This window comes from Dreissena polymorpha, chromosome 2, assembly GCF_020536995.1.
Source record: "Dreissena polymorpha isolate Duluth1 chromosome 2, UMN_Dpol_1.0, whole genome shotgun sequence".
NCBI classification, from domain to species: Eukaryota; Metazoa; Mollusca; class Bivalvia; order Myida; family Dreissenidae; genus Dreissena; species Dreissena polymorpha.
In genome coordinates, this window is record NC_068356.1 from 8,005,204 (window position 1) to 8,077,292 (window position 72,089).

General features: G+C 34.2%; 1 protein-coding gene and 2 long non-coding RNA genes across 4 annotated transcripts; 2 read left to right on the forward strand and 1 right to left on the reverse strand.

Moving 5' to 3' along the window:
• Positions 1 to 4,168: 4,168 nt before the first annotated feature.
• Positions 4,169 to 24,353, reverse strand: LOC127865777 (85/88 kDa calcium-independent phospholipase A2-like). The gene is made up of 9 exons (XM_052405735.1): positions 24,148 to 24,353; positions 14,849 to 14,902; positions 8,123 to 8,204; positions 7,733 to 7,886; positions 7,289 to 7,439; positions 6,788 to 6,909; positions 6,483 to 6,634; positions 6,106 to 6,282; positions 4,169 to 4,758 (listed from the first exon to the last, which is right to left on the reverse strand). Exons 3-9 carry the CDS (start codon positions 8,150 to 8,152, stop codon positions 4,471 to 4,473), a joined length of 1,074 nt encoding a protein of 357 aa, XP_052261695.1. The 5' UTR covers positions 8,153 to 8,204; positions 14,849 to 14,902; positions 24,148 to 24,353; the 3' UTR covers positions 4,169 to 4,470.
• Positions 24,354 to 25,926: 1,573 nt separating this feature from the next.
• On the forward strand, positions 25,927 to 57,946 carry LOC127865792 (uncharacterized). Its single transcript, XR_008042767.1, has 4 exons — positions 25,927 to 26,102; positions 53,368 to 53,516; positions 54,547 to 54,670; positions 56,367 to 57,946. It is a non-coding gene; the product is annotated as an uncharacterized LOC127865792 (long non-coding RNA).
• Positions 57,947 to 65,716: 7,770 nt separating this feature from the next.
• LOC127865791 (uncharacterized) lies at positions 65,717 to 70,656 on the forward strand. Of its 2 annotated transcripts, none has more exons than XR_008042766.1 (5): positions 65,717 to 65,784; positions 67,572 to 67,724; positions 68,158 to 68,276; positions 68,543 to 68,618; positions 69,184 to 70,656. It is a non-coding gene; the product is annotated as an uncharacterized LOC127865791 (long non-coding RNA). The 2 variants fall into 2 exon arrangements; XR_008042765.1 differs by lacking the exon at positions 65,717 to 65,784 and adding an exon at positions 66,465 to 67,253.
• The last annotated feature ends 1,433 nt before the right edge of the window (positions 70,657 to 72,089 follow it).

The following is a 72,089-nucleotide window of genomic DNA, read 5'->3' on the forward strand; positions in this document are numbered from 1 at the left end:
AACCTGATTGATGATCATCAGTGCAGCAATTTTGTGCATAAAATTGATCCTGGTCATTTAAAATATAAGTCCACGACAAAATAGAATGATCAGGAACAAATGAGGGTAAAATACCAAACTGAGCATGTAGCTCATTTAAAATTTCCGTGCTTCGTGTTACTTTGAAATCTTGAAACGGATGAAGATTATCATGGTGAATAAGGCAATAATCAACCACTGCATAGCCTTTTATAGATACTGAGGTAAAATCATTTTTAACAAAGTTGCGACCATTAAAAACGCACATATTCCTGTCTATAAGAAAATCAATAAGTTTATCACCGCTGGGATTTGTTGTAAAATCGACAACATCTCTCATGGCGATCTCATCAACACCAACAATATAATCCTCGAACTCCCCGATTCTGCTATTGAAGTCACCACATATATAAACAGTGCCAAAGTTTTGATATTCATATACATTAGTCAGCAAAGTGTCATAAAAATCACAAACATCAACCTGTTTTGGGGAGTTATTTGGTGGCAAGAAACAAACACAAGCATAGAAAGTATAATTAGTACACTTATCAGTAAATTCTAACCATAAAATACCATCATAACTGTCATTTACGATATTAATAGAAGCATAATTAGCAAAATGTTGTTTTACAAGAAAAACAACACCCCCAGACCCTGTCCTAGCATGTGTATATTATGGAGCTGCACATTTTAAGTGGTGAAAGGTCAAGGTCAAATTCATCCTTCAATGACAAAGGTCTAAAATATGGGTCAAAATCGCTCAAACTTTAACATTGGTCATACTTTAAGCAATATTGATGATAGCAACTTCATATTTGGCATGCATGTGTATCTCATGGAGCTACACATTTTGAGTTGTGAAACGTCAATGTCATCCTTCAAGATCAAATATATGGGGGACATAGTGTTTCACAAACACATCTTGTTTTATTATGTAATAAAGTTCTGTGGTATAATGTTCAATGGTCGCCAAGGCGACAATACACCACGACACGAAACACGGTAAGCATGTATAAAACATGTTCATTCATGTTTAGTCATTTAAAGTTCAATCATGGTCTGAGAAACGTGACTGTTTTTATTTCAAAGGGGTACGACATTCTGATAACTGATTAGTGCAGTGTTTTTTGCATTTCGCACGTTAATTGTTATTCGAAAAGATATGGTCCAGTTTTTGTTGCATTAAGTATATCAAATATCAAAGTCCCGATTGTGTCCGCTCCTGTAAATATCTCAAAAAACTATTAATATTTTTAATAAGTCATTGGTATGAAAAAAGAATCTAATATATTTTTGCATTTAGTTTGACATATGTCAGCATATCTTGAGAACCATTCATAATTTATTGATTGATTGTTATTATAAGGACATTACTTATATTTATTCTATATCCAATTAATTCATCCAATGGGCATTCTTCATATGTACCACGTGACCGTCTAATATATTCCGGTATAGGATCCAAAAAGTCTGTATTTTTTCCATATTGGACAGTTGAGTACAAGTGCACTAAGCATTGTTTTATAACGATAAAAGCCGTTACAGAGAAAAAGTACAATAATTGAGCCTAACGGCTCGTCCAATATGACTTCAACTTGTGTGCTAGTCCAAATATATCTCCGTATTATACAGTGAAACGTCTAATAACCTATAAATATTTTGAGATTCATCACATCGCGAGAAGCCCGCCATACTTGAATTATTGATTGGTATGTACCCGTAAGGATTTTAAGATAAGTGTTCCAAGTGTCATGGTTACATGTTAATTTGACATAATAACATCGTAGGCTGACTACCTATTTGTGTTGTCTAACTGAGACTTTGTTAGTGATAACTCAATCGCATTATCAAATATTTGGGTAGAAAACTGTCATATAAGCAGCTTTCTATATTTATGTAAACTTTAATTCGTGGACACACATTGAATAAGACTTGAACACAATTTGATTAGGAACATATATTTTTTTATTAGTAAATCGTTTCTCATGCTCATAGTCAAGGTGGCACTTGGTGATAGTTTTGTACAAACAAAATAATAAACCAAATTCAGAAAAAATCTTCCCAAATAAACAGGGATATCTAGAGGGAAGATGTACTCGGATCACCATCGTACATATTAAAAATATTTCATTTTAAGCACTATTATGTTTTTAAATACCGAACGTGTCATATCAAGGCGAAATTTCGAATAATGACCTATACTTAAAACAGTACTTTGTTACCGTTATACCGATTAATGTATATAATAGATTCTTAATCTGGAAACGATTAACGATAGTGGTGAGTCTATTTACACTAATGGTTTTAAAGAAAACAAATATTGATATGATATGTTTATTACGGATAGAGATACATTGTATACATATGTTTGTATTGTATGATATCGTGCAGTACGGATACGGATATAAAAATCATATACATCAAGAATACTTGCAACTGAACATGTCAAAGAGAATTTCCGTGTTTAAAACCACCTTTTATCTGAAGCCAATCTGGCAAACTGTGCATGCCAGAAAATCAATGTTTCATACTTTCTTAAGTAACACTGCAACATAAAATCAAATCAAATTTACATCAATAAAATGTTAAGATTTTACAAGACAAAAAACTAAACAAAACAAAAACACAATTATAAAGACAATTTCGTAAACAATTGACTATAATATTTACAATAGTTAGTGCAATAGTGATGTTTATTCTTAGCATATGTTTATTATTATCATGTTACGTGACAGAAATAACGATATTTTGTGCCTTATGTGTTCACAAATACATTCTCTAAATGTTTAGTGCAAACAAAATATTGTTTAAGTAAACAAAACCCGAAACCTTAAAAACACTGCAAACTGTATTACAAAGCACAAAGCAAAGCAATACAACCCGAAGTAATGATTTTAAAATAATTATAGCAAAACAAGATGCTAAACCAAATACTTGATAATACTGTATTTTTTTAGATAATCAATGTGATGACTAAGGGACTCAGAACGTTTATTTCATATACACTATATTTGACAATCATTTAAAACTCAACGAATTAGCTTCGGTATTTAAAAAATAGTTACAGAATATTAATAGAGTTTATTAAAGACAAAGATACAACGCTTTACCAAACAATTATATATAAATATTAGTAACTAAGTCACACACGTGTAAAAAGTAAAACTATTCAAATAACGAACAATATTCATTATCAAAACTAAAGCGTTTGTCGTCGGTGCGCAAAACTCTGAGCTGAAAGCCGGAATCAGAGTGCACTCTAGGTGAGGTTCCTAAGCAAATAAACGCCAAATCATTCCACATGGTTAAATTATAAATCAAATTAAGTATTTCTTAGATTTTGGATCTACATGAAATAAGGTTTTAACAAAAACAGTCCACGCAATATAAAAAAAAATGATACCATAAGAAAACATATAGAATGCCTATGTGTGAATATTGTTTTGTATATGCTGATGTGATATTTAATGCGACTGAACGTTACATATATTTTTGTTCGTATATAGTATAATAAATTTGATAACCTACTGATATTTTTCTCCATATTTACGTTTGTAACAAATCATCTTTTCGAGTGTCTCTTCAGGCGCCTAGTAGCCATACTCGTTTATTCGTTTAAGTTATCTTTAAAAATAAAAAAAACATGACAATAAATACAAACCGGAATCGAATTCGGAGCGAAGAGGGTGTGATATCAAAATATTAAAATTACAATTGTTCTTATATTTTAATTTTTGACCGTCTGGAAATATATCTTAAGTTGTGCGAACCGTTATGTTTATTTTGGAAGTGTAACATGTATTTCCATTATATTGGTCATCGCCTTGATTCATCTATTTATACCTCGGAGTCAACCAGTAATCCGTCGGGATCGGATGTTTTCGACACAAATATATTTTTCTTTAATCCGAAAGAAACAAAAGTCGAATCCTATTTTTAAACCTGTGATGTTCTACATGTTTATGTCCATACATTTAAGGAGGACATTTATTACTTATTAATGCATCTTTCTTCAGTATAAACACATTTATAGGGCAAAATCAACATTCTTAGATCAGTAATTAAACATTGACCTAGCCTTCCCTCAAAGTGAAGCAATTGTGCAAATAAACTCATTAAAAATGTTTCCGTAAACATCAATGTCGTTCATATATCACTGATTTAAACAAAAGTTGACAGGTTTTTTTTCTATCACGTAGAAAGTTGAATTGTATAAAAAAAAATAATCATGTTTATTAAAACAATAAACATATCGTATAATTCGGCCTTTATCTTTTAATAATGCAATTTGACATGGTGGTTTAACGTTTTCAAAATCGGATGGCACACACATTTTATCAAGAAAAGCTATAAATATATATATATTGGTTATTTCTAATAACTATATGCCAGCAAGCATATTCACAACACTTCACAATTTTGAATGACTATCCAATCTTGGAAAATAATTATTTAATATTCGATGGCATCATGTACATTGTATATTGGTTCTGGCCTAAAAACAAGTTTCACATGTCGGCCTGCCTTCGAAGCGATTGCCACTTCATGAATCCTTTTAAAGTGTTCAGGTGTGTTGATATAGTATCTCGTGTCCTGAATCATCTTGTCAATCACACGTTCAGCAACACAGTCCAAAGGCACATTTTCCGCAAGAAGCGGAGAAAATCGAGAGAACGACACATTCTGCATTTGGCACCAAGCTCTTGCGCGATGCGATGGTTGACCGCTTGATATTACTACCTGAAAATGTCAGAAAAAGAGGCTCAATAGTTGTTATGTATGCCTTACAATCATATAATTGCACAGTAAGTTGAAAATCATTAACGTATATAGTCTTGAATGCAATACAGCATTAGTATACTTATTAATGAATACCGATATCAAGATAATCACGTCGATATAATAAATAACTGGAGCCATACGTTAAACTCGAAACAAAATTCTATAAGAGGTTGTATCCTTTAACAAGTATCCATAAGTAACCATTTGATAATTAGCCGCTGATTAACATTCCAATGAAATTTTGGAATCTGTAAACTCTTAACTCGTTGGAGTTTACAATTACAGTAAGAATACTCCAAACTAAATTTAACAAATAATAATACATGTAATTCAATTACGGTTGTGACATAATATTTCCTCTCGGCAGCAAGGTAATCAATGTCAAAGCGGACATAATAATATATTGATCAAAGAAGCAAACATGAACAATCTCAGCGCAAACATCGACGAGTATTTAAGCCCAGTAATTGAAATAATTACGTAGGTTTCGTTGACATGTTATAGGCCGTGTGATTGCTGTTCACGGGGACAGCGTTTTTATTGATATTGTAAATCTAATAGACGGCGAGCTCGGCATTCTAGAGTAGCTTTCTTGGAAAAGTTTTACAACAATAGAAAAAATCGTGCCACACGATTATCGAGTTCATTTACGCAAGCTAATTAGAAATAAGGCTGCATATAGTTTATACGGATGTGCAACAAACGCAAGACGTAGCAGGTTCTGATAAAGCAACTGTGAAGACAAACGAGGGTTAGTCGACGTGGATAAATCTGGGCACGTCATTGGTTACACAAAAGAAGACGATCACAGAAAGGCCGCCACCCTCGACGTATACACACTTAAGCAGTGGTAACTGACTTTATCGTTTCTTTAATTGTAACACATTTATTTAATTTGTTAACTTTTAACCAAGTTTCTACAAAGGAATCGTGAAGAAATTTATCGGATCGTTATCGGCGTCCAAGCACAAAAGCATAGGAGCTAAAAGTATGTCTTACTGCAAACCCACTTCCAAATGATGAAACACCGCTGCCCTACTTCAACATAAGCAGTGATGCGATTGAAAAAAATCCTTAGGAACAGCGCTAGTTGACAACAGAAAAGTGTGTTTTCAAATACAGTCCTACAATTGATTGACAATTCCATACGTATCCTCACTCAGCGGTCATTCAGAGCCGATAGATAGCCGACGATGCAAATCACAGAGACAATATCATGCGATGTATGAAACGCCTTCAAGTGCTTTGAAAAAGTCGTCTTTTGAGACTGGCACTTAAAGAACGGGCGCTGATTCCAAAATATACCTGTTCCAGGATGCCCTTTAAAAATCTGAGCATGTCTTCCAACGCTTTTTTGGACTTGAGTGGATGAAAAATCAAATTCATCCAGCCTGGCGTATATGGGTCTGGAATTTCTTGCTTTGCGTATTCCACATAACCGCAACCGATAGAAACAACCATGCCCAGAGATCGGCTGCTACCCTAAACAATCAAATTATTCAATTATTTGCAACCATGAAACGACAAACAGGCATTCGAAGAAATATGTTTAAATTGAAGGTTAACACTGCTTTGTTTACCGTCGGTTTCTTTATTTGATTAAAAATGATTGATAGTGCATTTGTGTTATTGTGGTTAAATATATCTGCTCTACGTATTTATTGTTTGCACACAGTTCTCACAGTTTTTCGTCGAGTGTAATATTTGTGAATTTCTTCGAGAATATCCAGGGTAGGGTTGTTGGACATTATGCCTCCATCATAAAACTGCTTGTACGGATGAAAGTAGGTGGGGGCCGCAGACGTACTGCGGGCAACCTCCCAGATGTAAGTCTCTGAATTTAACAAGTGTGACTTGTTTATCATCATTATAAAAAATTGGCAAACGTACACATACATTAAAAACAAATGTTTAATATTGTTTCCTTCGAAAACAAAAAACATCATGTTATATTCACAGTATTGCATTTAGTTTTGGGAAATATCACCATTTGGAGGTTTGATTGGTTCAAACCTCGGATCTTCTTCGGGCTCTGTGTCTTCCTTGTAGGAACGAAACATGTGCAGTTTCCAAGGATAATGGTCTCCTAAAACGCTTGTAACCAGGACCCTTGAATAAAAACGGTATGTTTCCATAAACACTTTGTAAACAATAATGTTTTCTATGATTAGATCATTAATCATGTGGCAGCGAGTTTGTTCATCAAAACGCATAAGTAGCATAATACAAAAAATGCATTTTATTATGACATTATGGACACAATAAAAGTATTCGTAAGTGTTGGCTTATTACTTCGGCGGTCAATCAAAGTTATATTTTTAAGTCGAATTTTTTCTGAAAGAAATTGTACTTTTTCAGACTGTTTTATTCATATTATATAGTTTCTCTGAATTTATTTTGTGATTTTAATATCAATTTTAAAATCCGATATTAAACGAATGGATTATGAATTGATTGAAATAACACAACATACATATCAAGTACGTACTTTGGTTCCTTTATATCCGTCATTACTTTTGTTTCCCCAAATTCCTTCTTCATCAGGGTTTCTATTAGTTCAGAATCGTACGGTCTTGAGCCCTTGAATACTTGGTCCTTCAGTCGATTGTATTGGTCTCGAATTTCAGATACGGATTTGCCTACAATAAAGATTCTGACCATTTATTATTTAACATACAGTACAATAATTTGTTTGTAATCATATTTAAAACGACATTGCAGTATCATTTTTGTTCCGCAAATAAACAATTATTAGAAAGACTGATGTTTCAGAATAACAGCGATCAATAATGATTGTGAAAAATATTTATATATTTTTATATGATCAGTGTATATTGCAATAACCATGATAACTATCCTTTTCTTTGTCGCGCCTGAATTTCTGCCCGAACATTCGAACTTGAATGACTGATTGATGCAAATCGTGTCTTACCCGTAGCAATACCCAGAGCAATAATCCCTCCGGTGCTTGTTCCGCCAATCCAGTCAAACAAGTCTATGATGGGCTTGTCTGCTTCCTTCTCGATCGCCTCCAAAATCTCAAGAATAATGAGTCCTCGAATGCCTCCACCGTCAAGACATAATACCTTTACGTACATAAATAGCATAAGTTGATGCTAGTTAAAATATATGAACCGATTAAAAACATTAAATCTGTAATACATGTTGCACAAGGACAGAGTACGTTTGTAACATGTAAATAATTGACACACTATAATGTTTGTTTAGTTGGCCTAATTTTTTACACACTCCAATGTAATATAAGACTTTGCAGATAAAAAACAATAAACAGCCGATGCATATTCAATAATCAGTTGCTCACCCTGTCATAAATCTTTGCTGATACGGCCATACTGAGTTCAAGTTGAAGCTATCCAGAATGTGTCTGCAGTTTCGCCAATAAACTTGGAGATAACAATAAACATGCAATAAGTTATATTCTATAACACACCTTTGAAAATACATGTCCTAATTATGATTGTGTTTAGAGAGCAGAAAACTTAGAGTTTTCAATAGGAATGCAAGAGGTTACACAAATCATTTACCGGTTAACCTTTTTTCGTAACCGGTTATTAACCGGTTAACCGAAACGCCTTAAGTAGTTAAATTGATTAAGAGTACTAAAAATGTCATACCGCTCTAACCGCTCTATAGAAACGAAAGTTATTTCAACTCTGAAAACGCTTGCGTTGATAACATGCCAGTTTCGTAATAAAATGTATTATACAATTAATTTTAATAATTTTGTAAATGTATGCTATATAAAAAAAATCCTGCGTAAATACATAGGAGAATTTTTTTTTAATACACAATGTTCATTTTCACGTGTTATTAACTTATTTATGATTGGGCCGCTTATATTAAATTCGCGTCGTATCGCTCACGAAAATGGCGTGCGCCTTTGTGCATTTTGTTTTAATTTTTGAAAATCAAATTGAATTAATATAAAAAAAAGTGTTTTTCTCTTTCAATTCGACGAAAAAAGGGCCATTTGTGTTCCGCATCTCTTCTTATTCTATAATTGCATATTTTGTTGTTTGCATTTTAGCGTCTTTAGCCGAAGTTTAATCGTTTCATGTTCATTATACATTAAACAAAATCTGGGTAAAACAAGAAACCGTCGGAGACGGGTGATGCTCTCCAAAGGTTTTTGTCACAATATTGCACTATATATTTAGATAAAAGGAAACGTCTTGAGGGCACAGTAGTTGGGGGGGACAAGAATTTTTTTATAGAAATTTTCAAAGGGCCATAATTCTGTGAAAAATCATCCGACCAGAACCCGCTGATAATATGCACATCTCCTCTTAGTAGTGAAGCTTCCCATAAAGTTTCATTGAATTCCGGTCAATAGTTGCTGAGAAATAGCCCGGACAAGAATTGCACTATATGTACAGTTAATAGAAAATTTCAAAAATTTCAAAGGGCCTAAACTCTGTGAAAAATCATCCGACCAGAACCCGCTGATAATATGCACATCTCCTCTTGGTAGTGAAGCTTCCCATAATGTTTCATTGAATTCCGGTCATTAGTTGCTGAGAAATAGCCCGGACAAAAATTGTGCACGGACGGACAGACAGACAGACGCACACGCGGACAGACGAAGCGGCGACTATATGCTCCCCGCCCCCCCCCCCCCAAAAAAAAAATATATATATAATTGGGGGGGGACCATAATAAAGGAGACGAGTGCAAATTAAATATATTTTAAACGAAATGTAAGTTGTTTATTTTAACAAATCAGTATATTCATTTACAAGCGATGTAACTATGTATTATGATCTCAAATACTGATAGTTACGTATGTTTGTTAACGCACCATAGCGCGCTAATTTTATGCAATTACACAAATACTAAATTTAACGGTTTTATCTTTAAAATATTTTAAATCGATGTTTAATTATTTAATTAGTTAATAATTCGCTTTCTTAAATAAAACTTGCATCGGACGGTAATGTTGGAATCGTTGGACGTAAATTATAATAATGATATTTATTTCTGATAAACAAATACGACGTTAACTCGACAAGATTTTAACTGCGAATGTCAAAGTCAAAGTCAAAGTCAAAAACCTTTTATTTCAACTCAATTCATGTTTGACATGAATACATGAGCAAAAAGTACATAAATGTATAGACGAGGCGTGCAATATTATACAAAAATGATGGATTACATTACATATGGTATGGTTCTTATTACATATTCTTTCTTGATTTTATATATACATTATAGATAATATATTTCAAGTAGCGTCTTATTACATGTTCTATCTTGAATATACAATACAGAAAACATATTTCAAGTAGTGTCAATACAGTTAGAAGGTAGAACGGATAATCATTTTCAATATGAGCAAAAAAGTATGAAGTATAAACGAGGCGGGTAATAATGCAATAAAAAGATAAATTACATTACATATGCTATAGTTTCTTAGTAAATATTCTTTCTTATTTTATTATAAACATAACATATTATAGAACGAAACATCATTTGCAATTCGACTTACATGGAGGTCGTTAATGTAATTTTGCTAAGGAATCTTCGGAGAGTCATTACTACAGTTTTCAGCAGCTATCATTTAGTGGAGTGTAGCCTTTAAGTCTTTACCGGTTTAGACGTAAAATGAAACTATCTATCAATCAGCTCTAAAAATAGCATGCGGCTTGGTGTTTGGTATTTGGGATGTACGTAAAGAGGATTAATAAATATAACGTAATCTTATCGGGTAAGTGTGTAGCGTTTTTATTAGCGTGGATTTTGTAAGATGATATGAATTTCTGTCTGCCATAATATCGGCTTGTTTTGCAGTGCTTGATTAAATTGTTACTTACACTTATAAACACGGTATTTTCGCAAGCAATCATTGTTGGATATTGGTTATCAAAACATCAAAATAAGCTGTCCCAACTGATTTTTACCGCGAGTTCGATAAACGTGTCAATAACGTCTTCGCTTATAGTTCCCACTCCCAGCAGTTCGCTAGTTAAATTTTGGCGCGTCAAACAAAACAATAGTTCCAATTACCACAAACGTATTGATTTATTGCTTTGATTGTTGACGTTATATATTACCGTCGATGGTGCGGCATGTTATTCTAACTAGTCGCTAACGCAAGTTGGCAGTATGTCACGCGCAAACAGTAACCTCGTACGAATTATTCCATGAAAAAAATACATAATCAAATATTTTTCCAGGTTAACCTTTTCCCGAAAATGTAACTGGTCGTTTCTTTAGATTAACCGGTTAACCTCTTGCATCTCTAGTTATCAACCATTTTTCTTCAATATGATTCGAAACTAGACACTCACAGATATCTTTTCCCCAGCGTTGCTGCGTATTTCCGCTCTTAAATCATAAAAAGCATTAAGATATACCATTAGCGTTCATTTGGGACAATATTGTTATCGCGAGAATAATAAAAAAGAAACAAATGCGCCTAAATCGATGTCGACACCGCCCTCATAGTTACGTTGTAGTACCACGTGTACTATACTAAATATTAAATTAAAGTATGTGCTAAAAAGGAAAAGTATGCGATGTTATATTACAATTAAATTTTCTTTAAAAAGCTTCAAATAATTATAACTAAATATCCGTGCTAGTGGAGTAAAATACAAACCTCCATTCAAATACTGGAAATTTAAACATACTATTTTCGAACTTTTCGAACTGGATAGAACAGATCGTACGTTGAACGAGTAAAGCTAGTTTTGGGGGCTTATACATCATCAACAACGGTCATATATTTTTCATCAAATATAAAAAAAACATGACACTTTTACTACGTGTAGCGAACTAGTATTGGTCATAACTTTACCCCTTGACTTTCAACGAAATCGTTAGTTTCGTAAAAAAATAGCTACCTCCGAGAATCAAGTCTCCCAAAAGAAAAATCATTGATAACCAGCAAACGATTAAAAGTATTTTCAGATTACCGTTGTACGTACATGTAAACATTGGCGACATGGATAAATTTTCTAAGTATGAGTCATAGTTTGCGGCTATACTGTTTGTTATTGTCAAAATACAATTTTGGGACCCATTCATTTTTAAAAAAGTGTTTCAGATCATAAAATTCCTTATGACCCCTCATTTGAAATCCTAAAAATATCACAGCAGCCACCGCTATCGATATCAAAATTGCTTACAACAGTTAGCTTAGAATTATCAGATAAAATGTTTTTTGAGGTGAATACAAAAAGCAACACATTCAAAAGCGATGACGTGCATATGAAATCATGATTTAATCCTAACTCTCTTTAAACACAAGCACATTATATAATATAAAACAAATGTGTAATTAACACATATTCTTACATCTGTTATCATTCTACATAATTTATTTACTTGCCTAACGATACAAGATAGCTGAACATTTACGCTTGTTTTAAGTGAACATGTGTACATTAAGATTGATTGTGTGTTTTATATTCAAATGTACCAAATGTGCGCACCACATACCATAAACTGGGGGCACCTTTATGTTACAGATTTACAAAACAAGAGCACCGCCTAGCGGATGCAGACCGCTCTTCAATTTTTCTTTTTAAAGGTGAATGGACTTATCTCAATACTCAAATCAAAAATTGGATTTCTTTATCTTAGTTGGGATTCATGCAATTACGTTTACATTTACAACCCGTAAAGTACACTATACTGTTAATAAATTAAACTATATAGACCCTTTATAAAACAGCCATATGTGTTTAAATTTAGTACCGATGGGTATTAATAGATAAAAACTTATTTTCGACATGACAGGTGTTATCCCTTTTTTCAGCTCATCTATTTTTTGAAAAAAAAACAACAGCTGTTGTCATCACCTGAGCGTCGGCGTCCGGTTAAGTTTTGTGTTTGGGTTAAGTTTTGTGTTTAAAAGTATCAAAGGTATTGCATTCAAACATGGCACAGTTACACACTGTCATGAGGGGACTGGGCAGGCAACGTAAGATAACTCTGGCTGGCATTTTGACAGAATAATGTGCTTAGAACATTGAAAATTTGGTAAAGTTTTGTGTTTAGGTCCACTTTATTCATAAAGTATCAAAGCTATTGCTTTCATACTTGTTTCGTTTTGGCAAGTATTGAAGTTTGTCATTAAAATTTAATGCTTTAATTGATAAATGTAAACATTGGATATAAAAAGCTCCAGTAAAAAAATAATAACATTCAAGAAAGAAAAAAGTAACGCTCAACTGGGCTCGAACCACTGACCCCTGGAGTAAAAGTCTTATGCCTAGACCACTCGGCCGTCCGTGCTCATACAAAGAGTGATGTATTTAATACATAATGTAAGCAATCCTCGTAGTGTCACAAAAAAATAACGAAAACAACAGAACACTCCAAATTATTCAATCATTTCGCGTTGCAACGCCTTATAATTTTCAGGTTTTTAAATCGTCAAAAGATGAATATATTGAATATTTTAACGAATGGTAAATGTTCAGTATTACTGTTTCTTCACAAATATCATAACTCCAACAAACATTTGCGATTCTGAAACATTTTTTTATTTTTGTCAATTGACCAAAACGTGAAAAGGACCCTTTAGCGAGCTTAGACTGTGCTGCGTGCCTTTCATTGTGCACATCGATATTAAGACTTATTCTTCAGGTGTGTTAAAATAAGTTGTGCAAATAAATGTGTTAATTATAATCAAATAAACATTGCATGTCAAGCTGAACATTTTGCATAAACAAATAAAACATGCACGTTATTGGAAAGCGAATCATAGTGATATGTATATTAGTTCCATTGAATAATTATAATTGACATAACAACAAGGAAAACAATAATTTAGTTGTTCTATTGATATATTTGTACCCTGATGGTGGGTATTATTAGTTACACTGTAAGTAACTGATTGTGTATGGGATATACACCTCAGTACTTTCATTACATACTCAAGCGATGTTATGAAAGTACTAAGTGTGTATATCCCATACACCATCAGTTAATAACAGTGTAACGATTATATCTCAACCGACAAGTCGATTACTCGGGATGTATGGAAATTACTCGAGTCGTATGGAAAATACACCATGGGCACGTGACCGCTCTAAGCCAATCGGATTAGGTCATTTTTGTAGGCAGTAAGATATTCAGAGTTTTTCTGAAATTGGCATTCCATACAAATCACAACAAAATAACAGGAATGTTTTCATCTAAATTAAAAAGCAATGGTTATGTTCAGCTACAATTTTATTCTCAATAAAATGATCACCTTAAAGGGACCTTTTCACGTTTTGGTAAATTGACTAAATTGAAAAAAGTAGTTTTTGATTCGCAAACTTTCGTTTTCGCTATGACCTTTGTAAGGAAACAGTAATATTGAACATTTACCAAGACATTATATGCATCTTTTAACGATTTAAAAACCTGAAAATTATAAAGCGTTGCAAGCCGAAACGATTGAATTATACGAGGACGGATGTTCGAGTGGTCTAAGTGGTTTTCTTTGACTGCAGGACTCCAGGGGTCAGTGGTTCGAGCCCTGCTGAATGTTGCTTTTTTTTGCTTTTTTAATTTTATTCTTGATTTTTTACTGGAGCTTTTTAGATCAAATGTTAACATTTATCAATATAAAGCATTTGATGACAAACTTCAAAACATACCAAAATCTGTGAAAAGGTCCCTTTAACATATGTTATTATTATTTTCTATAATTAGGTCTCCATTGAGAAACTGTTATGTTTTAAAAGCTCGTTGCCTTTTTAACGTTTATTGAAACTAAGGAGTGTTGTATTATAGCAACAAACAGCAGAAACTATGCAATGTATAGAATAATCCAACCCTTAATATGTTCAAAACGTAAACACAAATGGTGTCCATGATATCATTTATATTAACTTATTAAATCGTGCATAATGAATATTTTGCAGTTTACAGAAATTTCACATAACATAAATGGATTTATATTTACATTATTAACCAAAAGTATTACATGTATATTTATAAGGAAGCTTGTAAAGCATTATTTTAAAAGCTGAAAAACATACAGTTCTTATTTATTCAAATAGTCATACTGAACTAGTGTTAAGTCACATACCTGAAATCGTTAATAAAGATGAAGCAGGTACCAATGCCCGTCTGGATTAAGAATCTGTAATGCACACACTTAATTTTACTCGATATACAATTTCAAGATTTGTCACCTCACGTCATACAAAAAATAATCACACATCAACGCTAAAAATCTAAAAGGCACATAACTTTAGCTAGAGGTTTGCAACTTATATAGCTTATACCACAATGCAAATAAGTATCCGCAAGGATACTTGTTTGACAAGTCATGATCGACGCGTGATTTAAATGTGTTATTTCATTGGCCGCTTACTAAGACGTGGAATTCTGACCATATTTGGAAATGTGTTTTATACGTTTATGTGTAAAAATAGATTTTTAAGAAGGCTATAAAATTAGATTTCTATGTAGCTATACAAAAACCATTCATAGAAGCATTAACACATTAGGATTGTAGTGACTGTAATCAATATCATGAAAGTGTGCACAGATATAGCAAACTACCTGTAAAGCACTCCTTTCAAGTTTACGTACAGACACGCGGTAACACTGACTATCAACTGACCTTGTGATTGTTTGGTTCGATACTCTAATTCGCCAATATCTAATTGTGCTCATCAAAGAAAATTATTTGCGCATCGAATTATCGTTAAGATATATACACATTATACATGTTCGTGATGCAAATGTATTTAATTTGTATGATATAATAAAAAATAATTTTAAACTTATTTTATCCCTATAAGGTCAAAATAACGTATCACACAAGAACGAACAATTAAGTTAGTAACATAATAAAAGATATTTGTTTTATCGTATTAATAAATCACCCCCATCACAAATCATTTGAACTGTTTTACGTTCCGTATATAAAAATAACGTATTCCATCGATATTTGTTACTATGATCAAGTTTCAGTCATAATGAAAATATTTTCAAGCTGTTTTCGCTGTACATGAGTATGTTTTACATATGTTTATTGCAGCGCTCCAACTATGATTTGCAAAGGACGGGGCATATTTTCTAGATGTGTTATATGTGTGTTTATTTCATATTACCATGTCTCTGTAAGATCAGTAAGGGTGTATCCAAGAAACCAGACATCATCACGAAATTTATCATCTTTTTTTAAAATTGTAATTGTTGAAAAAGTGTTTATTAAAGTGTAAAATTTAAGCATAGAGAATCCTTATTATTATATGGGGCTTTGGCTTTTTGTTGTAAGACAAGTGCTGGCGTCAAAAATACCATTTCCATCAATTCTTTTATCTTTCACTGACCTATTATTAATTAAAGCTTGGAGTGGGACTTAAATTGCATTTGCATTTCAGACCGGTCGGATACCGGCCACGTTTGTTTAACAACATGTTGAACAATTAACTTCGCTCAATAAATCAAATTAGAATGTAGATATTACATTAACATTGTGTTCGTTGGTAGCTTATATGCAAATATGGAACGGGGTTGCATTAAGGACCACTTCTTATTAAGGATCCAAGAGGTCAAGGTCAATTTTACTGTCATATAAAAAAAGGTTTTCGCTAAATAATTTGAGTTAGAATTTGGGAAGGGAATTAATATTGAAAAACGGTCGAATATTTGAATACTTTATTGGATTCGAATATTAAATTTTAAATCAAAGTGATACTCTGCCTCAAAATTGACGTTACTTCTACTACGTCGCCTTTACTTTTTGTGCAGACGACTGTATTAGTTTATTAGTCAATGATATGATAACAGCTGTTATAAGTTAATGAGATGATTATTCAGACGCTTAGCATATGTGAGGGTTACAGCGTTTTGGGGAAGTTAGTGTCAGTGTGCGTCCCGACGGAGTGCAGTTTAATTATTTCGGTAAATAAAAAAATCGATAGAAGAACAGTTAAACAAGAATTTAATGAACAGTTTTAATCCCTTAATTGAATCCAATGACAACACCAGCGAGAAGTTATCTTCGATTGCTAAGTATTTTGCAAGCATCAATTAAATTAAGCTTCTCACCCAATAAACCCGTTTTATCATAACAGTAAACAATAGAAACGAACATATAGATTTTAATGCGCTACAAAGGTTTGAATAAAGCTATCAAAAACCCAATTTTCAGGCTTTTTTCGGATTGCATGACGTTTGACATGTTTGCATTTATTAAGCACTTTATGTATTGCATCTCCAGAGAGAAATTATTAAAACTTCATACAGTCACTCTTTTATATAAAATATTTCGGCCACAGGCCTTTTTCAGTAAACGAATTTATCCCATCATCAGATGTGCATTGTCGAAATAAACCCATGTGGAATATATTTTCCTTTATTTCGGCAATGCTGAAATATAGCTGTCACGCGCGGCGGAGGATGGTCATTTTACTCGGAATCAATTATAAAGTAATCATTTTTAGTAAAATCGAATCAGATTCAACAAAACAAACAATTTGATACCAAGATGTAATATATTTTAAGCACAAAATGCAACACAAAAAGCAAAAAAAAAATTATTTACAAATATTAAGTGCGCGTCCTTATGACGTCATGATTTACACGCCAAACGACAAAAGTCATATTCTTTCCCACTAAAGCTGCAGTTGTTTAGTATTTGTTTTTTTCATTATTTCTTTAAAATCGGGGACGTAAAGGTATGATCAACAGAAAAACTGGTTAGTTACTGATATTTTTGTAATATATTAGGCTCGGCACGAATAAAATAATAAAACAATATTTGCTTAAAATAACTTTGGGAATTTCCGTGTAGTTCTTTTTTCCTTTTCTATTTTAAAAGAAATAACTTACGACTTAGAAAATTGATGGGATAAATCGAATACTAGGTCGGTGCCGAATAAAGCGAAGTTTATTTTGCTCGGCCCGAAAATCTAAACCACTCGCCAAGGCTCGTGGTTCAGATTTTCTTTGCATCGCAAAATAAACTTCGCTTTATTCGGCACCGACCTAGTATTCTATATATGTGGCTGGGAACGAGACTTTGACCCTTTCGGCGCTGACGTCGTTAACGAGAAATAACGTTGCAAAGTCGTGACAACTTTTTCGCGCAATTTTCAGGCGAGGTATAAAACCCGGAAATATCCGGAAAACCCGGAAATCTTTTAGGTAAAACCCGGAACCGATATAAATGGTTATAACTTCATTATTATTCGTCCGATATTAATTATAATGGTACCGTTGTAAAGAAGATCCTCTACAGATTCTAACCATATCAAAATATTTTATGGCAGGGTCGTAGTCGGCCTGTAAATCGCGGACAAAGTCGGCCTGTTTTAACAAATTTTTTTACACACGCAAATGCCGTAAAGAAAACCCGGAACCGATATAAATGGTTATAACTTCATTATTATTCGTCCGATATTAATTATAATGGTACCGTTGTAAAGAAGATCCTCTACAGATTCTAACCATATCAAAATATTTTATGGCAGGGTCGTAGTCGGCCTGTAAATCGCGGACAAAGTCGGCCTGTTTTAACGTTTTTTTTACACACGCAAATGCCGTAAAGAAAACCCGGAACCGATACAAATGGTTATAACTTCATTATTATTCGTCCGATATTAATTATAATGGTACCGTTGTAAAGAAGATCCTCTACAGATTCTAACGATATCAAAATATTTTATGGCAGGGTCGTAGTCGGCCTGTAAATCGCGGACAAAGTCGGCCTGTTTTAACGGTTTTTTTACACACGCAAATGCCGTAAAGAAAACCCGGAACCGATATAAATGGTTATAAATGCATTAGTATTCGTCCGATATTAATTATAATGGTACCGTTGTAAAGAAGATCCTCTACAGTTTCTAACCATATCAAAATATTTTATGGCAGGGTCGTAGTCGGCCTGTAAATCGCGGACAAAGTCGGCCTGTTTTAACGAGTTTTTTTACACACGCAAATGCCGTAAAGAAAACCCGGAACCGATATAAATGGTTATAAATGCATTATTAATAGTCCGATATTAATTGTAATGGTACCGTTGTAAAGAAGATCCTCTACAGTTTCTAATAATATATAAAATAGTTTATGGCAGGGTCAGAGTCGGCCTGTAAATTGCGGACAAAGTCGGCCTGTTTTAACGGTTTTTTTTACACACGCGAATGCCGTAAAGAAAACCCGGAACCGATATAAATGGTTATAAATGCATTATTAATAGTCCGATATTAATTGTAATGGTACCGTTTTAAAGAAGATCCTCTACAGTTTCTAATAATATATAAAATAGTTTATGGCAGGGTCAGAGTCGGCCTGTAAATCGCGGACAAAGTCGGCCTGTTTTAACGGGTTTTTTTACACACGCAAATGCCGTAAAGAAAACCCGGAACCGATATAAATGGTTATAAATGCATTATTTTTCGTCCGATATTAATTATAATGGTACCGTTGCAAAGAAGGACCTCCACAGTTTCTAATGATGTTAAAATATTTTATGGCAGGGACAGTGTCAACCTGTAAATCGCTGTGCGGTAAAAGTTGACCGAAAAATACCGTGTTTTTTTACACAGAACAATGTCTTGATGAAAACATGGAAAAGCTAAAAGGGGTTATAAAAGCATCCTTTTCCCAACCGACCATACATTTTTGGTACCGTTGTTACGGTATTCTTCCACTGTTTCTAAATATGTAAAAAAATATTGTGAGAAAGCATAATATGAAATAAGGCGAAGCATCAAAGCGAAAATGGTTATAAATGCATTATTATTCGTCCGATATTAATTATAATGGTACCGTTGTAAAGAAGATACTCCACAGTTATTAACCATGTCAAAATAATTTATTGCAGGGTCAGAGTCCGCCTGTAAATCCCGGTCAAAGTCAGCCTGTTTTAACGAGTTTTTTTACACACGCAAATGCTTTTTTTGCTTTAGATTCACATGTTTGTTTTTTTAAGATATGAAAGATGCAAATGTGTCTAACTTATATTGTTTTCTGGCCTTTAAGGTAGCGCACCTCTAATGGGCACATATCGAAACATAATCTAATTAATTATTTTCTTAATCAGCATCATTTCTCTGAACTACATGCAAATTTGTAGGTAGGCTTTCCATGCTTTTTAAAAAAATATACCGATTTTTTCAAAACCACACCCACGCTCGGCTTTTGTCCAGTTTATTTTCACCCCTGGGGTATATAAAAGTTCCATAATTCATTCAAATTTCCAAATATGGGCATGCAGTTGGTGTGTACAGATGCTGTAAAGGTGTTTAAAGTTTAAACATGATGAAATAAGTATTCTTTACAGACATTTATTTTTTACAAATTTGTATCTATTGAAGAGCGCCATGAAATGTAAGTGATTTCAGCCAAGTAAAATTGGGTCGGTTAAAAAAAGGGGTCATAAAATTTAAAATAGTATCATTTAAGTCATATTTTAAACTTAGTTTTTATAGAAACACTATATACAGCAAAAATACCAAGAACTAGACAGATTTACCGTTTACTTTTTGAAATAAAAATAAAAATGCAACATGCATGGTTCGTATTTTCAACAGTAAATCACCCAAGTTCGCCATAACGTTGTTTTAATTTTAATAATTGAAGAATGTGCATAAAAATTGCAACATATTTAACAATAAATATAGCTTATATGCCAAATTAAATCAAATTACGTAAGAAAATAAATAAAACGCGTCGCAAAAAAGTATACGTCGTCGGGAGGATTCGAACCTGCGCGGGAATATCCCAAAAAATTTCTAGTCTATCGCCTTAACCACTAGGCTACGGCACCTAATAGTAGGCTCTTCAACCTTCGAAGAAATCGCGGGAAATCATTAGAGGTGCGCTACCTTAAATGTCACCAATGAAATAAAGTGTTATTCAAGTAAATTGAACATTGGCTGCGAAATGACGTCACGTCCAATTAAATAATTTGATCTATCTACGCATTCAATCGATTTCTTTACCGACTTACAAATTTAATCGATTAGTTTGTATTCCTAATTCCTGTGCGCCCGCGGACCCATCTACGGAAAACGGGTGGTGACAAATAATTTTTGTTTGCGCCAATGACGCAATTGGGCCTCCACGGCAGAACACTGATCTGTTTGAGCAGTCCAGGTTTTAAAGCATACACATGTACATGGGAAAAAGTATTGAAATTGATATTATGCAAATCGCCGTAATATATAGCAATATGTGTAGCGCTAAAACATGTCTCTCTGGTCTTGTCTTATGTGTCTTTCTGTCTGTATATCTGTCCGTCCGTCTGTCTGTCTGTCCGCCCGTCCGTCCGTCCGTAATCCAAAATCATTTCTTTAAAAAAACATGGTACCACGGTGTTATATTTTTATGCAACATAAAATTTCCTCAAAATATCCCCCTCTGTTTAATCACTTGCCATGCGATTGGGTCAAACGGTTAATATATTCAAAAAGGGATTTTCCTCTGAAATATATTCAACTGTTATTTCCTCTGAAACACTATGCATGGAGTTTTAATATTTGGTATGTAACTTCACATTTTGGTACACCACACAACGTTTGATCTTTGATCCGAGAGGCAATACTATCAAGGGTAAGACATGGCCACGCCCTTGAAATAGTCTCTTATACAAAACTAATCATCGATGCGATTGTTGATCTGTATGTATATTTTTAGATTGATCATCCTTAAGTTATTAAGATTATGATTCAACACATGCATACACCATATTTTATTTTATGCTTTCCGGTATTTTATAGAGAAATATCAGTGAATTAAAACTGATAAATTCACTGTTAAAACAGTGAAAATTATCAGTGAAAATTATCGATAATTTTCACTGTTTTACCGGCACTATTTTTTTACCCCATTGTGACCCCACGCATTCTTCCACCAAGAGCGAGAACTCTTCGATGAATATTTATATCAAAATACGAAGTAACTTCCCTTGAACATACATGTACACACGGTTAGCGTTATTTACGCTATAAATAGACTCCGCATATTAATACGCCAACATGACATAAACAAAATGTGTCATCATATGATTATTTAATTTTTAAATGATGTTATCGGTGTTTTTTTTCTTTTCACTTGATATGTGGTGCATTGTAAATACAAAAAAGTTATTGTTTAACGTTTGTTTTCTTGTGAACTATTTGCAACGCTTATTGTAAAAGCGGTAATGATATTTTGGGGCGCCCAATGGGAAATTGGTTTGAACGGATTGGAAAACGTATAAAAAAAAATTTAATGCGCCACTAGTAAAAATATAATTTTCTATGATCACTCGTGAATTAAAATCGATAATCCACCCAATCCAACAAATATCCTCTATATATATTATGCAACATTGTACCAATAGCATGAGCGCATAGATAATATCTGTCTATTAATCTACCGTTCTCATAGCATGAGGAATGTAAATACTTTCGATCATTTGATCATCATTTGATAATACAACATAGAATCGAAAATCAGATAATTAAATGCATTAGAAATTATTTTTTTTAATAAGGATTTAGTATAAATAAAGTGGCGTGAAGTATTAATTACTACGGTCGCTCAGATGGGTTATTGACAAATATGTTTTTATTTCGTTACTACGAAAATAAGTTATTTGTTTGCATGACTTAGTTAGTCGTTGCCATGACTAAAAAGCTCATTTAAACGAGAAATCGTACTTGTCGGAACAATATAGTTAATCGGTTAAAAGACTTAGTAAATAATGAAAATGACCTAGTATGTGTGATTAGGACACACCTAATTCGTGTGACTTTCGTTGTAAGTCGTGGTAAAGCAATTGTTGTTCTATTTATATCTTACCAAATTGTGTTAGATTTGTCGGACGTATGGCCACCCGATACTTAAATAATCAGTAAAAAAACAATAATAGGTGTCTCATTGTAGTTGTAATTTATACTCAAAAAACTTAACAATGGATATTTTAATGATCTCCTGTGGTTAACGAAGAAATACCAGAAATTTCGTAGTGGTAATATATTTGTGTTAATAACAGTGAAAATAGTCTATATTTTACTGTAAATTTTCGTTATTATTTTGAAGTCATGACTTTATTATTCCCGCGAAAAAATTGGTTGTAACCAATTTCAAATCTAAATACACGGCTGATGAGCATCGAATAAATAATGTGGAAGACAGTAGACTATAGTTTAAAAAAACACATACGACATACGACAGGTCTTTCTCCTCTAGTGTGTTGCGTTTAAAGGGCGGTTTAATCGTATTCACATATATTCTTTTAAAAAACATAGGTTGACTTTTGTTAAAGTCAAATTTAAACACAAGACGATAATCGATCCTTTCTTAAGGGTATACTATTTTCCTCCGTCTGACAGTCCTTTGTTTAATAGGAAGAAATTTGATTTTTCAATTCACCCAAACTATTATTAATCAATAAAAGCGATTGAATTACATTGCTTATGAATGCACGGCTGAGCGTGGATCGTCATAGGCTTTGTATTCCTGTTTTAACGCATATAAGATTTACCCACTGCCAAGTTCTTTCAGACATTTGCTCTAAGGTTACATAAGATAATGTTTAAGTTATTCAAACTTCAGCGAATATCGATCCCAGTGTATATAGCTTGGTTAAAGGTATTCAAACGTTTGCAAACATCCAGCCTTGGAAGAACACCCTGCTCAATATTCGAACCTCAACGAATATCGATCACATGACAATTACGCAGCTTGGTGTATGGTATCAAACTTATAGAGACATTGGATACCGACCCAAGGTCGAATACCCAGGTGTAAATTGAGGGAAATTTACGCAATTGCCAAGCTAAGGTACAAGAACACACGGCTGGATCAAGGCTAATCAAACTGAAGCGAATATCAAAGCAGGGACGAATAACCAGCTGAATATAAACAGACAATATATTGAATAACAAAGAACTATGAAACTATGACGCACACTTAGTTATCACATATTCAGATACCTACACATGGCAAACTATCGTACAAAAGCCAACTATTCAATATATATTAAAAATGCAGTCATAACAAAGTAGGACAATAAAAACAGAGAACTCAAAGTAGCTTTAAATCTTTTAAAGTGTATTACAAAGGTAATTAACTTAACTTTGCGAACTGGTTTTTTGTGCAGTTAACAATGCATCCGGAAGATATTTTCTACACTGAACTAAAATGCTTCATTTTCCAAACTAGATGATCAACCGTGCGCGTTTGACTTTTTTTCACCAGAAACGAGCAACACATATACAAATGTAAATATCCTCGTCGACACAACAAAATGATCAATAATCCAGTGATCACAATGATAACCGTGCGAGCTTAACAAAAACATTGGTAGTGAAAAAGTCCTGTTTCAATCTATAATATTTAAATAGATATATAAAAGTTATAACGCAAAACAAATATACTTACATAGTTCGATGAATAGGAACATATATTTATTTCGCCATTCTGTGTATGACTTAAGTCGCTTGCGTCGCATCTACACTCACAATTTTCGATATAAACCCAAAAACTTGACCACGTCACGTTATCAGAAAGCTCACTCCTGATTGGACAGATTTGCATTCCGCAAGGTACACATTTATCTGGTTGCTCGTTCATTGAATTGACATTGAATAGATTTAAATAACTATCAATAGATATCAATAAACCAAGATTGAAGTTATAAATGTAAGACTGTGGGAGATATTGTATTATATCGTGGTCCTCTATTATTTGGCGTTATAATGCGTGACGCCCGCTTAAATCAAAACAACATAATTGTGTGACTTCGAATAATAGAATTAAAGACAAGTAAAACATGTCATAAAGTTTCGTTATTTATTAAAGCTTAAAAGAATAACAATGATATAGGAACAATGCGTATCAATGTAACAGCTCACTGCAGTATATGCGGTAGTACATATTGGCAATGAGTAATGTTTAAGGTAAAAGCGTCCATTTAAGCGTTCATTTTAGTACTGCCTTTTCCTGTTACTTAAATTCTCCTTCCTATAAAGTAATAAAATTAATGATGTATAATTATGACGGTGATTTAAAATCATATTGTATGAAGTAAAAGTTGTTAATTTAACATATATAAATAGTAACAGATATATAAATAAGCAAAATATCAAATATTACATATCTGCCTCTGCCTTAAACCTTATTTTCTCATTAAGGTAACGCACCTCTAATGGGCACATATCCAAACATAACCTAATTAATTATTTTCTTAATCAGCATCATTTCTCTGAACTACATGCAAATTTGTAGGTAGGCTTTCCATGCTTTTTAAAAAAATATACCGATTTTTTCAAAACCACCCCCACGCTCGGCTTTTGTCCAGTTTATTTTTACCCCTGGGGTATATAAAAGTTCCATAATTCATTCAAATTTCCAAATATGGGCATGCAGTTGGTGTGTACAGATGCTGTAAAGGTGTTTAAAGTTTAAACATGATGAAATAAGTATTCTTTTACAGACATTTATTTTTTACAAATTTGTATCTATTGAAGAGCGCCATGAAATGTAAGTGATTTCAGCCAAGTAAAATTAGGTCGGTTAAAAAAAGGGGTCATAAAATTCAAAATAGTATCATTTAAGTCATATTTTAAACTTAATTTTTATAGAAACACTATATACAGCAAAAATACCAAGAACTAGACAGATTTACCGTTTACTTTTTGAAATAAAAATAAAAATGTAACATGCATGGTTCGTATTTTCAACAGTAAATCACCCAATTTCACCATTACGTTGTTTTAATTTTAATAATTGAAGAATGTGCATAAAAATTGCAACATATTTAACAATAAATATAGCTTATATGCCAAATTAAATCAAATTACGTAAGAAAATAAATAAAACGCGTCGCAAAAAAGTATACGTCGTCGGGAGGATTCGAACCTGCGCGGGAATATCCCAAAAGATTTCTAGTCTATCGCCTTAACCACTAGGCTACGGCACCTAATAGTAGGCTCTTCAACCTTCGAAGAAATCGCGGGAAATCATTAGAGGTGCGCTACCTTAAGCTATCTTATATATGTGACTATGGGATACCAAAGGGGTCGAAACTATAACTTCTGCTCGAGCAGAAAAAAATGCTGCTCGAGCAGCAGTTAAATGCTGCTCGACCAGCAAAATGCTGCTCGAGCAGCAAATTTACTGCTCGACCAGCATTTTTTCTGCTCGAGCAGAAAAATCCTGCTCGACCAGCATTTATTTTTAGATTATGGCATTAGCCAATCAGAACTCTTGTTATATTTGCCATTTGGTACGAAACTGGTTTGTTTGGAAAAAATGGCTGCCGCCATGATGGTGCCTTTTTCACATCTTCTGCAAGTTTATGTGACGACCTGTTTAAAGTTTAACATTGACACGCGGTAAGTGCTTTATATTTTGGCTGCAAACTAGTCGATCAAAAAATTGTTGCCATTCGCTTAATAAGAAAATCGATCATAAATGTCTAACGGCTGTTAAAACTTTTGCGAAAATCACGACGATGACTGATAAGAATTGCTCAATGGGTGCGCAAGTGTAGGTTCTCTGTTTCTATCGATTTACTTTCTTAATGATTCTTAATAATTGCTTCCGACACAGGTGCCGATTGCCTGTGATTGTGTAACATTGTTGACGTTTATCGTTCTCCCCATACATGTATATCTGCTGTCCTAACTTTTACAATTATCCAAAATATCATGTCTGTTAACCAGTTCTCAGTGCCCCAGATAAGCTGCGTATCTGCGTCTTTCACCCTATTAAAATGTTTAAAAATGCAAAGAAATACAATATCATGAGTATTGAAAACGCAACCAATTTGACTTTAACGCAAATTCATCAAATTAACGATACAAAACCTCGATTAAAAATGCTTTGCTAATTTTAGGTATTTTCTCTTTGGAATTATTATCGTAACGCGGTGACGCTTACATTCAGCAAGCTCAGCAAACTGTCATAGTTATTCAATCGCTATGCGTTTTCAATCTGACCTAATTTGTCGCTCATTGTGCATGTATTTGTAAAGCGTCTGTACTTTCAGTTTCTATTACGATGCGAAATAAAAATAGCTAAGAGAGGTCGAAAGACGTCCGAGATTGTTGCGCCAAAATATCAGCCGATCGCAAACTTTTTCGAATCAAGAAAGCAAGAGCCAATAAGTGCCGAATCATTTGTGTTATCGATTTTGTTAGAAACTGTGTATACAGCAGTTGAGTTGACATCCATAAAACATGATGGAAAGTCTGTGACTTAACAGACCTGTCAAAAGTATAAAAAGGCATGTCATTGGTTAGAAATTGTCGACATTTTTTAAAGTTTATATCATGGACAGTTTCAAGGATTAAAGATATTATGAAACATCAGTTGATTAAAATTTATGATGATAGTTTACAGTTCTATTGAATCAATACAAGTGTGCAGCGTCAACGGAAGTAAATCATCAATTATTTTAAGGTATGCATTTTTATTACTCATTTCACTCTATATGAAGAATGGAATCACCCTATTTTTCAAAATCAATGGTTGAAAACCCTATTTCCCAAATAATTATCTGGGGCACTGAGTTCTCGAGGACAATTTCAATGTAAATTATTTTTCACCGAGGCCAATTAGCTTGTTCAAAGCTAACAACAGGTAAAATGTGAGTTGTGTCTGAATTACAAGTTGTTTCATTTTTCATAATTGAAATGTTTACAATTTACTATTTATTGAATAACTTGGCAGTGCATAATTAAGTTCTGGGATGTTATTTTCAGCTCTGAACTGCGAAAAAATTGCATAATAATTACATTGGTGGCACTATAATGAGTTACCTTTCATCTGTCCTTCCATTTAAATGTCCCTAAAGCAGACTTTCCAAACTTTGCAGAAAGAGTTTAGGCATTGTATTACACGTTCATTTTAACCATGGCATATTATTGTACAACATGTCTTGACGGAAATAATTTCGATAAAAAATATTTGCAGGAAATAATTTTTCCATTGCAAATCGTTTGTATCTTTTTATCTTTATTCTGAAATGCCCCTCTTAAGAATAATGTCATATATAGCTGGTTTAGAATTAAGGATGATGATATGTCCTAACAGCATTTTGTCATGTCATTTACTGTACTTCTTAACCTACATGTATTTGAATATTCAGTCCTCATATAACTACGCCCATATGTTGTGGACATTTTCATACAAGAATACAAACAGGAATATGTATTGGAGTTTGCTGTTTAAATTGACAGCCAATCGGAGGGAAACAGGTTTGTTTTTAACCAGAAGTGAGGAACTAAACGCAATTTGCAGGGGAAAAAAATATCTCTTTATACCACTTAAGTATATTTGCATCACAGGAGCTCTGGTGTCGTGAGGTTGAGGAAACTAGTGTTGAATCTAAAACATTTAGCATCATGGACTCAAAAGTGAGAAGCCAAGTCAGACACCGCAAAATGTAAAATAATCTGTCAGATGTTTGGTCTGACAGGCTACAAAATTCTGTCAGACTGAAGGATAATTTCTGGATTCCACTTATTAGCATACCTGATAATAGCATATTTCTGTTATTAGCATATAGAATGTCAAAGCACAGATTAATTCTTAAATTTTAATGTATTTTTCTTCTATTAATAGCATAATTTCAAACCCCAATATTCAGAATTCACTTAAAGTCTTTATAGCATAGAACATTCTCAGAATGCCAAGAAAATATGCTTTAAATCTGCAAAAATATGCTCAAATGCAAATGCAAATACCTTAGAATACAATTCCATTTGATAAATAGTTATCTTCAGGGCTCGAAATTAACACTCGCACACTCGCAAAATGCGAGTGAAAAATACGGACAGCGAGTTAAGTTTTAAGCCACTAGTATTTTTTTGCAAGTAAAGAAATAGTGAAAAAAAAGTAATATTGCTTATGTGCTCGACGTTCTAAACGCTAAACCGTAGGTCATAGAACGTCCATATACCCGTATGCGGAAGCCCACACCTTGTATGTAGACTGGTATACTTAAAGTACAGATACGCGGATTGTATTGGTAAAGATAAATTTAACAGTCTACTAATTCACACGTGTTCATTGAACTTGAACAGACATGGCGTCAAAGCGAAAAATAACTAGTTTCTTTTTGCCTACAGGCGTAAATAACAATACGAAAGATAAAGCAAAGTTAACTGTTGCGTAAAAAAAAACAAAGTAAAATTATGTTTCCAGCAAAATTTTCGAGAATGTTTTTGATTTTGCGAGTTTGTATTAAAGCTGCTCGCAATGTTTTGCAAGTAGAAAAAAAGTTTAATTCGAGCCCTGATCTTAAACATCAATGTTGAATTTAAATTTCACTTTGACGATCAATTATTAACAGATTTGACTTATTGCATGCCCCCAGTTGCTATATTTATGCTAAAATGTGTGTTCCTGTTAATAGCATATTCCTGTTATTAGCATAATTTTTGCTGACATGGTATGCTAAGAACAGGAATCCACTGTAGCAACATATTAATCAGGAATTATGGTTTGAATCCGTGAACTATTATTTTTAATGGTGAAAGAAAATCTCCATGGCGCGTTTTCAAAAATTCCTAATCAAGCTTGGTAAAAGAACACACAGAATAGCAAATTTATTACAGCGCCAACTTCTGGGTAAAAATGATTGATTTTTTTATATTCCGTAAAGACGAATGCCGCATCATATCCTATGGGTGATTTAAAAAATAATGAAGCCTAAATAAAACATGCATTTATTTTCTTACCATTAAGCATGTTTGAGTTCTTTTTCTATCTTACAGAAGTGTTTTCATGTGATTAACTTAAATGTGAAAATTATTCTCAATAACTTGCTTCATTAACAAAATATCTTGAAAAATATCCTTAAAATTGCCCCAAGTGTACTGGTTTTGCGTGACATTTTATGTAAAAGGCAATTTTCAATTCTATACTTCAATAAAACTTTCAGAAATATTAGGTATTGCCATCATTTAGTGAATATAAAAATGCATATGCTTTAAGAAAATAAAACAATGCTTCTTACTTAGGTTGATATCTCTTGTAGCTAGTGTTCAAAGCAATGATGTTCTTGTCAATTTTGTGCCACAATTTTCAACTCTCTTCAGGTATATTAAGAGGTGGCATCATAAAGTGCTTCAATATTTATAGGCAAAAAGTGTCCTTTTAACCTGTCACATGTTTTTTCTACACATTTGTACAGGTATTTATACAATTATTTGTTCATGTAAATTTTGAACAGCTGAATACTAAATGTGGTCAGAATTTGTCCCTGTCCCAAGTGTACATTTTGCAAGAAAGTTATTTTAATTTTTTCATAAGATAGAATTTTCAAGGTTTTACATCATTTTCTTCAAACCATTAATGCTTATCACTAGATGTACTGAAAATTTGATGCCAAAACCTTGTGAACTTTTTTTGCAAGACAAATATCGCATTGTCCCAAGTGTACGCAATTTTTATCATGTTTGATGGACAGGTGATAGCTTTTAAAAAATAAACAAAGGCACTAATTTTCTGGAAAGAAGTACACCGAAGGGTGTAATCTCCAAGAGAAAAAGGTGGTTTCTTCACTCTGGGGGTGAACTACTCTTATTATCAGGCTTCCTGAAAAGTTCCAAACAGTGCCTGTCAACCGGACAGGCTGATGGAAAAGTAAGCCTGTCCGGACAAAAAATCACCTGACCGAACAGCGTGAGTTTATACACTACGCGACCCGTGATTTTTGCCTTATTCACGGAGTCAAGGCGGACAGTTTGCTTTTTTAGTGGAAAATCACCGCGATTTCACGTTATTCGTCACTTCCTCGTCGCACGAGAGCAAGATAATCTCCGCGCTGGTTCCCCTCAATTTTGCGGTGATTCGCCGTGATCGCAGTGGATATCGGTGAAATCGATGATTCGCCAATTCATGCATATACACCGAATCGTATCGATAACTGTATACATACATGTACATAACGCTTTTTTAATGTTCACAATTATCAAATAATCCAACATGATTGCATCATCACTTACGAAAAAATAATCTTAAACATTTATGTCGGTAAATATGTTTGAGAATTTCATTAACACGACCATATGACTACACCATTTTTCAGAAGTGTAAAGAGTACAGTGCATATTGTGGAACACAGCTTTCATTAAACGAGCCTATTTAAATTTAGATTGAATGCAATACGATCTTACAAAAAAACGTTTTATTGCGTCATAAGCCTTCGTGTAAAAAACGTTTTCCTCCTGGAAATTGTGCTATTAATGCATAATTTTATCAAAACATTTTTTCGATATCAAAACATTTTTTCGACACGTAAAGCGTTGTAACAAATTAATATACAATACACAACAAATAAACCATAAGTATAAATGTTCCGTTAAATTCCCAAAAGAGAATAATAATTTATAATCCGAGACACATTTCCGATGTTTTAATGTTAACACGATGTTTACAAATGCTTCCAATATAGTCATCATGTATATGTTCCGACAAAAGAGCGCGACAATTATGCGGCAGTGTACAAGATCAAGGTATACGAGTGTGCAAGTCTTGATTTTTAGCTCCACTGGCCAGAGGCCAGCGGGGTTTATGTCATGGACCTGTGTCCGTCGTGCGTGCGTCCGTGCGTGAGTGCGTTAACTTTTCCTTAAAATATCTTCTCCTAAACTACTGGTCCAATTCTGATGAAATTTCACAGGAGTGTTCCTGAGGTGAACCTCTTTCAAATTTGTTCAAATTATGCCCCATGGGGTCAAATTTGACCCTGCCCTGGGGGTCACAAAAATGAAAATTTGCTTATATAAGGCCTATTTTGTGAAAATTTTCAAAATCTTCTCTTCCATTATCATTGGGCCTAGGGCTATCAAATTTGGTATGTAGAGACATCTAATAGTCCTCTACCGAATTTCTTCCAATTATGCCCCTGGGGTCAAATTTGACCCTGCCCCGGGGGTCACAAAATTGAACATATGCTTATATGAGGCCTATTTTGTGAAAACTTTCAAAATCTTCTCGCCCATAACCATTGGGCCTAGGGCTATCAAATATGGTATGAAGAGACATCTTATAGTATTGTACCAAATTTCTTCAAATTATGCCCCTGGGGTCAAACATGACCCTGCCCCTGGGGTCACAAAATTGAACATATGCTTATATAAGGCCTATTTTGTGAAAACTTTCAAAATCTTCTTGTCCATAACCATTGGGCCGAGGTCTATCAAATTTTGTATGTAGAAACATCTAATAATCCTCTACCAACTTTCTTTAAATTATGCCCCTGGTGTCAAATTTGACCCTTCCCCGGGGGTCACAAAATTGAACATATACTTATATAAGGCCTATTTTGTGAAAACTTTCAAAATCATTCGTCCATAACCATTGGGCCTAGGGCTATCAAATTTGGTATGTAGAAACATCTAATAGTCCTCTACCAAATTTATTCAAATCATGCCGCTGGGGTCAAATTTGACCCTGCTTCGTGGGTCACAAAATTGAACATATGCTCTTATAAGGCCTATTTTGTGAAAACTTTCAAAATCTCCTTATCCATAACCATTAGGCCTAGGGCTATCAAATTCGTTATGTAGAGACAACTTATAGTCCTCTACCAAATTTTTTCAAATTATGCCCCTAGGGTCAAATTTGACCCTGCCCCGGGGGTCACAAAACTGAAGATATGCTTATATAAGGCCTATTTTTTGAAATCTTTCAAAAACTTCTTGTCCATAACCATTGGGCCTAGGGCTATCAAATTTGGTATGTAGAGACATCTAATAGTCCTCTACAAAATTTATTCAAATTATACCCCTGGGATCAAATTTGACCATGCCCCAGTGGTCACAAAATTGAACATATGCTTATATAAGGCCTTTTTGTGGAAACTTTCAAAATCTTCTCGTCCATAACCATATAGCCTAGGGCTACCAAACTTGGCATGTAGTGACATCTTATAGACCTCTACCAAGTTTTTTTCAAATTATGCCCCTGTGGTCAAGATTGACCCTGCCCCGAGGGTCACAATATTGAACATATGCTTATATAAGGCCTATTTTGTGAAAACTTTTAGAAATCATCTTGTCCATAGTTCTCTTCTTAGTTTGTTCAAATTATGCCCTTGGGTCAATTTTTAAACTGCCCCGGGGGTCACAAAATTGAACATATACTTATAAAGGTCTTATTTTTTGAAAACTTTCACAATCTTCTTGTCCATTAACATTGGGGGTAGGGCTACCAAATTTGGTATGTAGTATTATAGACCTCTACCAAGTTTGTTATAATTATGCTCCTACGGTTAAATTTCACCCTGCCCCAGGGTCACAAAATTGAACATATGCTTATATAAGGCCAATTGTGGGAAAACTTGCCAAAATCTTCTAGTTTACAACCGTATGGCATAGGGCTACCAAGTTTGGTATGTAGTGACATGTAAAAGTTCTCTTCTTAGTTTGTTCAAATTATGCCCCTGGGGTCAAATTTGAAACTGCCCCGGGGGTCACAATATTGAATATATGCTTACAAAGGGCTTATTTTGTGAAAACTTTAAAAACTTATTTTCCATAACCATTGGGTCTAGGGCTACCAAATTTGGTATGTAGTGACATCTTATAGTTTTCTACCAATTTTGTTCAAATTATGCCCCTGGGGTCAAATTTGACCCTGCCCCGAGGGTCACAAAATTGAACATATGCTTATATAAGGCCTATTTTGTGAAAATTTTAGAAATCATCTTGTCCATAAATATTGGGCCAAGGGCTACCAAATTTGGTATGTAGTGAAATCGTATAGTTATCTACCAAGATTGTTCAAATTATGCCCCTGGGATCAAATTTGACCCTGCCCCAGGGGATCAAATAATGGAACATATGCTTATATAAGGCCTATTTTGCGAAAACTTCAAAAATCTTTCTGGCCATAACCATCCAGCTTAGGGCTATGAAATTTGGTATGTAGTGACATCTTATAGTCCTCTACCAAATTTGTTCAAATTTTATCCCTTGGGTTAAATTTGAACCTGCCCCGGGGGTCACAAAATTGAACAAATGCTTAGATATTGCCTATTTTGTGAAAACTTTTAAAATCTTCTTGTCCATAACCATTAGGTCTAGGGCTACACAATTTGGTTTGTTGTGACGTTGCATAGTCCTCCACTTAGTTTGTTCAAATTATGCCCTAGGAGTCAAATTTGACCCTGCCCTGGGGGCCACAAAATCGATTATATGCTTATATAGTGCCTATTTTGTGAAAACTTTAAAAATCTCTTGTCCTTAACCAAAAGGCATTGGGCTACCAAATTTGGTATGTTGTGACATCTAACAGTTTTTACCAAGTTTGTTCAAATAATACCCCTGGGATCAAATTTGACCCTGCCCGGGGGGTCACAAAACTGAACATACGCTAATATGGGGCCTATTTTGTGAAAAATTAAAAAATCTTCTTGTCCATAACCATTGGGCATAGGGCTACCAAATTTGGTATGTAGTGACCTCTAATAAATCTCTACCAAATTTGTTCAAATAATGCCTCTGCGGTCAACTTTGACCCTGCCCTGGGGGTCACAAAATTGAATAAACGCTTATAAAGCGCCTATTTTGTGAAATCTTTAAAAATCTTCTTGTTGAAAACCATTCAGACTATGGCTACCAAATTTGGTATGCAGTAACATCTTATAGTCCTCTACCAAGTTTGTTCAAATAATGCCCTTTGGGTCAAATTTGACCCTGACCCGCGGGTCACAAACTTGAACATTAAATACGCTTTTTGTGAAAACTTTTAAAATATTCTTGCCCTTAACTTTAGGACCTAGGGCTACCATATTGTGTATGTACATGTAGTGAGATATAGTAGTCCTGTACAAAGTTTGCTCAAATTATGCCCCTTGGGTTAAATTTGACCAAGCCCAGGGGGTCACAAAAGTGTACATGTGCTTAAATAGGGCCTATATTTATTTAAGTATTTGCACATGCAGAAAATATATATTGTAGCCTTTTTTCAGCAGTGGAGCGATACAGGGCCATCATGGCCCTCTTGCTTTGTCTAGATACACTGTATTTATGAAGTATCATGGCTATTGCTTTTAACTTTTAATTATTTCTTAATATCATTGTGTACTGTACCTGGCAAGTGAAATTTGACCTTCACCTTTGAACGACATTGACTAGTAAGATCAAATTATTAAATTTTGCTAATTTTGCCATTACTTTTTTTTATTTATTATCAGATTTGATTGACACTATGACAAACCAACACTTACCTGATATACCAAAACGGACTCTACCCAAACAATCTTCCACGCCCCACCTAATAATCCCCCCTCGCAATTTTTCTTCTATTTTTAGTTGTTATCTTTCTTTGAAAATCGATTGTAATAGCAAGTCTATACTTAGGGCCTGGTCGCAGTAAATTTCTTAGGTTTTGCATTTCAACAAAATTAAGATCCCTAGTAATAACATGACCGACTCGACTATAATTATATTTTGAACTAGAACAATCACATTATATAAGATGTGTTTTGTCTGGCCATTTGGAGATATTTTAATTGTCTAAATTGAAAATGTGTATCACCAATTATTGACACATTTATTTTAATTTTGTGTTTGCATCCTGCAAGCAATTGTTTTATTATTCATTTAACAATGTATCGCTCAGGCAGTATGAAGTTGTCTTTTGCCAAAAGACCATTTTATGCATTAACAACGACATAAATACTAAATTTGTTTTTTTACCAACGATCATTTTACAACAGAAATGTCCACTGATTAATGTGATTGGACACATCCAGGAGCATGCCTTCATTTGGTTTGACTGTACACACCATTGGAGCGAAGGGCACAGTTTTGAAAACATGCGAATAAAACATGTTTAATTGGAACGTAGTAGATGCATGGTTGAGAGAATTAAATTAATAATATATCTAAAATTTATTGTTTAAGACGTACGGCAATACACATGTATGAGTTTTATTACAATTTGTTTGGTTATTTAATGTGCTTCTTTATTAATCAACTGTATTGATGAGTTTGTAACTTTCAATATGAATTGTAATATGGTATATATATATATATATATATATATATATATATATATATATATATATATATATATATATATATGTATATACATGTGAAACAAGACTATAAGAGTGAATGAGTGTTTTCTTCATTCATAGAAAATAATGCTATTAATGAGATACTGGACAAGTCAATTACAGGTTTGAAACCATTTTCGTTGGGATCAGATCAAAAACTTCAAACTCTTAAATCAGTCCTCATTCCTCCAAATCAGCTGTTAAGTACTGAATGATTCCATATTTATGATCTTTCTACGTGAGGGAACTAGAGTTTACATTGATGTTGACTATGAAAACAGCAAAACAGATCAACATTTATAATCATCTTCTTAAAAGAAGTTTATGTAAATATTGCCAAGTATATTGTGTTTATTTGTGTCGAGATTTATATGCTCTTGTATGTTTGTTTGGGCTCTGGAGGCCAGTTTATTGATGTTTCAAGTGTCTAAGGCAAACATTTTGGAGATATTTTGAGTGTTTTCAGGATGCCTCAAAGACATTAATGTGTTCACTTATAGCATTGATTTATTGCGTGTGTGTGATGTTATGTGAAACTCCCTTTTATCAGACATGTGGCAGGTTGTAAAAGTTTTATTTTAGTCACATGAAGTGCTTGTAATATATTATTAAATTCAAATGTTCAAGGTTATAATATTCGTGTTTGATAAACTGATGTCTCGAATGCCAATATAATTCTCTCGGCTAGATAATTTAAATGTACCCAACGATAAACGGATGTAGTAATTTAACGAAACAATCTCCTGCATTACTCTTTATTAAACGTGACTTATAGTGTCACATGTTCTTGATTATATTTTGTGAAAATCCTTAATTAAGCAGACCAAAGATTAACAACAAATCCCTATTTTGCGTGATTTCTGATGGAAGATTGCTTTTTCAGTATTAGGAAAATATTTAAGTTTAAAGTTGATGAAGAATTGTTGTAAAAGCAATTGTTAGGCAAGTAAATATTTATGTTATTTTCTAACTTAAAATGTATTAAACCAGTATATATCTCCCGAGATTGAAGAACAAAGTCCTATATAACGTTAAAGTCTGACGTGCCTAATCAAGTCCTACAGCAATACGTCGGACGTTCCCAATCTATGTTTTCCAATGTGGCATAGCATTCAAATGAATAATAGATGTCAGACTTCACCAAAGGAACTGTTTCCAGGCACAGCTTCACAACAACACGAAAGGGGGTTCGTGCTAAAGGTGATAACCCGTTTGTGAGTTGAACAAAACAACCGTCTGCATGATCTTTATCAACGTCTGCTCTACTTCAGAGTATTAAACCACATTCATTTTTGGCTCCACTGGCCAAATGCCAGCGGGGCTTATGTCATGGTCCTGTGTCTATCGTGTGTGTGTCAGTGCGTCCGTCCGTCCGTGCGTTACCTTTTTCTTTAAACATCTTCTTCTCCTAAACTACTGGTCCAATTCTGATGAAATTTCTCAGGAATGTTCATGTGGTGAACCTCTTTCAAATTTGTTCAAATTATGCCCCTGGGACAAATTTGACCCTGCCCCGGGGTAAAAAAAATGAAAATTTGCTTATATAAGGCCTATTTTGTGCAAACTTTATAAATCTTCTTGTCCATAACCATTGGGCATAGGGCTACCAAATTTAGTATGTAGTGACATCTTATAGTCCTCTACAAAGTGTATTCAAATTATGCCCCTGGGGTTAAATTTGACCCTGCCCCGGGAAGTCAAAACATTGAACATTTGCTTATATATGGCCTATTTTGTGCAAACTTTAAAAATCTTCTTGTCCATAACCATTAAGTCTTGGGCTACCGTCTTTGCTATGTAGTGACATCTTATAGTCCTCTACCACGTTTGTTCAAATTACGCCCCTGAGGTCAAATTTGACCCTGCCCCGGGGGGTTAAAAAATTGAAAATTTGCTTATATAAGGCCTATTTTGTGCATACTTTAAAAATCTTCTTGTCCATAACCATTGGGCCTAGGGCTACCAAATTTGCTATGTAGTGACATCTTATAGACCTCTACCAAGGTTGTTCAAATTATGCCCCTGGAGTCAAATTTGACCAATGCTCCGTGGGGTTAAAAAATTGAAAATTTGCTTATATAAGGCCTATTTTGTGCAAACTTTAAAAATCTTCTTGTCCATAACCATTGGACCTAGGGCTACCATATTTGCTTTGTAGTGACATCTTATAGTCCTCTACCACGTTTGTTCAAATTATGCCCCTGGGGTCAAATTTGAAACTGCCCCGGGGGGTTAAAAAATTGCTAATATAAGGCCTATTTTGTGCATACTTTAAAAATATTCTTATCCATACCCATTGGGCCTAGGGCTACGAAATTCGCTATGTAGTGACATCTTATAGACCTCTACCAAGTTTATTCAAATAATGCCCCTGGGGTCAAATTTGACACTGCCCCGGGGGGTTAAAAAATGAAAATTTACTTATAAAAGGCCCATTTTGTGCAAACTTTAAATATCTTCTTTAGCATAACCATTGGGCCTAGGGCTAACAATTAGCTATATAGTGATTTCTTAAAGTCCTCTTCCAACTTTGTTTAAATTGTGCCCCTGGGGTCAAATTTGCCCCTTTCCCGGGGGTAAAAAATTGAACATTTGCTTATATAAGGCTTATTTTGTGAAAACTTTAAAAATCTAACTGTCCATAACCATTGGGCAAAGGGCTACCAAATTTGGTATGTAGTGACATCTTATAGTCCTCTACCAAGTTTGTACAAATTATGCCCCTTGGGTCAAATGTGACCCTGCATCGGGGGTCAAAAAATTGAAAATTTGCTTATATAATGCCTATTTGTGAAAACTTTAAAAATGTTTACGTCCATAACCATTGAGCCTTGGGCTACCAAATTTGGTATGTAGTGACATCTTATAATCCTCTACCAAGTTTGTTCAAATTATTTCCCTCGGGTCAAATTTGACCCTGCAATGGGGGATCAAAAAATCGAAATTTGCTTATATAAAGCCTATTTTGTGCAAATTTAAAAATCTTCTGGTCCATAACCGTATGTCATAGAGCTACCAAATTTGGTATGTAATGACATCTTTAGTCTTCTACCAAGTATGTTCAAATTAAGCCCCTAGGATCAAATTTGACCGTTCCCCAGGGGTCACAAAATTGAACATATGCTTATATTGGGCCCATTTTGTGCAAACTATGAAAATCTTCTTGTCCATAACCATTGGGCCTATTTCTACCAAATTCGGTAGGTAGTGACATATAATAGTTCTCTACTTAGTTTGTTCAAATTATGCCCCTGGGAACAAATTTGACCTTGCCCCAGGGGTCACAAAATTGAACATATGCTTAAATAAGGCCTATTGCGTGCAAACTTTATAAATCTTCTTGTTCTTAATTATAGAGCCTGGGGCTACTCAATTTGGTATGTAGTGATATCTAATAGTCCTCTACCTAATTTGTTCAAATTATTCCCTGGGCTCAAATTTGACCCGGCCCCGGGGGTCACAAAACTGAACATATGACGTTTACCAGTGGAGATTACTGCGGCCGTTTGGCTGTGACCAACAACAACACCAACATCTTGTAAACATGATATAAAACCCTGTCATTTAGTGCCATTGTAGGTCAGATGGTGACTGCTTACAAAGGCATTGAAGTAAGAACATTTGTTATGAATGGTTTTCTTACAAACTGAAGAAAGTCGGGTTTTATTTAAATATGTCGAAAGTGACCATATATCCGGATGAAAATATTTTGGATGACATGTTAATTTCATGTTTTTTTGTAGTGTTTAAACCAGTTAAATAATATATAATGGACTTTAAAAACACAACTTTCATGAACATAATTATTTAAAGAAAAGTCAATATATGATACTGCACGGTAAACTCAAACGTTATATCCAAGAGAAGGTGTTGAAATTAATGAAGTGCAATGTTCTTAACTATCGTATATGCTGCTTTTTAATAACTAATGATTCATTGTTCCATGTGTGAATCGTGACTCATGAATTGTGGATATGATTGTCAATTGCTCAACAATCCATATATATTTCTGACCATTTTATAATTTTCTTAATATAAGTTATGAATTGATCTTAGAAGTCAAATGTATTACTTAATTAAATACATTTATAAAAAAAGAAATAATATTTACATTATCATAATATTATCAGGCCTGTTGGTCTTGGGGATGTGTGGGTTGATGAGCAATTTCTCCTTTTATCACAATTATTTCTACCCTACCTGATCATTTCCTTCATATTCCATTTTAATTTAATTGACGTCTGCATCCTCTTTCAAATTGGGAAAGTCCAAAATGTGTCGTTTGGTAAAGGGTTAAGTCATTTTGATTCCTATGGGTCTTGTGAATTTGTTTTATATCAAATGCGTAGATTTGATCTTCAGCATCTTAAAATATGTGAAATAGAAAAAACGACAATATCTTTTGGAGAGATAAATGAACCTACGTTATAAGCAAAGGACCTGTGCAACAATCCCCGGTCTTTTAAGTCTGTTCAGTTAACACCGTAGTAACTTGTTCCATATATAAAAATGCTCACCCTTCCAACTTTAAACCCCCAGTGGGACGAGGGATAGAAAGAAAAAGTCACATGCTTGAGTACATTTCAACCCATGCGCATTGCACGTTTTTTTCGCAAAGAAAAAACAGTGGAGTGATACAGGGCCATCATGGCCCTCTTGTTTATACAAACTGTGTAGCGCAGGGAACATTGAATTCTGTTGATTTCGGTTAAATATTTCTTTGGTATTTTAAAAACAGTTATATCGCCAACAATTTGATATTTCTTTTAAAGTCATTTCAAATCAAACACGCCGTATCCGTATCGTTACTGATAGAAGTAAAACATAATACCTTGATGTGAGAGACCATCTGAGTAAACGCCGAAAAATATATACAAACTTTTTTTTGTCAATGCCCTTTGATCCATTACCGCACTTAATTGGCAGCGCCATCCTGATGTTTCTGTGATTGTCACATCTTTTCACAGTTTGAACACGTACAAAGAGTGCCACTTAGACACTAGATAAAACACTATCACCCGCTGGACAATACACAATAAATAATCATATGTTGAGGTTTTGAGCTCCACTGGCCAGAGGCCAGCGGGACTTATGTCATGGTCCTATGTCCGTCGTGCGTGCGTTCGTGCGTGCGTTAACTTTTCCTAACAACATCTTCTCCTAAACTACTGGTCCAATTCTGATGAAATTTCTCAGTAATTTTCCTGGGCTGAACCTCTTTCAAATGTGTTCAAATTATGCCCCTGGGGTCAAATTTGACCGTGCCTCTGGGGACACAAAAATAAAATTTTGCTTATATAAGGCCTATTTCGTGGAAAAAAAATCTTCTCATCCGTAACCATTGGGCCTAGGGCTATCAAATTTGGTATGTAGAGACATCTACTAGTCCTCTACTATATTTGTTCAAATTATGCCCCTGGGGTCAAATTTGACCCTGCCCTGGGGTCGAAAAAATGAAAATTTGCCTTAATAAGGCCTATTTTGTGAAAACTTTCAAAACTTCTCGTCCATAACCATTAGGCCTAGGGCTATCAAATTTGGTATGTAAAGACATCTAAGAGTACTCAAATTTCTTCAAATTATGCCCCTGGGATCAAATTTGATCCTGCTCCGGGGGTCACAAAATTGAACAAATGCTGATATAAGACCTATTTTCTGAAAACTTTCAAAATCTCCCGGTCATAACCATTGGGCCTAGGGCTATCAAATTTGGTATGTAGAGACGTCTAATAGTTCGCTTCCAAATTTCTTCAAATTATGCCCCTGGGGTCAAATTTGACCCTGCCCCGGGGGTCACAAAATTGAACATATGCTTATATAAGGCCTATTTTGTGAAAACTTTTAATATTTTCTCGTCCATAACCATTTGGCTTTGTCTATCAAATTTGGTATGTAGAGATATCTAATAGTCATCTACCACATTTCTTCAAATTATGCACCTGGGGTCAAATTTGACCCTTCTCCGGGGTTCACACAATTGAACATATGCTTATATAAGGCCTATTTTGTGAAAACTTTCAAAATCATTCGTCCATAACCATTGGGCCTAGGGCTATCAAATTTGGTATGTCGAGACATCTAAGAGTCATCTACCAAATTTCTTCAAATTGTGCCCTTGGGGTCGAATTTGACCCTGCCCCGGGGGTCACAAAATTGAACAAATGCTTATATAAGGCCTATTTTTTGAAAACTTTCAAAATCATTCGTCCATAACCAAGGGGCCTAGGGCTATCAAAATTGGTATGTAGAGACATCTTATAGTCCTCTACCAAATTTCTTCAAATTATGACTCTGGGGTCAAATTTGACCCTGCCCGTTGGTCACAAAATTGTACATATGCTTATATAAGGCCTATTTTGTGAAAACTTTCAAAATATTTTCGTCCAATACCATTGGGCCTAGGGCTAATAAATTTGGTATGTAGAGACATCTAATAGTCCTGTACCAAATTTTTTCAACTTATGCCCCTGGGGTCAAATTTGATCCTGCCCCGAAGGTCACAAAATTGAACATATGCTTTTAAAGGGTCTATTTTGTGAAAACTTTACAAATTCTTGTCCATAACCATTGGGCCTAGGGCTACCAAATTAAGTCTGTAGTGACATGTAATAATTCTCTTCTTAGTTTGTTCAAATTTGACCCTGCCCCGAGGGTCACAACATTGAACATATGCTTATATAAGGCCTATTGTGGGAAAACTTAAAAAAAATCGTTTTCTCCATAATGGTATGGCATAGGGCTATCAAATTAGGTATGTAGTGACATGTAATATTTCTCTTCTTAGTTTGTTCAAATTATGCCCCTGGGGTCAAATTTGAAACTGCCCCGGGGGTCACAATATTGAATACATCCTTATAAAGGGCTAATTTTGTGAAAACTTTCAAATCTACTTGTCCATAACCATTGGGTCTAGGGCTACCAAATTTGGTATGTCGTGACATCTTATAGTCCTCTAACAAGTTTGTTCAAATTATGCCCCTTGGGTCAAATTTGACCCTGCCCTTGGGGTCACAAAGTTGAACATACGCTCATATAAGGCCTATTTTGTAAAGGTTTTAAAATCTCTTGTCCATAAACATTGGGCCTAGGGCTATCAAATTTGGTATGTAGTGAAATCTTATAGTTCTCTACTTTGTTCGTTCAATTATGCTCCTGGGGTCAAATTTGACCCTGCTCCGAGGATCACAAAATTGAACATATGCTTATATAAGGCCTGTTTTGTGAAAACTTTTAAAATATTTTGTCCATAACCATTGGGCCTAGGGATATCAAATTTGGTATGTAGTGACATCTTATAGTCCTCTACCAAATTTGTTTACATTTTATCCCTGGGGTCAATTTTGAACCTGTCCCGGGGGTCACAAAATTGAACATATGCTTAGATAATGCCTATTTTGTGAAAACTTTAAAGAATTTCTTGTCCATAACCATTGGGCCTAGGGCTACACAATTTGGTTCAAATTATGCCCCGGGATTCAAATTTGACCCTGTCCTGGGGGCCAAAAAATCAAGTATATGCTTGTATAGTGTCTATTTTGTAAACACTTAAAAAATCTTTCTGTCCTAACCATAAGGCATTGGACTACCAAATTTGGTATGTAGTGACATCTTATAGTTCTCAACCAAGTTTGTTCAAATTAGGACTCTGCCCGGGGGTCACAAAACTGAACATACCCTTATATTTTGTGAAAACTTTAAAATTGTCTTGTCCATAACCATTGGGCCTAGGGCTACCAAATTTGGTATGTAGTGACATCTTAGAAACCTCTACTATATTTGTTCAAATAATGCCTCTTTGACCCTGCCCTGGGGGTCACAAAATTGAATAAACGCTTATAAAGCGCCTATTTTGTGAAATCTTTAAAAATCTTCTTGTCAAAAAACATTCAGACAATGGCTACCCAATTTGGTATGCAGTAACATCTTATAGTCCTCTACCAATTTTGTTCAAATTATGCCCTTTGGGTCAAATTTGACCCTGATCTGCGGGTCACAAAATTGAACATTATATACGCTTTTATCTTGCTTATTTGTGAAAACTTAAAAAATATTCTTGTCCTTAACTCTTGGACCTAGGGCTTGCATATTTTGAATGTACATGGTGTGAGATATAGTAGTTCTCTACAAAGTTTGCTCAAATTATGCCCCTGGGGTTATATTTGACCAAGCCCAGGGGGTCACAATAGTGTACATGTGCTTAAATAGGGCCTATAATTATTTAAGTATTTGCACATGCAGATAATATTTGTTTCAGCCTTTTTTCAGCAGTGGAGCGATACAAGGCCATCAAGGCCCTCTTGTTTTTGTTTTGGGCGTGAAAACCCAGAGAAATACATGTACATTATACATCATCATCAAATTTATTGAACTCTGCGAACACTAAGTTCTACGTTAATATACTCGTGTTTTTTTCAGCAAAACAATTACAATGTTTAATTGCTTTAATATATAGGCAATGATGTAATACCAACATATTATATAACACGATGTCATTATAACATGTACTTTAAAATAGAACAGTAATGTATTTCCGATTTCCGGCTTATCAAGCATTGTGAATGTATGTATAACGCTCAGATAGTAACGTGAGTAACACGAGTTATCCGCATTAAAGCCTGAAACAGAAAGTAAAGCATAATTTAGTCCAAATAATTAGACGTAATCTACCGATTACATTTAACTAGAGCTGCAACGATTCGATCCGATTCATCGAAAATCGATTCGAAATGCTGCGATTCGATTATGATACCAAACCTACCAAATTCGATTCGATTCTTTAACATATATACATATATATATATATATATATATATATATATATATATATATATATATATATATATATATATATATATATATATATATATATATATATATATACATAGATACGTAAAGCACGCTGTATTCCGACTATTGATACGGGAAGGTGAAGGTTTTATCTTTACCTGTAATTACGACGCGCACGAATGGTTGCTTATTACTTTAGTCATCCAATCAATAAGCGCGTTATGGTCTACTTTCGGAAATGCGTCAAAATGGCTGAACAAGTTGTTGCCGACAAATTGAAATTATCAGATGCGCCTAAGAAGCTAAAATCAAAAGTGTGGCAGTATTTTGGGTTTCGGGATGGTAGCCCTACCGATAAAGCAAAGTGCAAACTGTGCTTCACGGATGTGGCGTACGCTGAGTCCGGCTCAACCACTAATCTAATGCAACATGTCAAACGCAAACATAACGTTGATTTAGCAAGACTTAAAGAGGTCGCACAAGTGCAACTACTGAAGTCGCGAGCCAGAAAAGTAATTTTATTTCTGTTTGAATTTTGTTAAGTTTATTAGAGAATGTGATTTGTCCTACAGGTAAAAGGTGATGCTGTTATGGCACAATGGTAGACATGCTTGTAGCGGTTTTGGGTAAAAGTATAATAGTGATAGTACTACCATTCCACTGATTCCAGATACGTTCTTATGATTATTTTTTACTTTTTATATTATTGTGTTATCAACACAATCTTCTAGTGAGAAGTTTTTATATTAAAATTCCTAATTTGCTATTATTTTTTATGTGTTTTATTGAAATCACATTTGAGCAGAAATGTTAATTTTGAGGCATAAGAGTGAATATATGATAAAACTAGGTTTTAAGATCAATCGAATCGAAAAAATCGGTATCGGAATGTCTGAAATCGAAATCGAATCAAGCTGTTGGTGAATCGTTGCAGCTCTTCATTTAACCTTTAAATGAAAGTGTTACTTAAACACTTTTCTGTGTCTTAAGGCGCGAATATTTTGCTAAACACTGTTAACAAAAGGGCTACACGTTATAATTTTTAATGAAATGCAAAAAAAAGTATTTACATAATTAATAACGTCAATAAACACACACGGTAAGATCAAAGTTTAAATGGAAAACATATTTCTCGTAAATTACCAAATTATTAGTTTTGTCTAAATCTAATACCGTGTATAGAAAAACAAGGTATTTATAACCGACCAATGACGAAACACTATGCAACTTTCAATTTACACAGTGCTACGCTACATGTATATGGCAACAATATGGAATTTGAACAGTGGTAGTGTATTCGGGCCTGCGATATAATTGATTGTAAGTTTTAATAAACATTCTGCTAATGCAATTAGTTAAATAAAGTTTACATGTTATGTTCAATAATTATTGCATGATCATTCTGCGCTGTTATATATTAATTTGGAGTCGTTAAAGCTTCCGACATTACTTCATCAAGTTCATGTCGGAACGGGAGTATTTTAGCTAATATGCCCATTGTATACAACAACAACAAAAGCTTTATTATTGCAATGTACAGTGTAAATGTATACATATATGTTAATGCAATGTAGTGTAACCCTCAATGTAAATCGCTTAAAAAGGTGAACCACGGCGGTTCGCGGTGATTTGCGGTGATTCGCGCTGATTGAGTAACAGCGAGATACATCGCGCGACGGTCACCACGGAGTCGCCCAGACATCACCCAAATTTTCTTGTCGCTCGGAATCACCGCGATTTGTCAAAAATCACGGGTCGCGTAGTGTAACTGAAGAATTTAGTAAAGTTTAACTTATATTTATTGCAATGTGCAGCCTGTGTATAAGTATTTGACAACTATAAGTAATTGATTTTGGAACATATAACATCAAATCATTATGTTTTCTTATGCAAATGTAACACACTGTAATTTTAAAAAATGGGATTCATTCAATATAAAATGTAATTATGTAGTCAACTTGTACAAAATATACTCTTATATATTCTCCGTACAATATCATTCTTTTACAAAACTATCTGTTTTATATTATCAAAAATAAAATGATAATGACATTATGCGATATTACACTGATATAAGCACATTTCCGTGTTATTTCATGCGTTCCGACGATACATAAAGCAAAACATTGCTTATATATGATGATGACAACTTCAAATTTGACAATATCGATCATTTGTATAAGCATATTTTCATTTGTAGTTTTTAGTTACAACCTTTGTAATTGGATAGATGGTTATATGTCGGAACAATGAAAATTTACGTTTTCGAAAAAAACAACAACAATGGGAGAGTACTCTTAAGAACTCGTAACGCGTTAGTGTTCTTAATGACAAATAGGCTCGAAATTCACGAAAAGAGTGATTCGAATTGGGTGTAATCGTTCTTTTGGCAAGTATTAGGCTTTTCGGTATTTAGTCATATTTTGTTTGGCCTGTCACAAGGACCGGCAATATTAGAAACTTCACCGGACCGTAAAGAATTTTGCCGGACAAGACCGGCGGTCCGGCCTTTTCAGGAAGCCTGTATTATATGGGTATGTCTCCATATTTTGTCTTCAGAAGAAAAATATAAGCATATAAATGATAATGTGTGGGAAGTATATTTGACTTTCCCATAACATTATTACATAAATACATTTCCTCTTCTCAAATTAATGTCAATTTTAATCAAAATGTTTCTCCAATAATCTTCAATGTTAGCCTGAAGTTGGTTATTAAATGTTGTACATGTACACTTGGGACACAAAATGAATGTTTTTCTTATATACCTCCAGAAAGTGATAACAAACTTACATTATAGCAGAATTAATGATTAAATTTCGATTTAATAAAGCATTCAAAAGCAACTGAAAACAAGAAATGGCGCGGCAGAGGCCGACGCGTATCCCCACGCCGAATGTTTGACCTAGGTGTGCCCCAGGGTTGGTAATGGGGCCATGCATAGCTGAGATTGACTGTATTGTCATAAGAGAAGTTCATCATCAATTAGAAGTGAATTGGTGTAGAAATGAAGAAGTTATAGTAAAAGGCAATTTTGGGTGGGTGTGACATATGTGGGCAGGGCGCCCCAGGGTTGGTAATTGTGCCATGCATAGTTGAGATTGACCGTATTGTCATAAGAGAAGTTCAGTATCAATTTGAAGTGAATCGGTGTAGAAATGAAGAAATTATAGTAAAAGGCAATTTTGGGCGGGTGTGGTCTATGTGGGCGGGGCCCCAGGGTTGGTAATGGGGCCATGCATAGTTGAGATTGACCGTATTGTCATAAGAGAGGTTCAGTATCAATTTGAAGTGAATCGGTGTAGAAATGAAGAAATTATAGTAAAAGGCAATTTTGGGTGGGTGTGGTCTATGTGGGCGGGGCGCCCCAGGGTTGGTAATGGGGCCATGCATAGTTGAGATTGACTGTATTGTCATAAGAGAAGTTCAATATCAATTTGAAGTGAATCGGTGTAGAAATGAAGAAATTATAGTAAAGGCAATTTTGGGTGGGTGTGGTCTATGTGGGCGGGGCCCCAGGGTTGGTTATGGGGCCATGCATAGTTGAGATTGACCCTAATGTCAAAAGAGAAGTTCAGTATCAATTTGAAGTGAATCCGTGTAGAAATGAAAAAATTATAGTAAATGGATTTTTTTGGTGGGTGTGGCCTATGTGGGCGGGCGCCCCAGGGTTGGGATTGGGGCCATGCATAGTTGAGATTGACCCTAATGTCATAACAAAAGTTCAGTATCAATTTGAAGTGAATCCGTGTAGAAATGAAAAAATTATAGTAAATGGAAATTTTTGGTGGGTGTGGCCTATGTGGGCGGGGCGCCCCAGGGTTGGGAATGGGGCCATGCATGGTTGAGATTGACCGTATTGTCATAAGAGAGGTCCAGTATCAATTTGAAGTGAATCGGTGTAGAAATAAAGAAGTAAATGTAAAATAACCTAAAAAAATGAGTGATAATTTCTGACGCGGCCCCACCCCAACCGCTATAACTTTTGACCCAGGGGTCAGATCAAAATTCCAAATAGTGCAGGGTGCACATATGCTCATAGCTACCATGTGTGTAAGTTTCAAGGTTCTAGTGCTTTTAGTGTAGGAGGAGATAGTGGCCAGGATTGACGGACAGACGGACGGACGGCGGAGATAACCATTATATCCCCACCTTTTTTTCAAAAAGCGTGGGGATAAAAAAGCCAAAATAAAAGTTGAACATGGTCAAATGTCAAATATGATGGATGACAAAGTCTTTCAGACACTTATAATTAAACCATGCAGACTGTCACCCTTGTGGTACAATTCCTACACATCTAAACTAAAAACCATGTTAAAACCTTCGATAAACAAGGGTACAGCACTTATTATTATTTCATTCATTTTTAATGACACATTATATATATATATAGAGAGAGAGAGCAAGGTCTAAATATAGAACAGTGAATTATATGTGTCTTGTTCTGAGAAAACTGGGCTTAATTCATGTGTGGAAAGTCTCGTCCCTGATTAGCCTGTGCAGACTGCACAGGCTAATCAGGGACGAGACTTGCTATTCAGGGATGAGACTTTCTGCTTTTATGGTATTTTTAGTTTGAAGGAAGTCCCTTCTTACCGAAAGTCAAGTTTAAGCCGAAAGTGTCGTCCCTGAAAAGCCGGTGCGGACTGCACAGGCTAATCTGGGACGACACTTTACGCACATGAATTTAGCCCAGTTTTATCAGAACAAGACACATATTATAGAAAACGAGGTCAAATATTATAAAAAAATATACTAGTAAACATGTATTTTGTATACAGAACCATGTTCAATATTTATAGAAAAGCGTCCAATATATAGAGAACACAATATTAGATCAACTTCAAGTATGGAGAGCTATGTCTTATATATACCGGTAGATATCAAATTCCAACATATAGAAGAGGCATAATGTCTTATATTTAAAGATCAAGGTCAATGCCATAGAGAACAATGTTTAATATGTAGAGAACATCATTTGATATTTAGAGAACAAGGTATGCTATCCATTTGTATAGAGAACAATGCGCAGCATATAGATCTCCAGCATATAGAGAGCAATGTCAAATAGATCTTTATTATATAGAACAAGATAAATTATGAAACCAAAGTCAAATATATACAACTATGTGAAATATATTGAAAACCAGGTCAAATGTATCTACAATTTGTGTAATATATGTGTTTTTTTATGGGAAATACAGATCTATGACACACTGCATAATTATGGAGATTCCTTATGCCTCTGATATCCCATCGGTTTAAACATACTAAGGGCCACAAAAATACCTTAAATGAAATACATATAAAAGTTATGCTATTTTTCTTCAGATTTTCATCCATTTTGAAAATGTCCCAAGAGTACAGATTTGGCCTAAAATCATGCTAGATCCTTTCAGCAAACAATTCAAGTTCCCTGTAACTTCTCTTATAATTTTATAAGAATATTTTATGCCAATTTAGTTTGTATTCTATATTACTGACTGTTTGGGTATTTCTTAGAATAAATGAAAACTTCGAGGCCAGGAAAAAAACTTTTAGAAGTATAGTTTTGAAAAATATGTGTTAAAAAACATGAAAATTTCAATTTTTTCCATAATTTTTTTTAGAACACTTCTGATTTTGTATTTAAATTTTGCTTTATTAAGAACATACTGCATGTTGACAAAACACACACAATATTGATAACATGTTTTAATGGGATTTTATTAAGTGCAAAAGACATGTACATTTATAAAAAAAAAATCTTGCTTATATAAGGCCTATTTTGTGAAATCTTTACAAATCTTTTTGTCCATAACCATTGGGCATAGGGCTATCAAATTTGGTATGTAGAGACATCTAATAGTCCTCTACCAAATTTGTTCAAAATATGCCCCTGGGGTCAAATTTGAAACTGCCCCGGGGGTCACAAAATTTAACATATGCTTAATATATAGGGTCTATTTTGTGAAAACTTTACAAATCTTTTTGTCCATAACCATTGGGCCTAGGGCTACCAAATTTGGTATGTAGTGACATCTTATAGTCCTCTACCAAGTTTGCTCAAATTATGTCCCTGGGGTCAAGTTTGACCCTGCCCCGAGGGTAACAAAACTGAAGATATGCTTATATGAGGCCTATTTTGTGAAAACTTAAAAAATCTACTTGTCCATAACTGTATTGCATAGTGCTACCAAATTTGGTATGTATTGACATGTATTAGTTCTCTTCTAAGTTTGTTCAAATTATGCCCCTAGGGTCAAATTTGAAACTGCCCCGGTGGTCACAAAATTGAACATATGCTTAAAAATGGCTAATTTAGGGTAAACTTTACAAGAAATATCTTTAAAAAAGATATACGGCGTTGATTGTGGTTGGAGTTTATGGAAGGTAAAGATTTAAATGAATGAGATCAAGGATAGCTAATATCTTTTTATGTCCCCCACTATAGTAGTGGGGGACATATTGTTTTTGCCCTGTCTGTTGGTCTGTCTGTTGGTCTGTCTGTTTGCGCCAACTTTAACATTTTGCAATAACTTTTGCTATATTGAAGATAGCAACTTCATATTTGGCATGCATGTGTATCTCATGAAGCTGCACATTTTGAGTGGTGAAAGGTCAAGGTCAAGGTCATCCTTCAAGGTCAGAGGTCAAATATATGTGGCCAAAATCGCTCATTTTATGAATACTTTTGCAATATTGAAGATAGCAACTTGATATTTGGCATGCATGTGCATCTCAAGGAGCTGCACATTTTGAGTGGTGAAAGGTCAAGGTCAAGGTCATCCTTCAAGGTCAGAGGTCAAATATATGTGGCCCAAATCGCTTATTTTATGAATACTTTTGCAATATTGAAGATAGCAACTTGATATTTGGCATGCATGTGTATCTCATGGAGCTGCACATTTTGAGTGGTGAAAGGTCAAGGTCATCCTTCACAAGGTCAAGGTCATCTTACAAGGTCAAATATCATATAGGGGGACATAATGTTTCACAAACACATCTTGTTCTGTGCAGTTTTTAGCTGCATCAAACGCAGTACGGGATGTTACGCGGAGTTTTCGCGGCTTATTTTACATTATTACATATTGCTGGTCATAAACCTATAGATACAAAACAGAAAACCAAAGTCAACTGGCCACACGCGAAGTCTCCGTACATATTTTAAATGTATGTTCTTCGAACAAACCTGTTTGAGTAGTTTATCGGGCATTGCTATGTGTATTTGATTCGATTATTAACAATATCGAGAATCATCGCGCTCATACTTAATTCATTAGTCAATATGCTGCAATAATACATTAGTAAATATGATGGAATAATTCTTGTTAAGTAATTAAAAAAAAAATTTATCATGGTATTGTTGAAAACACATTAAGAATCTATTATTGACATGCCATAAAATAATATCGCTGGATATCTTCATTTCACATCTTTCTGGTGGTAAAGAAAATTCCAGTTTACCTAGTTCACGCTATAGCGTCTTTATTATATAACTATTATGTTACTGACCGCGAACTCCGAACAGCACATAAGGTCTGACCTGTATATAAACTCTGACATTCAAACACACTAACCGCGAACTGACCCCTTATACCTCGCGGGTTGAAATGCAATGCATTAAAGTGAGGCATCGCTTCCACTGCTCTTTATACTTTTACACATGTTGACAGGAATATGGAAGTTAGTACTAAATATGAGAACATGGCCTTTAAGTACACAACGTTCTCGCGCTGAAAATCCTCTGAAAATAAAAGGTGCACGCACAAACTGTATTGATGTCGAGATTGGGTGTAAAACTGTTCTACTAGTATCTTTTAAGCCTTTTTATAAGAGATAAAACTGTTTCATGCTGAACACGCAGTAAAACAGTGTTACAAAGACGCGGACATGTTTCCAATGTTCTAGTGGTATTATCAAATCAGCCAATGCAGTCAATGAAGTGTATTCATCTGTACTTGGCCGCGGGAAGTTTTATTTGAATTCTATTGGACGCTAACAAAGGTCAGGCTAAGGTGAAAAGCTGGCGTATACAGCTAACGCCGAAAAAATCATTCTTGTCCATAACCATTGGGCCTAGGGCTACCAAATTTGGTATGAAGTGACATCTGATAGTCCTCTACCTAGTTTGTTCAAATTATGCCTCTGGGGTCGACTTTGACCCTGCCCCGGGGGGGGGGGGGTCACAAAATTGAATAAACGCTTATAAAGCGCCTATTTTGTGAAAATTTTAAAAATATTCTTGTAGAAAACCATTCGGACTATGGCTACCAAATTTGGTTTGCAGTAACATCTTATTATCCTCTACCAAGTTTGTTCAAATTATGCCCTTTGGGTCAAATTTGACCCTGACCCGCGGATCACAAAATTGAACATTATATACACTTCTTTCTTGCTTATTTTGTGAAAACTTTAAAAATATTCTTGTCCTTAACTCTAGGATCTAGGGCTACCATATTTTGTATGTAGTGAGATATAGTAGTTCTCCAATAATTATGTTGATAAAGGTGGCAGTTGTAATGACTTGATATGTCTGTGAGATATGAATGCCAAAGTCTTTGTTTTACATAACATGAATTTTTATGTAAAAGTGGTGGTTCTTCATAAATTCTACATGTTCGTTGCAAATGATGACCTCTACAAAGTTGTTCCAGGAGTACTATATTGCCTGACAATCTTTTGTTTTATTGTTAACTTAAACTGTACTGGATTCTAGCATGCCACTATACTTTTTTGAAGTAATTTGAGCAAATTTCTCACTGTTTAGTAATGTATACATTGTTTAAGGTACATTATAATTTCACATTTTGTAGGTGGACTTCAATATGTATGATCTACTTATGCTGCCACAATGTAAAGGCAACAATCACTGGGTTTTGCTGGTTGCAAGTGTTATGTCCAGGACTGTAACCATTTACGACTCGTTGGGTGGTAACAACAAGGCCTTGTTCGATTTGTTCTGGTAAGGTTTAAAGCTGTTATTATGCCCCCATTCGAAGAAGAGGGGGTATATTGCTTTGCTCATGTCGGTCGGTCGGTCCGTCCACCAGGTGGTTGTCAGACGATAACTCAAGAACGCTTGGGCCTAGGATCATGAAACTTCATAGGTACATTGATCATGACTCGCAGATGACCCCTATTGATTTTGAGGTCACTAGGTCAAAGGTCAATGTGACCCGAAATAGTAAAATGGTTTTCGGATAACTCAAGAACGCATACGCCTAGGATCATGAAACTTCATGGGTAGATTGATCATGACTCGCAGATGACCCCTATTGATTTTGAGGTCACTAGGTCAAAGGTCAAGGTCATGGTGACCCGATATAGTAAAATGGTTTTCGGATGATAACTCAAGAACTTTTGCCTAGGATCATGACACTTCATAGGTACATTGATCGTGACCCGCAGATGACCCCTATTGATTTTCAGGTCACTAGGTCAAAGGTCAAGGTAACAGTGACAAAAATCGTATTCACACAATGGCTGCCACTACAACGGACAGCCCATATGGGGGGCATGCATGTTTTACAAACAGCCCTTGTTCATTTTTTGTCTTACCTGCTTGATATAGCAGTCACAGTAGCAGTTGGTGTATGTGCATTTTATGTATGTCTTTGAGCTTATCCAAACTGTGATTCGATAATTGAATATGGCATTTTTAATATAGCTTACCACATATAACTCCATGTAGAGAAGCTGCATTAATGTGTTAATAGATTCACATATATATATATATGTATATATATATATATATATATATATATATATATATATATATATATATATATATATATATATATTTATATATATATATATATATATATATATATATTTATATATATATATATATATAGTACTCCTGGAACAACCTATATATATATATATAATGTTTGAAAACTGATTACCAAAACAATTTGGTATAGATAAAGTACCGCTTTAGTATATAGGCACATGATTTTTGTTGATTTTTACCAACAAAATATTTGTTGCAGCCAGCTCATGTGTCAACGAGCGCAAATTGTGAAAGATGGCTTGGAAAAATTCAGTTCAGAGTTCAAAGCGCCACCTTGCAACAAACAGCGCCATGGAAACAGCTGTGGAGTGTTTGCATTGATGGTAATAAATTAGCTTTATATTTCTATATAGGAGTCACTTTGTCGTACTGTCGGTCGGTCTGTCCCGAAATTTCATCCGATCTTCGCCAAACTTGGTCACAAGTTGTATCTTTATGATGTTTAGGCCAAGTTTGAATATGGGTCATGCTGGGTCAAAAACTAGGTCACGGGGTCACTTAGTGTGTTTTAAACCAAAAGTTTGTCCGGACCATAACTATGTGATTTGTCGTTAGATTTTAAAATAACTTGGTACATTTGTTCACCATCATGGAACGGTGTGTTGCGTGAAAAAAGTACATCGATATCTCCAAGATCAAGGTCACACTTGGAGTTCAAGGGTCAAATGCTTGTCCGGGCCATAACTTTATCATTTATTGTGAGATTTTAAAATCATTTGGCAAATTTGTTCACCATCATGGGATGGTGTGTCGCGCGAAAGAATTACTTCAATATCTCGAAGGTCAAGGTCACACTTTGAGTTCAAAGATTAAAAATGGCCATTAATGAGCTTGTCTGGGCAATAACTATGTCATTCATTGTGAGATTTTAAAATCATTTGGCACATTTGTTCACCATCATTAGACGGTGTGTCGCGCAAAAGAATTATGTCGATAACTCCAAGTTCAAGGTCACACTTTGAGTTCAAAGGTAAAAAAAGGTCATAAATGAGCTTGTCCAGGCCATGACTATGTTGTTCATTGTGAGATTTTTAAATCATTTGGAAAATTTGTTCACCATTATTGGACGGTGTGTCGCGCAAAAGAATTATGTCTATATCTGCAACGTCAAGGTCACACTGTGAGTTCAAAGGTCAAAATTGGCCATAAATGATCTTGTCCGGACCACAACTATGTCATTTATTGTGAGATTTTAAAAATACATGGTACATTTGTTCACAGTCATTGGACGATGTGTCATGCGAAAGAATTATGTCGATAACTCCAAGGTCTAGGTCACACTTGGAGTTCAAAAGTAAAGCAATGGCCATAAATTTGGACTGCATGTCATGCTAAAGAATTCAAGAGTTCAAAGGTCGAAATGGCCATAAATGATAATGGCATTATCATTCTTAAAAATCGCCATAAATTTGATTCTCTTGTTTTGTGAAGACAGCATGCAAAATAGTCTGTGTCAATGCGGCACGTGGGGGTATTTGTCACGTCTGTGACAAAGCTCTAGTTTGCTTAGTAAAGATCTGCATTAACTTTTATTCAACAAAATAATGGGAGAATGTAGAATATAATCATCTTCCCTTTCTGTTGGTGCATTGGTTTTTAGAGCCTTGCATTTTCTTTTAATTTATAAAGGACATGATATTTCATATGTAATATCATAACCTGAGGATCAAACTGTGTTATAGAGTCCCACTTGTGTCAAATAACCCTGGAAAAAGGTTAAACAAGAAGATTACTCATATTTTAATTTATTAATGTGTCATATAATGAAAAAAAGCATTCTCTTTGCTCCATTATATTATTTTGTATGAAAAGTTGTTTTTCAGTGTCTTAATGTGATTGTATATTTATGATGCATAAAACATGAATACTTTTCACTGTCAAACTATCGTTCTTGCAATTTTATTTTCAGAAATAGTATTTTTTGTGAACACTTAATCTAGTGAATATATGCTTTTCTTATTGCAAACAAATGTTGTTGTTTTTTAAGTTAAGTATGAATGACTTTTACTTTATTTCCAGACTGCCAAATGTTTGGTCATGAAAAAGCATCCCACAATGTTGCGACAGGCCCATGATTCAGTTTATTGAGACTAGTCGTGAGACACAGACTTCTGATTCATGGAGTGCGGAAAACATATCTGTGCGACTCGATCACTCCACTGTAAAGACCCGCACGGCATTAAAATGGATATTATCAATATGTGTTGTTGCTCGAAAATATGTTTTTGTAGCAGGAAGTGCTTTGGGCTCGATTAATGTGAGAACTCAACAAAATATTAATAAAATCCTTCTGTGCCTTGAAGTTCTGAAAACAGAAGTAGCCAGTTGGTATTACACATCTCCTAAACAAGTACAGCACAATAAAACTTAAGGTTTTATAATCCTAAATTTTTATAACATCTTTATATCCACACAAAAATATTGATGATTGTGGTGCTCAGATTGCAAAACCACCTGTTTGGCAAAAATAATCCAGATGGTTATATTATGATAAGTGCAAGAAAAAAAGAATAACTCGGGAGATAATAATTGATATGATAATCATTGCTTGACAGAATCACAATTGACCTAGATATTTAATTATGTAGTGGTGTATTTCAAGTGCCTTAAGATTCAAAAAACATATTGACTTAAAATAAATAATCCCGATGGCGTAAATGACTTATCATTTCATGTTCATGAACCGATTTTAAAATACTTTGTAGACTTATCTGCTAGGCGGTGAGGACTTTTAGACCACCTGATAAACTTCAACTTTATTTTCCCTAGTTCAGTAACCGACTAAAGATATGCTAACATAATACTGATGACTGATGAGTCTGTTGTGTCTTATATTCTCATTGCTACTTAAAATATTAAGTCTATTTCAACGTTTAGACTTATAATAAGCACATTCGTTAAATTGATATCCCCCGCCAAATAAATTTTGATTATTGATGGGTGCAGAACTAACAGAAAAGTTTATTTGAAGGGTTGTACCCTTATGTCACTTATTTAAAAGTAACAACATAAAAAAACAATTGACAATAACTCTTATTTAAGAAAGTGTAGGGTTATAGATTTTGTGCATGACACCTCTCCTCATTGATATCTTAACATCCATTAAATTTCATCTTTAAATCGTGTATAGTATCTGTGATATAGTCCTGTAAAGTAACATCAGACATATACATATGTACTAGGGTTATGTTTCTTGTGCATGGCACTTATTCTCGTTGACAATTATACACCCATGAAATTACCTGTTTAAATCTTGTATTTATAGTTTCTGAGATAAAGCCCTGAAAAGTTACATCTTACAAAAACAACAAAGGGCAATAACTCTTATTTAAGAAAGTGAAGGGTTGTGGTTCTTATGCATGGTTCTATAAATGAGATATAGCCCTGAAAAGTTACATCATAAAATAACTAACAAGAAAGGGCAATAACCGTTATGTAAGAAAGTATACGGTTATGGTTCTCGTGCATTGATAATTATACAAACATGAAGTTTCATGTTAAAATCTTGTATAGTATCTGAGATATAGCCCTAGTTACATTATACAAAAACAACAAAGCGCAGTAACTCTTATATCAGAAAGTGACGGATTATGGTTCTTGTGCATGACACCTCTCCTCAGCTATATTTATACACCCATAAAGTTTCATGTTGAAAACTTATATTGAGTTTCTGAGATTAAGCACTGAAAAGTTTGTGAGTGACTGCACTGACAGACAGACCAACGGTACGTTTAAGTATATTTAGCGTACCCGGGGTACATGAAAGTATACTTAAGAGTACACGGGGTACTTTGCATTACCCGAGCAGAACCGACAATTACCAATCGAGCTTATTGACATATTAAATAAATGATGATAGTGGTAACTATGATTGTGTGAAATAATAATACAATAGTTTTCCTGAATTGAGTGTACATGTGAATTAGCTCAAATGTTGATAAAAACACCGATTGGGATTATACATTTCTGGAACTGAATTTGGTTCATAATCAGTTTTTAACTTTTTTAAGCTGAAATAATATATATATATATATATATATATATATATATATATATATATATATATATATATATATATAATCTGAAAATATTTTCTTAAATCAATGTTATATCTTTGTATTAAAAAACTGCAACACTCATGACTGTAAATTAGGCATTACCATATTTCTTTACAACGTAATGCATGTACATCATCGATATATATAACATTTAAAACGAAAATCGTTTTAAAATTCAAATGTTTGCATGGTGTTACAACTACTGTTTTGATATCTTTGTTGTGAACAATGTGTTTAGGTTCAACGTCCGAAAAAAAGATGTCCAAAAATAACTGCAAGCTGTTAAAACGCGAAATTAAGTTGAATTGAAACAACAATGCGTTTAATATTATTTTTCATCAATCTGACATTTTTCACGGCGACCGATCGGAGCAATATCACGGGGGTACTGTGAAAATCGTCATATCTAACGATCTGACAATATTGACACTACACCGGTCTAATTCGTTTCCGTAGAGATAGCTAATGTCGTCCGTTTGTAAGCTCAAATTTGATTGGCTGACGGGTTCAATGGCTTATTCTAAAAATAAATGCTGCTCGAGCAGCATATTGCTGCTCGACCAGGAATTTTGCTGCTCGAGCAGCATTTAAATGCTGCTCGACCAGTAAATTGCTGCTCGAGCAGCAATATGCTGCTCGAGCAGCATTTAAATGCTGCTCGACCAGCATTTTTTTTCTGCTCGAGCAGAAGTTAAAGTTTCGACCCCTTTGGTGCGCCATATGTGACTACGTGCTATTTTGTTGGAGAAATGAAAGATTCAAATGTGTCTTATTTATATTTTATCCATGTATCGTGTGTATTCAGTGTCATGCGAAAATATATCTTATTTCTTGATTTCCACCTTCACACTTTATTAGCGCCGTCTTTAATTAGTTCATTAAATTAATTAATTTAATATAATGTGCAACGGTGAGGTGGATCAATGCTCGTTGTTAATTTATATTACACACCACTTCAGCAATAAATGAAATCAGTTATTTTGGCTGTAAATCCATTTTTTTCCGTACAGTAGCCATGTTCCTGTGTATTGAGCTGATAAGATCACCACAGCAAGTTGCTAATACACAGTGTAGACTTAAACGAAATTGGTTATTTTGACTGTAAATCCAATTTTTCCAGTACAGTAGCCATTATGGCTATGTTCCTGTGTATTGAGCTGATACGATAACCACAGCAGGTTGCTAATACACAGTGTAGACTTCCGCTGTTTTATTATAGTATTTGTTATTTACCTGCTTGGAATAAATGACGTGTATTCATTTTGGTCTGATGGCGTTTTGTTAAAGGTCATTTAATGCAGAAAAGCTGGTTTTCTGACATAATTTTTCAATCATTTAAATTAAAAAAAAAATGAAACAATGAATGTGTAATTTAATTCTCAACTCTCGCTTAACTCAACGTTCAATGGGACGCGCATAGTTCTTTTTATAAATTATGTACAAATATAATATGCTATACATTGTTGTTTATTTACTCAAGAAGTACCAGAAAGAAGCATTGTTATGTATAAAGCGCTTTACTTTTTCAAAATTCTACATTAAATAAAGAAATATCGTATTTTTTGTTAAATGTACGTGCTTGATATATATTCATAAAATAGCAGTTTTTTTAAACAATCGGTCTTTAACCTTTAATTTGATGCAAATGAAAAGAAGAACTGCCTTTTTTATGTTTAAACTTAAATCAATATTTTACGAAGTCATTATTGACTAAATAAATATGTACATTTTTTCACTCCATTAAAATCGGCCCTTATAATTACTTTCATGTATATATAGAATAATTGAGTGCTTTTCGGTGATTCTATGCTGGCGCGATAGTGCTTTTCGGTTGCAAATAAAAATACTATTGTGCGTAATCTTTAAACTTAAATCAATATTTAACGAAGTCATTAATGACTTAATTAATACGTATATGTTTTCAATCCATTATAAACGGCACTTATGGCTTACTTTCATGTAAATATGAAGAAATTGAGTGCTTTTCGGTGATTCTGTGCTGTCGCGGGAGTGCTTTTCGGTCTTCACATGAAGTGCTTTTCGGTCGGTATATTGCCGATATTTATCCAAGTTTGGGCATTAATACATCATAATAAACACAAGGTAGTATAAATATGCATGAAATATAACCATTTATAACTAATTTAGTCCGTTTACACACAATAAAAACGCAAGTTTTCATATATATATAGCGAGAAATTGAGTGCTTTTCGGTCGTCACATGAAGTGCTTTTCGGGCGGTATATTGCCGATATTTATCCAATTTTGGGCATTAATACATCATAATCAACAAAAGGTAGTATAAGTATGCATAAAATATAACCATTTATAACTCATTTAATCCGTTACACACAATAGAAACGCAATTTTTCATTTATATAGCGAGAAATTGATTGCTTTTCGGTCTTCACATGAATTGCTATTCGGTCGGTATATTGCCGATATTTATCCAATTTTGGGCAAAATGTAGTATAGACATACATTCATATAACCATTAATAACTAATTAAACCCGTTAACACACGCTAGAAACGATATATTGCATATAGAGAGAGAGAAATTGAGTGCTTTTCGGTGCTTTTCGGTGATTGTATGGACCGACTTAAATACCAATAGAGCGTGACACAAACACAGCACAATTGTTTATTTCGGCAAACATTTTGATATTATTTGCTTTTAAACATAGCTTTTAATGACCATTGATAGTTGAGTAATGTTATACTATTATTTGTAATTTCAAAACATGTTACTTGGTGATGTTATTCACGTTCAATAAATACATCAGTTATTCTTATTAACCTGATGCCTGTTGTCTGCTACTGTTACAATACGACGCTTAAAAATGTGGATTGCATAAATGTAAGGTCAAATTCCGTTTGCACTATAATACTTGTAATAATGCATTATAAATATGTCAAGCATGTTCACTTTATCAAATACGATACTTCTTTATGTAATGTAGAATTTTGCAAAGGTAAAGCGCTATATATATGACAATGTTTTATTTTTTCTTGTTGATTAAAAACAAAAACAAAATATACCAATACATATAATATGTGTACATACTTTTTTAAACAAATATAATGAATCACGTGATGTTTTTATAATTTTGTTAAGCGTGCGTGACATTGAACGTTGATTTAGGCGAGTTATGCGATTTAAAAACTGATACCACTCAGCTTGATTTATAATTCATGTTCCAACGCGCCAATGTATTTAATTAAATGGTTTCATGAAATTGTGTTTAAAAGCATAACGATTGAAAGTATGTAAGAAACACAGTTTTGCACATAAAATGATCGCCAACAGACCCGAATTAATACACTTCATAAATGCCAATCAGATAAAAAACAAATCCAATAATAAAACAGGGGAAGTCTACACTGTGTATTAGCCACCCGCTGTGGTTATCCCTATTTATCAGCTCTATCTCAGGCACCTGGCTACTGTTTTGAACAAATTGGATTTACTGAAAATAACTGATGTCATTAATTGCCAAATTGTTATGTACATTTAAAATAAACAACGAGAGTGGACCCACATCATTGTTGCACATAAGTATAAACTTCACTGTAATCTAGGCGCCCCGTAATCTGTTCTTTAAATAGACATAGCCTTAATAAAGACGGCGCTAATTAAGTTGGATATTTAGAAATAAGATCCATTTTCGCATGACCCTGGCAGTATAGCATGTAGTATTATATCAACAAGACACATTTGAATCTTTCATTTCTTCGAAAAAATAAGCACGTAGTCACAGGTAAAGAAGCTACATTAAGCGCACTGAAAAAGATGAATTGGACACATTTGCATCTTTCATTTATTACAAAGCATGTGAATATGTACAATACTTTTATTACTGACACATTATTCTTAAAGTCGACGGACAACATAAGAGGGAACCACAATTAAATAAGATCCATTTTCGCAGGATAGTGGTTTTTTAGAAAGTATTCACATATTAATTTTAGCTTGCATTAGTTACAATAATAAGTGCGCGTTCCATTGAACGTTGAGTTAAGCGAAAGGTGCGAATTAAAATCTGAAACTATTATGTCATCTGTACTAACAGCATTAACTCAATGGTGTCAAATCCTCTATAGTCAATTAAAGGGACATTTTCATTTTTTTACAAACCCGCGATCACGTAGAAGCGAGTTATTTTATGCCTATGGAAGTTTTCTAGTATGCATGACAAACACAAGATCCAAAATGCGTTTTGGGCTCGTTCGATGTTTTAACAAATATTTTACTGTTAACTAAAATGCCACGTCCGACTTGTCATTAAAATCCAGAGAGTCAAACGAAATGCACATCCACATTATGCTCTCTGTCAATTTATCTTAATTTTTTTTTAACCACATACACATGTATGCTCTTTTTTAATCTTATCGAAGTTTACAATAATGCATGACAAACAAACAATCCTAAATACGTTTTGCATTTGATGATGCTTTGAATAAATAATTAACTGTTAAAAACAAACCACGTTCATATGTCGTCGCTAATTCTATCGAAAATGCGTTTAAACTATGTGTCGTATTCTGAGAAAACTGGGCATAATGCATGTGCGTACAGTGTCGTCCGAGATTAGCCTGTGCAGTTCGCACAGGCTAATCAGGGACGACACTTTCCGCTTAAATTGGATTTTTGCTAAGAAGAGACTTCATTTAAACGAAAAATGTCATAACAGCGAAGAGTGTCGACCCTGTTTAGCCTGTGTGGGCTGTATGTTAAATATTTTGAGGTTAAACTAGTTTTTTTTCGTCACTTAAATGACCACACACGATATACGTCACAAATCTCATAATTTAAATTTAAAGCCACAAGGCAATGCAAAATTAATAAAACATTATCTTATGAAAATGAATGAAGATGTTTCGATTTAAGATTTATAAATATACGGGAAAAGATTTTATGTTAGTCAATTGTGTTTTGCTATGAGCAGGGATGTGCGAATAACTGTAAACTTTTGCTGAGCAAGTCATTCATGCTATTATACAGAATTGCAGTTTACCTACATATTTTTCAAAAGGTCAGATAGCTTAATTGGTAGGGCAACCCAGGCCGGTATCATTAGATGGCTCATGGGTGGGTTCGGGTTCGAATCCCGATCTGAACTTCGTAGGTAAACTTGTGGTTGCAAGGCTGGAAACGGATAGTGTGACAATTTGTTTTCGGCGGGGTTTTGGGCTAACCGTTCAGTTCATCAGTTCGTCCGGTCACATGAAACCGTTTAATATGGCCTGTTTGTTGTTTAATTGCTGATTAACATATTTGACACAAATCGTGCAGTCCCGCTTTAACTCCTTATTTATGTTGGCTATATTGCACTTTAGCGGTACGCTGCCATCATGGATTCCGAAATTTACGCAATTTAACACTAATTATAAGGGCTTGGGTTATAGTGCGTACCGGTAAAGTGCAATTGCCCCGGACTGTTTAGTTGCTCTTATCCGCATTTGGTATTCGAACCATATATACTTCAGATGTGTGCCGACATAAGGTGATTTTATCTATTTTACAAACAGCAGCTTTTGTGCGATTTTAAAACAAAAAAGTTACTTAGTTACAAGGACTGTTATGTTGCTCTTATCTGCAGTTGGTTTTCGATCCATATATTTTTCTTCCAGATTTGTGCAAAATTAGGGTTTATATGAACTACACAGTCGGCAAATTATCACCATTTTACAAACGGAAGCTTTTGTGGGCTTTTCAAACATTGCCTCGTGTGGCCTTTTGAACTGACAATATATCGTTCTAAATCATAAAACAATTTCAATGAAATGTACATGTAATTCTTTGAAAACGTTTTTCTAAGCAAGTTAATCATGCTATTCAACAGAATTGCAGTTTACCCATATATTTTTCAAACGGTCAGAATAGCTTAATTGGTAGAGCAACCCAGGCCGGAATCATATCTTATTGAGATGGCTAATGGGTGGTTTCGGGTTCGAATCCCGATCTGACCTTCGTAGGTAAATTGTGGTTGCAAGGCTGGCAACGGATAGTATGACAATCTGTTTTGGGCGGGGTTTTGGGGTTCATTAGGTCACATGAAACCCTTTAATATGGCCCGTTTGTTGTTGAATTACGGTGCGTATATTGTATATTGTCATCTAGAGTCCGTGGTTTCTTCTATTACAGATTAATTGAGTCGCTTTGGTGCATCGCCTTATTTCATATTATGCTTTCTCACATTTTTTTACATATTTAGAAACAGTGGAAGAAAACCATAACAACGGTACCAAAAATGTATGGTCGGTTAGAAAAAGGATGCTTTTATAGCCCCTTTTAGCTTTTACGTGTTTTCCTCAAGACATTGTTTTGTGTACAAAAACAAAACGGTATTTTTCGGTCAATTTTGACCGCGATTTAAAGGTTGGCACTGACCCTGCCATAAAATATTTTAACATGGTTAGAAACTGTGGAGGTTCTTCTTTGCAACGGTACCATTATAATTAATATCGAATCAATAATAATGTTTTTATAACCCCTTTTTCCTTTTCAGGGTTTTCTTTACGGCATTTGCGTGTGTAAAAAAAAACCGTTAAAACAGGCCGACTTTGTCCGCGATTTACAGGCCGACTTTGACCCTGCCATAAACTATTTTATATATTATTAGAAACTGTAGAGGATCTTCTTTACAGCGGTACCATTACAATTAATATCGGCCGAATAATAATGCATTTATAACCATTTATATCGGTTCCGGGTTTTCTTTACGGCATTTGCGTGTGTAAAAAAAACCGTTAAAACAGGCCGACTTTGTCCGCGATTTACAGGCCGACTACGATCCTGCCATAAAATATTTTCATATGGTTAGAAAATGTAGAGGATCTTCTTTACAACGGTACCATTATAATTAATATCGGACGAATAATAATGAAGTTATAACCATTTATATCGGTTCCGGGTTTTCTTTTCGGCATTTGCGTGTGTAAAAAAACGTTAAAACAGGCCGACTTTGTCCGCGATTTACAGGCCGACTACGACCCTGCCATAAAATATTTTGATATGGTTAGAATCTGTAGAGGATCTTCTTTACAACGGTACCATTATAATTAATATCGGACGAATAATAATGAAGTTATAACCATTTATATCGGTTCCGGGTTTTACCTTAAAGATTTCCGGGTTTTCCGGATATTTCCGGGTTTTATACCTGCCCCAATTTTCACTCGTTTTTACTGCGATAAATATCTTATTTCTTTTATTTATTTTCCGAAACAATCTATGAATTACCCAATCAGTGATTATGTTACGGTTTTTATACGAAAACTTTAGTATAGTTTAACCATAGCTGATTTATAACCCATCGTACACTACGGCACCGTGTGACTGCATCAATTAATGGATAAACTTCCTGCTTACAAAAAGGTTAGTTTTTCTTTCTTTTTTGTTGTTTTTCCGTCAAATAATGTGAAATTAGTCGGCAAAGGATTATCCCATATAAATTTAACCACGTCTAGTGTTTATTACCACTGTTAAAATTAGTTTGGCTGTACGATTCATGATTATATGCGATAATTGGAATTTTCACCCGGAAGTTGTCAAAAAATGTCGTTTGGTTTTCATACAATGATAGTTTATGTTATGTGAAGTTTTCATAAGAATGATGAGCCAAACTAGTGAAATTTATTCCCAAGAATCTACAATTCCATACGAATTGTCACAACCTGATGACGTATTTTTAAATGAACTTGCACAAGTTGATGAGTTATACCACATTGGCCATGAATCTTTTGCAAAATCAAATGATAACTTGACAGTTTTCCAATCCAATTTTGTACAGGTTGAAACTTGTGATGTAGATTTGGGAAATCATGCAAGTATTTCATTTGAAGATGTTGATGATCATTTTGATGATTATGATGGTGATACATGTGATCAGGTTGATTGCTTACTTTATGATGACCACATTAATTGTGGCGAATCCGAGCCTGACCAAATACAAATGGATCACAAACAGAATGACATTAGAAAAGAAGATCAAAAAGAAGCAAAAATTATTTCAAATTTCACGCGTGAAACATGCCAGTATAGTGTCTTTAATGGAAGTAAACCATGTTCAACAATAGTTGGTGTTGATAATCTGCTAGAAAATAGGACCCAATGCCAGGAACTGTCTTCAAGAGAAAAAGAACTTGTAGTTAAATCCCAACTTTGTACCCAAAGAAAAAATAGTACTTTTACATCTGAAAACAAAAAATCTAAAAAGTTGCGAACGAGACCGTCTCAGAAATATTTTTTCCATGGTCAGCAAATTTGTAAGAAAACTTTCTGTTTTGCATTTGCAATTTCTCAGTCAATGTTGAAAAGAATGAGTAAGTCTTATGACATGTATGGCCTGAGTGTCAATGAACATGGTAATTGCAAAACAACACCTGCCCATGCACTTTCATTCGACGATACTACAAGAATAAAAAAATTCATTGAAGAATATGCAAATAAAAATGCATTACCTTTGCCCGGACGACTGCCTAATTGTCCAAAGCAGACAGTTTTGCTTCTTCCATGTGACAAAAATGTAACTGACATTTATGACTTATACATGAAGAGTGCAAAGGAAGCAAACTATAGAGTTGTGTCTTTAAAAACATTTAGAAACAAATGGAATTCATTATGCCCCCACATTGCAGTAGCTACACCAGCGACAGATTTGTGTGTAAAATGTCAAAAATTCATGGGCAAATTAAAAACCAATGCTCATCTGTCAGATGAAGAAAGGCACAACGTACTAAGTGACTATACATGTCATGTTCAAAAGGCCAACCGGCAACGCCAACTTTTCAAGGACCAGGTTCTTTGTAGTAAAGCTGTGTGCAGTACTACAGATGTCACTGAAGGTCTTGAAAAATTAGGATTTTTTAATAAACAAATTTTATTTCCATTATAAATTCATAAATTGTAAATTAACTATTCAAAAATATGTTATACAAATAAGGTACCTCATATGAGGTACATTTGTGCTTTGTCCTGGAAGATGAACCGCAGCATTTTATGCATTTTGCCATGAACATGCAATAGCTTAAATGTTGAAAATTCATTTATATGGTGCATCTAGCTGTACATGTTGGGAAACAATTATAAAAATATGTATATATAATAAAAAATGTCTAAATAAATTGATTCACTTAATACAATTTGGTTCATTTTGTTAACAGGTGCAGAACCATGTTCACTAGATGCCACACTTCACTACTCATGGGATTTTGCCCAGTGTGTACACTACCCTCATCACGCCATGCAAGTGGGGCCAATCTACTTTGCGACACCAAGAACGTGCCATGTGTTTGGGATGTGCGCTGAAGGAACAGGTATGTTATTGTAATTATCAGTTTTATATATCTTCACAATATGTAATAATAACTAATTGTAACTACATTGCACTACTATAAGAAAAACATTTGTCAATATACTGCATTATTTAGTTGTTGTTTTTATGCCCCCGAAGGTGGGCATATAGTGATCACACTGTCTGTCTGTCTGTCTGTCTGAAATTCCGTCACACTTTGCGTTTAGGTTTCGAAAAAGTGCAAAAACACTTTGCGTTTAGGTTTAGAAAAATGTGGAAAAAGGAGGCATATGTCATCCTTTGCTGACAAGCCTTGTGTATATTGTAATTAAACAATACAAGTGTTTTGCACAAATATTAAGTGAAAATCTTGTATGCATGGCGTATTAAAATATAGTCTTTTTATAGTTTTTATTTGTAAAAATTATTTTTATGTACATAAAACAATATTACAGGAATACAGAGATTCTATATGATTGACGAGTCAGAAATGCCTGGGAAAGGTGGCGATTGTGTCACAAGTTTGGTGCACCACTATTTTTCTCACTTTGGCGCTTGAGAAAAACACGCAGAGGTAATTTATTGCTATACATACTCTGAGATTAACAAAATAATGTTTTGTCTTTCTTTTCATTGGAAAGATTAAGTAAATTTATACATAGTTGCTTTTGTAATAATTGTTACTTTAATCTATGTTTTTGTAATTTGTAATTATTTCATTTTGTTGCTGGACATAACATAATTCTGTTTCCATTAATTCATAAATGTTTTCATAGGTGTAGCAATAATCTCCATTTAAATATATATTAATTATTTTAAACAAGAAATGTTTATTCGCAGATTCACTTTGACAATGCTGTTGGGCAGAATAAAAACAACACCATTCTGGGCTATTGCATGTGGAGAGTGTTGACAGGTAATAAAACGGTCATTGTCTTTCTTTAAAATATAACCATTTAAAAAGTATAATAATGTGTAGTGTGTAGAGACATTTGAAAAGGTTTGTGTTTAGGTCCACTTTATTTCTAAAGTATCAAAGCTATTGCTTCCATACTTGCAGCACTAATCATCTAATAAATGACCACACCCCAACTATACCCCCCTCTTAACCCCCCCCCCCCCCCCCAATTAAAACATTTATGTTGTTGCAAAATCCTTTAAAAAAACAAATATTTATTTGTATTATTTTATTTTTGAAAGACTGTCCAACCATCCCACCCAAGAATCCCCCCCATTTCATTTTGGAAAGATTTTACTAAAATTGCCATAACTTCTTTATTTATGATCAGATTTGATTCATACTTTGACAAATAGATGAGCTGTCTAGGCGGTGCTCTTGTTATACTATATGATAAGAACTTTGGTCGCTTGTTTCTATCAATTACAAAATGTATAAAGCATATTGAAATGAATCTTTCGAGGTTGTAACCTGAAGAAAAAGATTATAAAATTGTTACTGTTTTTTTGGAATATCATTGCAGGTCTGCATGAGTCTGTTTCCTTGAGTATGATGCTACCGGGACATACCAAATTCACGCCAGATTGGCACTTTGGTGTGTGGAAAATAAAATGGCGCCAATCAGATGCTGAATGTATGGAGGACATTGCTTACACAGTTAAAGCATCTTCTAGGTCCGGGCATAACATTCCGCAACGCGTAAATGATCCATCTAGACCGGTGGTGTTTTTGAACTGGAAGACATTCTTAGAAAACTATTTCAAACTTTTAAAAAACATCACAAAATACTACCACTTTCGTTGCACTGCGGATGAGCCAGGGGTTCTCATTTGTCGAGAGTTCTGTGACTCGGAGGAAGTTAGATTTAATCTTCTAAAGGCAAGACCCGAGGCAGGCTGCCTTCCAACCGTTAAGGTTATCCCCCCTCTAGATCATCTGAGGCAGTGGTATCTTTACGAGAAAATTGCACCGTTCTTTATCAATGAAGTTGCCAGAGACATTGTGTGTCCCAAACCATCTATTCCAAAGTAAAAAATGTGAGAGCTTGTTATCCTATTAACAATTGTTCATTTTCTCAAATTGTTGTTCTTGCATAATACTTATGATAAACTGTTTTCTGATTAGTATTCATGACTATGACATTTACATGGTATTATTTGTATGACAATTAGCTGAATATCTTATTAATAGTGTGTTTTTTTTATTGAAAGTGACATAGCAATCAATAATCAAAAATAGTTTATGGGCATATATAACCTGAACTGAGATTTATAATTAATTAACAAATCAATCATAGTGATTTCACTATAAAATATTCTGTACAGTATGATTATTACATTGTATAATATGACTGGCATGTGTTCAAAGATAACTTAAACTGTTGTAGTTTGTATTGACATCAAAATGTGTGATGTAAACATATGTGTTCATATTATGTATCTATTATATTTTACAAGTAAACGAACATATTTTGTTGTGTAAAGTTTAATCTATGGTGACGTTTACCATTGAATATTGATGTGCTTATTGCTGTAATTTTCTTTTATTTGATAATCATGTTTTTGGACCTCTATATATGAAATGGGTTGATATTATTTTCTATCTACACTTATGGTCAATTTCATTGTTGATAACAGGTACAAATGAAATTGATAATTTACTGTTTCCATAGCAACTGTTAACTTAATTTTAAAAAATCTAATTAATTGTGTATCAATCTTTGAATAAAATACAATTGCTAAATAAACCATGTATGGCAGTATAGATGCTTAACAAAAATTCAAAATGTCAGTTTTTTTTTCATTTTAGTTTCAAGTTCGTTGCTATACAATATGTTCAATTTATGAATACACCCCTATTTTCAGAAAATGTTCATACATTGATTTTACTATAAACATGTTGGTAATGTTTAATATCTGTCCAGAAGATATTTTGTTGATGTGTTGTTATTCTGTGTCTTAAATTCTTTAAAATGACAATACATTTGAAAAAAGAACAGTGTCTGTTTCCATGGCAACAATGAGCGTTTAATGTTTTATAATAATACAATTAATTATGTAAGTCATAGTTATTGACTGTCATCACCATACACACACAATTGAGTGATTATCAACAAAAACTGATCAGCATAAAATGAACTAATACTGGTAGAATTACAACGTCATTTCGTTGTATTGAAACGTCATTTCGTACAAAATCGCGCAAATCAGTGTTTCTGACATGCAATACAAAAAATGACATAACTTCGTCAATTTTAGGAATTCAATGCTCAAATTTCAGATTTTGATTTTTCAGATGTAGCACTTTCATAATATATGCTTAACTGAAAAAGTCATTTTTTGACCAGATGGGTCAAAATCTCGTTCCCAGCCACATATCCAGAAAATGTTACATAGGGTTTCCTTCTGTTGACAATAATGGATGTAAATACAATTAAATGACGTAACGTCACCCGACGTGAACGTGACGTTACGCGCAAATAATATGAAGTCACTGTATTATATGCAATTTACGCTGTTTATATATTATTATATAAATATTATATATATAATATATATAATGTTTATATATTAAATATATATATATATTATTATGTATTATATGCTGTATATCAACGTTGCTGACTGGAACACACTGTCTTTTATATTACAGCCGAACGGCTTCATAGTTTTTAGTCCACAACGCTTCCCTAATAACACGTTCTTGGCGTCCAGTTTTTTTTTGTAGTATTTATTAAGCGTTGTTTTGATGAACAAACGATTTAAACGAAGTACGTTTGCAGTTCAATTTAAAGTCAATGGTTATTCTATACTTGATTATGAATGATAATATAAATAAATTGTCCAGCTCAAATGGACTGTTTTGGGCTTTAAAATATTACATGTAGTTACTATTTAGAAACTATGCTAACCTGAAATAAAAACAATTATAAAAAAAAACATATAATTCAAACAATTAAATAGTTTTTAACTAATGACTGCTTTATCTCATTTAAAAAAAGATACTTTCGAGAGTGATTATTGTCATAACAAAGACCGTAACGGCTTTTTCGGACGTCACACAGTTTTAACATGTTGATGTGGGGGATTAAAAATCTATTATTCGAATACATTTTTAAACAAACAATCGAAGTGTCAAATACGAATTAATGATTAGTCCCTATTTTTCGAAGTTATAATTGAAAGTAGTGGGAGTTAATTGATGTGTACATTGCATATGCCTCATGGGGCATAAGACTTAGTTTAAAATAAAACGTTATCATCAGAAAAATATGTATGTAGTGAACAAACTGTATCAGGATCTGTTGGAAGAGGGTGCGAGTATTTTACTTTCAATACTTTAAAGCTGTGCTTTGATTTTTAAAAACCGTTGTCATCTATACTGAATATTGCTGTTTAAAGACAAAAAAAGTTATCTAATGGAATGTGT

Coding starts and splice junctions, on each gene's coding strand:
- LOC127865777 (XM_052405735.1), bottom strand. CDS start 8,152: ATGGCCGTATCAGCAAAGATTTATGACAGG. Junction 7,887..8,122: donor CAGCAAAGATTTATGACAGG/GTGAGCAACTGA, acceptor ATGTACGTAAAG/GTATTATGTCTTGACGGTGG. Junction 4,759..6,105: donor TAAAGGGCATCCTGGAACAG/GTATATTTTGGA, acceptor TGACATTTTCAG/GTAGTAATATCAAGCGGTCA.